General features: G+C 40.9%; 1 protein-coding gene across 1 annotated transcript; it reads left to right on the top strand.

Moving 5' to 3' along the window:
• Positions 1-29,620: 29,620 nt before the first annotated feature.
• Positions 29,621-57,616, top strand: LOC125317304 (transmembrane protein 68-like). Its single transcript, XM_048287063.1, has 7 exons — positions 29,621-29,684; positions 36,029-36,359; positions 37,340-37,504; positions 39,996-40,189; positions 53,503-53,563; positions 53,959-54,098; positions 55,860-57,616. Exons 2-7 carry the CDS (start codon positions 36,032-36,034, stop codon positions 55,962-55,964), a joined length of 993 nt encoding a protein of 330 aa, XP_048143020.1. The 5' UTR covers positions 29,621-29,684; positions 36,029-36,031; the 3' UTR covers positions 55,965-57,616.
• Positions 57,617-57,859: the final 243 nt, after the last annotated feature.

Here is a 57,859-nt window from a genome sequence, read left to right as displayed (position 1 = left end):
TAGAAATACAAGGAAAGATTGCACCAGTTCTAGCAATCATGTGGGTATAACTACATCTGCAATTAGGAGGATATATCACCTTCATCTTTCAAAACTGACATTGCAGTAAAATGAAAACCTTTCAATACAAACTGTTTAGCAACAGCCAAATGCTCTGCATGCCAGTTGAACTGTGAATTGCAAAATATTTTGAGAATTATGATACTCCTCTTTTTAAGGAAACAATGCTACGTTTTTAGTAGCAGAGAATACTATTGTATAAGAACAAGATGCCTCTTTTTTATAATATTGCAGCCCAATATCCTGCAGCCCACAGGAGCAGCCACCATCAGGTAAGGCTAGACCTATGTGGGAATGCGTGCTCATACTCTCCCATTCCCCAGCCACCTGCAGCTGATGGCATGTTTTCTGCCTGTTCAGTAAGACAGTGGATTTCTTCTCCATGATACTTGTCCACTTTACCCCACAGCTGTTGCAGAAGAAGTAACCTTTTTCATTTTGAACATGGCTTCTCCCAGCTTCAAATGATGCTTCCCTTATAAGAAGAATCAGCAAGCAATGGATCCACACTCAGCTACTGTGCTGATGGATTTTACAGATGTCAGTCATATTCCTTATAATCTCTTCCAAGCTGACAAGCCCTGGCATATCCGATGTTCCTCCTCTGGGATCTGGTCTGTACCTCTGGTTTTCCCCATTACTCTGTTTTCTAGTTGTACTATACCCTGCTAGAGATGCCCCCTTCAGGCCACAACTGCACTGGTAGGTCTGACCTAGGCAGGGCAATGCACTTGGGCTGTGATTTCTAGCGCAGGACTTTAAAATGTTACACTTAAACTAGCAAAAAGATGCTTGTAACAATACTTGTTTCACTTTAGGTTGCACTGGCAAATAACATGCTTGAAGTGAAATAAGCCATCCTAAAAAATTTCCACTAATGAGATGCTACTGATTTAAGAAATCAAATATAATGAAGCTAGTAAAAGTTTGCTCTTGGCAAGGAGCCTGTCTTATAGGGAAACAATGAACTGCTTCACACTGAGTTGGTACAGGGTTGGTATATCCTTCCACTAGAACCTGACATGTCATCCACATGGATGACACCAAAGCAACCTGCATTGCTGTAGCCTCTTCCCCAGGCTACCTGCCCTTCTCTGCCCACCCTTGCTTTCCTCTGCTACATCCTGTTCTGAAATGCTTCTCTACTCCCCCACCTCTTTCTGTTTCTTGCTCCTTGCTCTCACACAGAGTCATAGGGCTCAGCTTGAAAGCTCTTCTTGGACCTATCTGTTGATAATTTTTAAAATATATCTTAGGTGTTAGTGAAGATCTCACCTTTGCAGTGATCCTGACTTTGCTGCTTTTATCTGTGCTTCTCAGAAGGTGACCTTGCCTCCCAACTGGCTTTAAAGCTTTTCATTATTTTCTTTTTAAATCCCTTTTCAAAGCTAGCTTCCATGACAAATACTGACCAAATAATGATAATATGAAGGATTCTGGGAATAACATCCTTAGCTATTAAAAATAAAACAAAAGCAAATACATGCAGTGTTTATAAAATAGAACATATTTTCACAGTAACTCTTACCTTCTCATGTAATTCTGAGCTCCACCCTTATATTCACATCTCCCTTACCATGTAAGACTAGTGCTGGACAAATAAGGCAAGTATTTCTAAGTCAAGATGAAGCTTAGTATATGTTTATATAGGAACTCATAGAAAAGAACCTCCACGGTTTCCTTGAAGGAAATTACTGGATTAGATATGTATCTGAATACAATAAAAAAATTGAATAGTTTATCAACATCTCCCTTTATAAGCAGATGATAAGATTAAGAACAGTATTTAAACAGAGTAAAATTTTCAAATTTACATGTTTCTAAAGACAAGTAATTCTATCACCTTTATGTGGTGGATAAGCTGAGAGAAATATCTGAGAGCATTTAAGTCAAAGCATTGCATTCTCTCTTAGCAGGAAGGGATAGGTAGACCTGAATTCCCTACACAAGGATCTCTAATCTCTGCAATTTATATATTGAAAGAATTTATTCAGCTGAAGTATCTGGACCACTTTCAGCAAACTGTGCCCTGTTTCTGGCTGCTCGAAATGCCAGCTTTAATGGTCTTTGCACTTGAGTTTTTTCTTCCTGGTGCCCTGTACCTTTTCAGTCTTTAGCTTCACCCTTATAAGAGAAAGGATGTCTTGAAGGGCCATTATTCCAATGGACTGTGGACCAGAAGGTGGTGAACGGTGACAGCTGTGGAACTTGTCTGGAAAATTATGGCAAGCTAAGTGAGGGTTTTTTCTTTTAGCTTAAAAAGTTTCTAATAAAGAGGAGAAGATGGAGGAAATGTCACTTCACTAGTTGCAGGTATACACAGAAGGTTATACAATTGGATTAAGCTTCAGAGGCACTCCCGTCCTCTCAAAAGCTATTGGCCAATGTACAAATGACCAGATGCTCAAGCACTATTCATCACTTGCAGAATTAGAGGTCTCACAGTAATATCTCCTTTACACTGTTTTTGGTAAAGATGAGAATCCACTAAGCAAATGCAAATTGGGTAGTCTGACATGATTTTGTGACCATTTGTGAGAGAAGGGTTTTTTTATTGTGTCAAAGGGAACTTTGACACTTAGATATGACTGATCTGACACACGAGAAAGTAATTTTATGTGGCAATATTATCTCAGTGGGAATTAAACTCTGATCCTCCCAAAAACTTGGTGCTTCTAATTTTTGTTCAGCTTTTGCTTTTATTTTGAAATACGTCTAATCATTTAGGTTGGAAAAGACCTCTAAGATCATTGAGCCCAGCTATTAACACTGCCAAGCCCACCGCTAAACCATGTCCTATGTGCCACATCGGCAAGTCTTTGAAATACCTCCAGGGATAGTGACTCAACCACTTCTCTGGGAAGCCTGTTCCAATGTTTGGCAATCCTTTCCATGAAAAAATATTACCTAATATCCAACCTAGACCTCTCCTGGTGCAACTTGAGGCCATTTCCTCATGAAGGAAATCCCAGCTTGAACATGAAGCCATCTCAGATAGATCAGGTATTATTTTTAAATGGTAGATGAGCCAAACAAATGTTTAAAAAGACACAGAAAAAACATGATATCCAGACAGGTTATTTAAGTCTGTTACTTACTATACAGTGCATTTTTGATCTCCTAATTGCCTTCTTAAAGACACCTGAAGTCTCAGCCTTCTAGTAATGGGCAGAATCCTTTAATTACGCTGTAGCTGTATTCAGATTGTGTCATTAGCCAAGTCTGTGGGAAATGCAGGTTTTTGTAATCATTGTGATTGCCTTAGTTGTGATGGGTTGTTCAGTATTTGCAATTACAGTGAAACAATAATACTGTTAAACAGTAATTACTTCACTTTCAGAGAGCAAAGCAGAAGTGTTTAAGAGAAAATCGATTGGAAAACAATAATAAAGGGTACTTCAGCCACAGCTCCACATTTTGTGATTCTAGGACAGAATATGAATTTTAATTGCTCTCATATTTATACAGTGAAGGGCTCTGGGTTTCTTTGGTTTTGTTTTGTTTGCTTTTGTTTTGTTCACTTTTGTTTTGTTTTGTTCTGTTTTTAATGTGTATGCATTTTTTGTGGTTTTGGGTTTGTTTATGTTTTTTGGTTTTTATTGTTTTGTTTTTTTTATTTTAGTGATGTCTTTTCTGTTTCTTTTTCTGCATAAACCAGGTCAAATAAGCATATGTGACATTTTACCAGAGTGGAGAAATTGCCACAGAATAGATAACTGGTTTGATGCAGCACTGGGGAGTCCCACCGGTTGTTGCTGGCATCTTTAATTCCTACATAAAGAATCTTCTAGCTCACACTTGGAGGCAAAAGCCAGAAAGACTACAAAGCTAACAGATAACTCTTTTAATGCTTGACCTGTGGATTTGATTGTCTCTGGTTCCATATGTCTTCAAAGCCCAAATGAACAGTTGATGGTGCCTGCTGCTGTCAAAGCAACTTTGAATCATGTGGGAACTATAATTAATTGGAACAGTACCTGTTTGGTCTTGCCAGTTATCTGGAACTGTTAACCTAATACTTCTGTTTCTCACCAGTGTAGTCTTGGGTTTAACTTTTTTTTTTTGTTGGTTTTTTGTTTTTTTTTTTTTTTTTTTTTTGCTACGGTAGTAAATGCAGTTAAATCATATCCAGTTCCATAGCTCTAGCTAGATAAAGGGCCAGATCATTTATTTTACAAATGGCCACTATTCATTTGCACCTCTGGAAGTGCAGCTGATGTAGTTAAAGCCAAAGAAGGCCACATAATAGGACTGAATACATCAGGGACATCTTAAAAATTAGTTTTTCTTCTTCTTCATTATAAAACATATTGATCATATAATTGGGTTTTTATATATATTCCTATAAGTAAGTTTTATAGTGCTTTATTGGAGCTCTGTTTTCCAATATAGCTCTGAAAACTATAACTTTATGTTTCTCTTATTGGTTATTAACTTTTACTTGTGGATTTGTGGATTTTTTTGGCATTGTATGAGAGCCCTAATCATAAATCCATTAAAGTAAATAACATCTACATACTCATTGAGAAGATTGGTCCTAATCTAAAGAGTGAGTAGCAACTTTGTGTGAAGAGTGCAAGACTTGTTATGCTTTCAGGCCAAAAAGTGGTGTCAAAGAAAGACTATTCAAAGGACATGGCCATAGGCAAGTGCTTAGAGAAACCATTAATTTTCACCTCAACAGCCACCACTAAACAAGATCCTGCTGGCTTAAGTAACTTCAGGGTGACAAAACTAATGTAATGTATCTAACCTCCCAAGAAACAGGGTGCAAATTCGGGACGTGCCCTTGCCTACCTGCAGTAAAGCAGTTTGATGTTAGTCCTTCCGTAATAGAAAGGAGGTCTTCCATACAGGGATCTTCCTCTGAAACTGAGCTTGTTCCCGCTGAGGTCCTGATCTGCAGATGCAAGGATGTCCTTGGTGGCAATTAAATGTCTGAAATCAGGGCAAGCTCTAGCAGTAATAGGCTGGCCACTTGCTAGAGCTTCTTTTTAGATGGAAAACTTTAGGTGACCAGTAGCTTTATTATTTTCTTTCTGTTAAATTCATAACAATTATATGTTTATTTCTTTCATGGGACATTCAAACTATATATTTTAAATGTATATGCTGGGCTTCATGATTAATATTTTCCATAAAATTCTAGGGATTGTGTTGTTTCTCTGGAACTAATCATTGAAGACTCTTGCTTTCCAGCTCATACTTGAGGATCCAAAAGCTTTAGCTACATTTTACTCCTCAATGCTTTTGTTGAACAGGAAACTTTTATTTTCTTCTGCTCTTTCTGCACTCTTTCAGCTCATCAGTTATTTTTAATTTCTTTAGTTATAGCATGACAAATACGAGAAATTAGAGACTGGTAGGTATTACCTAATTAGAGACTGGTAGAGTCTGGGAGGTGTTTCCCCAGGGTCAACATCTGGACTGCAAATTACACCAATGCATGTGAAGAGAGACTACCTACTGAAACATAATTTGGAAATAAAAAATTTCCTTTCTGTAATACAAGATCATATTGGGGTGACCACATAAAGAGAAGAATGGCACAGGACTGCACAGGACTGCAGCTAGCAGTAACTGTCTTTGAGATAATTAGAGCATCAAGAAGAAGCATGTTAACTTCTAACTACATTTCTGCTAGGAAATGAAATAGTCAATCATCCGAGTTAAAGACCTATTGTAACTTGAGTGCAATTCAGGGGTACTTAAGCTAATTGCTCATTGTGTTTTTAATAGCACATGACTTTTTTAACACCAGGGACTGCACAGGCAAGACTAGTTTCACTTGAGTGGTTTAACTCAGATCAGGATCTAAGTGGTTTACCGATTTATTAATGACACATAATTAGCTGACACTCTGTGAACTTCACCTTTTGGATCAATATCAACTTGCTGACAGATAAACCAGAGTGCAAAACACTTGCAGGATGTTAAAAAGCACCTATAAATTGCTAAACTCCCTAATCCCCACCATTTCTAATCCCACAGGAGCACACTTAGGTATGCACACCCCTCTCTTACAGGACAGGGGGTGACAAGTGCACCCCTCTCTTGTGGCCATGCATGTTCTCCTGCTGGACAGGGGATTGCTGTGTCTTTACGTGTACCAGTGCAGCTCCCTGCTGCCTGCTAGTCCATGTGCTGGTGGGAAGGCACTCCATGGGCTCTGAGCTGTGGGTTCTTCTGTTGGTGCACCCCATCCTGGGAGGATAGAGGACACGATGGCAGTGGGGTGATGCCTGGCAGCATCTAAGGCAGGGATCAAACTGCTGTGCTGAGTGCCTTCCACACCCACATCTCACCCCGCAGTCACAAGTTTCCTTCCATTTTTTATACTTCTCAAGCTGACTCTTTTCTCAAAAGCCTGTTGGTAATCCCCTGGTTTCTTCTTAATCCAACGGATCCCTCTCATAAGCAAACATTGTCATTACTCATTTCCTGTTCTGGAAATCTGCCTTCTCTCAGGTCAGGCAGTTTTGGGTGTCCTGTCTACATGCTGTTTCCATTCTCCTTTCACACAATGAGTTACTATTCAACACAGGTCCATCAGGAGGTTTTGTTACCTTGAAACTCAACTGATATAAAATTACTATTACAACATTTTATGTTTTTGACAGGTGAGGAGCTGTGTGGGGGTGGAAGAGACACCAGATGGTCTATCACTCACCATGGAGACATCCCTGGTGACTCCTTCTACTTCATTGCTGGTTTGCCCGGTGTGAGGCACAGGCTCTGTCACTCCATAGCTAGTCATCTCACAGTTAAAATGCCAGGGGAATATTTTCATTGTATGAGATTATGCTAAGTGAGAAGTGTTTTAGATTAAAATATTTTTATGAAACTCACAGATAAATATGTACTTCCATTAATTCTGGTAAGAAAAGAGTGACATAAAGGGACAAATCAAAGAGGGTATTTTCTCAGTTTCTTTAGCCATGACCAACTGTAGCTAACCAAGACCAAGGAAAGGAAGAAGAATAAGCCATGTATGCTATTGTAGGTCCCCTGATAAACTTGAATTATATATATTCTGAAACCAGGCCACCACCAGGGAGACAGGCTGGGTAGGGAGGTCTCATTTGGATCCCTGGTGCTGCTCCCCTGAACTTTGCAGCAGATGGTGGAAGATGCCGGAGTGGAGGATGGAAGGATCTGAGCAGAAACACCCGCAACACAGGGTATTAACAGCCTTGAAGGGGCAACATCTCCTGCCTGGCCTCTTGGCCTCTCTCTCCCTTCAGAGGCTCAGCTTCAGTGTATGAGAGGGCTCTGCTAAAATGATGGGCATTGGAGGATTTCTGGAAAAAATGAGGGGCCATGGCACTTGGGCACACAACAGACAGCTTCAAATGCATAAATAAGGAACTTGAAAGTAGAGGAAAGGTCTGAGACAAAAGCAGGATCTTTCACACCGTGCACAAGTACCATGGGATGCTATGGGCAAGGTATCTTTTGAATCTGTGGTATCAGATAAAGTGAGTGACATCTTTATGAGTCAGGGAAGTGCAATAGCTGATATAAAAGCCTGCAAGTGACATCCCGCTAATCTTCAGGTATTCCTATGTAAGTGATGAGAGATTAGACCACCAAACTGATTTTTAAAATGAAAATAAATCAGACATGAGCAGACTATTCTGAAAACACCACCCTTGCAGCATTTCAATAGATTTTGCAACAAGTGTTGTAGTGCTGAGACCAGGATAAGAAGAGATATAAAGCTGACATCAGATACATAGTATAGCAGTTCATGAATTTTTTTTCCTTTCAAGGCAGTTCTGTGCATACAGGTGCTTCACTTTCAGCACTTAGAGAAAAATCCTGGTAAGTGATCTTTCACTGTGCAGTTCACTCGGCTCCCTTGCTGTTGTCAATGGGATTAGGCCTGTCTGTACTACAGCACTGGTAGCTCGTGAGTTTCTGCAAGCAGGAGGGGTTTTGCCAATGACTTTCAAAGGTTTTTTCTGATAGCAGAATAATATCGGGTGTTACTACAGCGACTGCAGGGAAATGATCATAGTTTCTGCTCTTATCTGTTCCCAGTAGGATTCATTTACCCCAGCTCTTTTTACCTGTCAAAGCCTTAGCCATGTTCTTTTATTGCCTCTCACTTCCTTTCTTTTTCATTTAACACTTCTTTATACCTGTGCCTTAGCACAGTAAATCCTACTATTTATTAATGACATTCTTAGTTGTAATCTCTGTTAGCAGTCCTGGCCTCCTTCCCAGGATACTTTTGGCTTCATTCATTTTGAAAAAGCACTTGCAAGAGAACTGTGCAGCTTTGAACTTGGTGTTCAGAAGTTAAAAACAAAGAAAAAGCCTACAGTGCACTGGGCTGTAACCTGTTGAGTTACAAACTTCTTCAGAACATCCCTTTGGTTTTGTTAGCAGAATGCCTTTAAAATAATTTTGACTTGGAATTTCCAAATTAATATTAGTGCAGATTTATAGTGACATACGTATTGTCATACTTATTTTACATGACAGCAGGTCAGAAAATAGACTTTCATTTTTAAAAGAACAACCATGGAAATGTTCTTTCAAATCACTGCTATTTAAACTATTAAGCAATATGTAATGAGTGATTACAACTTGTTTTAAAATAGCTTTGCCATCTAAGAATAAAAACATTTCCTGATCTTTATGGTTGTTTTTTATTAGGAATTAAACATGAAGACATGTTATCTGGTAATAGATTCTTTTATACAAAAGGAAAGAGACAGTCTGGTATCATCTAGTTATTACATCTCCTTTCAAGGGAAATGTATGTTAGGTATTTTAATGGAAAAAGTATTTCTTTGAGCTGGCCAAAGCCTCTGAACCTGTGCTATGTTGCTAAAATGTCACCAAATACAAGACAATTTAACAATTCAAGGCAGTCTGTAACTGTTCAGAGTTCTTTGTAAGCTTCAGAAGATGCTGCGAAAGTCTCTCTGAATTTTTGTGGTTTTGAGCTGAAAATGGAAATGCAATTTTGCATGAGGCTTTCAGTCACAGTGCTACCTAGAAAACAAACAAAAGGATTGTCCATAAGTAAACTGCCTTTTTTGCCATTTTTCCTAATAAAGAATTTTCAAATTGTGTGTGTGTTTTGCTTTTAGAACTGCTCCTTTATTAGGAGTCTTCCTTTACTTCCACATTTCTGAATTAAATGTAATTTTTTTGGTCACCTTCCTCTGTGGATATGCATGTGCAATGCATCCTTCTTTTTAATAATGATGACCAGAGGAAAAAACCATGAATTTTAATACCTCTAATAGGAAGTAGCTTCCTGCACTTGATTGTTTTGTATGCAGAAGTACTATGTTGTGCATAGAACAAGAAAGAAATAAAGTCTCAGGTGCAGATTTCTTAAGCAGCTTCTTTGCAAAGTGTAATGAAAAGTTTGATCACGAGAATGGGTAACTCTGTCACTAGGACAATCTCTTGTGCTCAGTCTGTGACAATTTCATATTCATCTTCTCAGTTTTCTGATTTTGGAATTACTTGTACTTGCTCCACGTGCTCGTTTATTTTTGGTGTTATTTTTAAGTGTGAGTTTAAATTCCACATGATAGCAGGGTACATATATTCATGTATTCATAAGTTACGCAAACTGGTGCTTAAAAAGCTGTTATTGAATTGGCTTGTAATAACTACACAAGTGTCACAGGAGCACTATAATCAACAAATTTTAGGCCTCTAATAAAATGAACACAACACAAGCAAAGTGTGCCATATGCTATGCTCTTGGTTTTTCTTCACAGAATTTTGACCACATTGGCATTCTAAAATATTTGAGTGCCAAGACTCAACGATTATTGCAAAAATATTTAATTCTTGACTGCTCACTGAATCTTGACTAATGTGTATTTTCAGTTACTGTGTCCTCAGCATGCTGTAAGGAGTTATGCTGTAGGATGCCCTGCCTGAAGCTGTGATTTGAAGTTTTGCATTCTGCACACCTGACCATTTATGAACAGCATGATGCAGAAACCACACTGGAAGGACCTTTGCTTATTGCTTGTTACCATGATGCTGTTCTTATAGATTATGGTTGATTTCTGCATTAACACAGCCTGACTCTGCCTCTCAGCAACTGATCACTTTATTGGCAGGATATTACCACAGTAAATACTTCTCTGGTAAATAAGATGTTTAGAGCCTAAATTTGTAATCTAAATTTAGACACCAGTCTTCATACCGCAACATGCAGGATGGATTTCCTGTTTTTCTGTTCAGTATTTAATTTGTGCTCAATTCAGATACAGACTTGTCAGATGGAAGAATTAATTACTTAATTATTTTTACAATCATTTGATGTCAGATTTGCAAGCAAAAGTGTGCACCATTTAAAATAACCTTTTACATTGGCGTAACAAATGGATTTCATATACAGTAATTAAATCATGCTACACTGCTGTGTACAAGTAGAAAAGGCAAATACAGGTTTTAAGAACTGTGCAATGGAAAAGGGGATAGCATAGCTTTGGCAGAAGCAAGAGGAGTTCAGAGACAATTTACTCAAAGAATGACCCAGACAGGAAATCTAACTCAGCCCAAGGATTCAGGTTCAGGCTCTCTGTGACCTCAAGTCCACTTTGGTGCATTACACTGGTGACTTAGAGCTTTGAGAAGATTATTTTTGAGCTGCAAGACAGTACCTGAGCAATAGCCATGTAAGATAAGAAAAGTAATAAGACAGGCAAAATGTAATTATTGAGGTAGTAATTGCTAGTAACTGAACAACAGAAAACAGCAAGAAAAAAAATGAGGGAATTGAAAGAAAATGGTGAGCAATAGTGTTGTATGCTAGTCCCAGCTATTCATGCTTTTTGTTGACCAATAAATAGTTGCTGGGTAATTTTTGAGCTATATATATACTGTTCCTAAAATCTCTCTGTAAATGATGAAATATGACCAAACCTGAAGAGTGAGAGTTAGTGAGGGCCTCTCTATAATCTGCTGTATGTACATGAGACAGTCTCTCGTCCATCTGAGTGGCTGGATTGGAAAGCTGTGTGAATTCTGCCTTCTGCCTTGTGATTCCTCAAGAGAGCAAAACAGACTTCTCTTTTACAGCATGAGCATATGTCTGCATGACATGTATATTTGCCCTTTGCAAACAGATGTCGTCTTAGAACCATGCCATGCCTCTACATGAAGTAGCCTGTGGGTTTAAGATCCTGTGAGCCCACTGTTCTGTAGGATTACAGGAGACTTTTTTTATTTTTGCAAACAAACCAAGTTCACACTGCACATTTTTGGCACTGTGCCACTAATTTGTGTCAATTTTGTATGTTTGGTTCTTTATCAGCCTGCTTATCAGATATGTGATTGGACTGCTATTTCAGGATAAGGCACAGATAATCTAGTAATAATTTATTTTATATGCATCTACATCTCAGATTGTTACAACTTACGTGTCCATCGTTTCTACAGTTCTGCCCTAGGACCAACACTGGTTTTTGTTTGAGCTTTTACCCCTTCTTAGTACTGTCCCTGCCCAGCTCTGTGCCCCCACAAACGCACGGGTGGGTTCAGTGTTACAGTCGGTAGCAGGGAGTCGAGAAGGGCCTTTGCCTGCGTTTCAGCAGGAGCATTCATTGCGGCTACACCGTCAAAGGGTGCAGAGGCAAATAGGAACATGACCCCGAAGCTCAGAGTTTTATCTGGGGGTGGGGAAAAGGCGGGACTAGGGAACGGGGGCCAATGGGGAACTCTGGGGGAGGGACGAGGGGGTAGAGGCTGACAGCCAGCCAGGGAATCCAAACTGGGATAGATTCACATAACAGAACAAGCATCCTGGGAGAAGCCTTTTTGGTCACCCTAATATAAAATGGTTCTTGTGGTACTAGGGACTTGTCTTACTGAGGACTCTCTGTCCCTTGTAATGTATGTTCACTGGCCACCGCACCTTCTTTATCCATTCTTCTATGAATATATTTCAAGTAATTTAGTATATAATGCTTATAGTACAAAGCTAATAAGCATAGCTCATTTATGTATATAATATTATATTATAGATTCACTAAGTTTCAGTCAATGTCTCTAAAAAGTAGACCGATCAATTTATGTTATCTTACACACAAAGATGTTCTTTCATACCAGGAAAGGAAATTGTACTTATTAACATCTAGCAAGTGCATCCAGAAGAGGGCACAAACAATATTTTTTTCTTAAGAATAGTAGACATTTTGCACTACAATAGACCAGAAATTCCAGTTAGCCCAATATGCTCTGAGAGAGGCAATAGCAGATGCTATTCAGAAAGACCATGTGAGTCTGGCTATTTTCTCTTTTACCTGTGTGTTTCTGCTGCATGCAGAGATATTAGCAGTGTTGCAGGGTACATTTCTGCCTGTCCTGTTTAAGAACCAGTTATTCATGACTTTGTCTAAACCCTTTTGAACCCATTGATAACCTCTGCCTTTATGAGCTTCTTTGGTAGGGAATTCCAGAAGTCCAGTGTCTGCTGTGTAATCAATTATTTCCTTTTATCTTTGTTTAAACCAATCTTCTACTCGTTTCATTGAGCTTGCCTTAGTTCCAGTGCTGTGTGAGTTGATGAAGAGTTCTCTGTTCACCTTTCCTGCTGCCTTTATGACACAGTAAACCCCAACCACATTCCTCTCCACCTTCTCCTCTGAAACAGTACTCTGAGTTTGTCTTCTCAAAAGACAGATTTTTCACTCTCTTCATCATTTTAGCTGCCTTTCCCGATGCCCTTTCTAACTTGACTATGCCCTTGTGAAATATGACTACCTGAACTACAAAAATTACTCAAGATTTGGGTGCATCATACTTTCACACTGGCACAAAATGACACTATCTACCTTATTGTCCAAATGCCAGTAAACATTCAGCTAATGATTTCAAACATATAAATTATTATCATTATCGTCAATGATAATGCCAGGATCTCTTTTTTGAATTATGAGTCAAATGTAACTTCTTTCAAAAAGCACTTTGCAGCTGATCACGAAAAACTTTCAACTGTTGTAATTTATCAGTGAAATGAGCTGTGTGGTTACTTAATCTCTGTGATTTACTCAAGGAACTGACTCTAGAACTGATTTTGATTCAAAAATTTTGAGAAATTAATGTAGAGAATAAAATAAAACAGGACAAATGTTGCCAGAAGGAAAAATAACTCCCTAATGACATCTCAAAATTTCATTGATAGATAGGAATCTTGATACTAGAAATGTGTGCATTCTAAGTTGTTAAGAAACATATGCAGGAAGGTGTTCTCTTAGGGATAAACACAGCCTAAACTTCTAGGTGATATGGTGCAGAATGACGGTCTCATTGCACCTCCGGGTGGGAGTACCAGGATAAACACAGGACCAGAGAGCTGTGCCTCAAAGACAAGCCTTATAATCTTACTATTGAGATGAAACTCCATTAAAACTGGAGGAGGTAGATATGCATAGCTGGTCATATCCTGTCTTGGCAATCGGATCTAATTTTAATTTAATTTAAAGAGAGTACCTTCCACTTGCTCTCTGGCTTAGGTCCAGACCTTTTTGTGATTATCTGGTACTTAGCATAACCGGGTTCACAGTTCTGTGCTTTTAGATACTTATTAGGTCTTATACCCGGGGTAAAACAGACCCTGAAGAAGAGAGGAAACAGGGAGAGAGAGCACAGAACACACAATTTGCGAGTAGCATCAGGTATGAATAGAAAGGTTGCTGGGAAAGCATCAGGTGAGATTTTATCTTACTTTCAAGAAAAATACTCTAACCAAATATAGACCAAGTTGCCCCAAAATCTGCCCTGAGATATACAGGCAGATGGATAACAAAAATCCACTAGCAACATACAGGTAAAAGTGAATGTTGCAGCCAGATTGGTTATTACCAGACATGCTGAGATAAAACGGAAAGAAGCGTGAGGAACTGAATTTCGTCTCCTTAAAATATATGACCCTTTGATCTAGATAAAATAAAAGAAAAAAAACCCCACCACATAGAAAGTTGAGCGTGAAGGAGATTTGTTTAAGTTAAAGGGCAATGCTGTCACAAGATAAAATGCTTATCTTGGTAATAAATACATGTAAATTGGAAGCAGTATCAGAAAACATGGTTCTGGAATAATGTCCTGAATGTGAAAAACCTAAAGTGTTTTAAAACTGAGTTTGAAACATTTTGGAAAGATTATACAGAAAATTCTCAGGGAGAAAATTAAGTTCTTACATATTGCATGTGTTACTACCTCTGAAAGAGTAAGAAAAAGGGACTTTTATTTACATTTGTGTAAAAAAATTCAAACATTATATTGATCTATGTGTCAGTTTCTGCTGCTTGTCTTTGGAGTAGAACAGGAGGCTCTTCCTGCCTCTTTCCTAATCTTTCCATCTCTTTCCTAACCCTGGGCTTGCAGGACAAAATGCCTTTGTGTTTCTATTGACATTAAAACTGCCAGTGTGTACCCCTTAAATGTCCAGCATTAACCTCTTTGGCCAGAATTGCAGTCAACAGAGAATCTTTCCTAAAGTCAGTCTGGCAGGGACAGACAACAGGTGTTTCCCACTACCTGTGAGTTTTCTTCAACAAATTCCTTCTTGTTGCAGATAACTGTCATTGACAACTCCCTTAATCTGTCCTGTTCTAGTCCTGTGACACTTAATTGCTATGGCTCTTGACCTCTCATTAAAATTCTTAAGCTAGCTGATGTGGAAGCATCATGTGCCATTGCAACTAGAGTAGATGATTTATGGGCTTCTTCAGTAACTGTCTGCCTGTTCCAGAGATTTCTGGAGACTGGATTCATACAGATCTTTTCAATTCTGTGTTTTTAGATCACAAATGGCAGTTGAATAGCTTAGTTCTGTTAGAGTTATTCTGCACACTGACGGCTCTGTTTTCTTCCCTGAAAAGTACAAATTTCACCTCTGCTGAATACTGTGGAAATGAAACAGAAAGACAGCAATATTTATCCCACCTAATTTTATGTGTTCAGATTTGTTTGATCCAGCTCGCCTTGACAAAACAGACTGATAAAACTTAATCATTGGCAAGGTGTGAGGGAAAGATGTTGCAACAAAGCAAGTTTGATTTGGACATACAGCCTACCTTCTGGACATCTTGCATTTTTCAAGAAGGATGTCACCTAGTGAACCAACCATGGCTCATTACCAACACACCTCCTGCTTGAATTAGCTACCAGTATCCACAAAGCTGTGAACTACTATTCTGAATCCCTCAAAATACTTGGACAAGCAAATGGGAGATATTTGAAAACAGAATTAGGAGAAGAGTAGTTAATCCAGTGGTTAGCTGGAAACAGATAATGGATTTTAAAAGGAGTTGATATTTCAAGGAGTAAAAGAGGTAGAGATGAAGTTACAGTGTATTTCTGTTGCACTTATTTGATCCCTCTAGTTTTTCAACTCTCCGGATAAAATTCTGGTGTTTTTTCAATAAACTACACAATTTGGCTAACATTCAGAGTTTGAATAGAGAATGTTTAAGTCTAAGGTCTGAGGCTGTCAAAGAGATGCATACTCTAGACTAGCTGTAAAATATTTTTTTCATCTGAATAAGATTGAATGAGATAAAAGCATTCCATCAGAGACATTACTGCTCTTCCTTGGGTAAAGAAAATCACTAGCTGTAGTTCTGGATCTCTGTTCTCCGTGGCAAGGGTGACCATAGGTCCCCTGTGGACAGGAGGCATTGGACTTTGAAGTAGTTCTGAGAAACCAGGCAGCCTCGTGTCTCTTGCAGTTTCTCTACAGACCAAGGAATAGTATAAAAAGAAAACCACCGAGGAAGAACCACCCAGCTTACATATATTCTTTGAGCAGGAAAAAACCATCCAGATCAATTTTTTTTGCCAAAAGTTAAAAAACCCACTTTAAAAAAAAAAGGATTTATTGCTAGTTTTTTTTTTTTTTTCTGTTTACATTTGTTCCAAATTCTAATGTGGTTTGTTCATATGGCAGATGAAGTGACCCTTATCTTTTCTCCTGAGTAAGTTGTCTGTGTTTGCTTTTACTTAGCAATTAATCTTCAATGCTATTTAATGTGAGGAAAAGTGACAGAAAATACCAAGCATTAAATTAATTATCTTAAGTTACAAGGAAGACAGAATTTAAAAATTGAAACAGTGTTCTTCAAGCAGGAAAGCAAAAGAAGGTGGAGCTGTATATGAAAACCTCACATTATACCAGTATAGAAATTATGATTACAGAACTTAAAAGACACTTTCAGTAGACATTAATCTTACTCCTGCACTTAACTGCTAAGGAAAAAATAATAGTGTGAGAAGTGAGGATGTGAATTTATAGAAGATTAAAAAAAAAAGAAGACATTCTAGAATTGCATTTCATTAGAACCAGTTAACAATGCATTCCAGATTTAGTTTGTGAAAACTCAGGTAACTGTGTTCACACTTCTGATAAGATATTACATGTTGGAGAAGAACTATCCATGCAAAGTGCAACCATTCACTTGGTTTCTCTTCTACTGGCATATTAAAAGGAATGTAAGGTCACTCCATCAGTTGTTCTTTATCAAGACCCTTGCTTGAGAAATTGCCATGATCTCAGGATGATCTCAAAAATCTCATGATCTCAAAAATATTTTAAGCAATAGTGGAGTAAAAGTAATATTCTAGCCCTCCACAAAATATATTTGGAGATCTTTTCTCTTAGAGAGCATATGTTGTCCATTTTGCAAAGTCTAATGCCACTTACCTTCAGGAGTAATTTTTACTTTCTAGGAGCTCAAGGACTGAGATCAGTGTCTTGACAGTAGAGCTGCATGAAGGTCCATGAAGGCGTCCATGGAGGCTTCATGAGCATGTACCTCAAGAAGACAATACTATCTATCTAAAATGCCTTAGACAAAAAAAAGTTTAAAAGCACAAAGAAGACTGGAAAAAAGTTCCCCAAACTAGAAATTAGAAAGACACGTTCTGGGGAAGAGAAAGAAGCAAAGCAACTCTGTTATGGCTATGCAATTAATCAGGAAACCGATCAACCAGTCTTGTCAGAAAAATCTGTGAACTCATTGCAGAACTGGCAGTCAAAGAGCAACTTGAAAATACACTTCTACTAATTCAAGCCATATATATTTAGACATATGGTCTAAATATATTCAGATATATTTAGATATATGGTAAGGTTTTGCCAGCCAAGGTGCTGATACTGAAGAATTACAAATGCTTTCTTGCAAGCAAGGTAATATAGGGAAATACTTTCAGTTAATGGGTTCTAGTGGCAGACCCTAGGTCGTACAGGGGAAGTCATGGGATTGAATCCTGATCCCTCTGGACTGCATGTGAAATGACTGTCCTTCAGAGAAATGAGAGATGGCTGAACTTCCTGTAGAGCAGGGATAGACAAGATGACCTCTTGGGTCTCTGCATTGTATTTTTGTAATTTTATTTATCTCAGGTTGGTTTGATTGTTTTGGGTTTTTTTTAACAAGAATTCCACTGGATTTTATGTGGACCTACACAGAATTTGGATATGATGTGATAATTTAGGAGGACAATAATAGGGTGGATATTCTGATATCAGGATGCTATGAGTCTCAGCAGTGCTTTTTCAAAATTTCAGACCACTGTTGCAGTACCTGGATGTTTATTTTTCAAAATCTTGATGAACCATTTGTTGCCATAAGGTATACATTGTCAGAGATGAAAAAGACATTTTACCCTCCTAAATTAAGATTTATTTTCATAACTGGTTGGGAAGAGTGGCAGTTATCATCATATGCATAACTTTTGGATATGCCTGGGGGACTCCTACAAAGTTTACACAGTAATAGTAGCATGTCAATAGAACATGATTTTCTAACCTAGAAGATGTCCAGTATGATCAAAAATTTTACTCAAACTGCCTCTAACTTTCCTCAGAATCTCCATTTATGCTGTGAGCAACTCCCTTACTAGATTTTTCCAGCTCTAGACATAAGTCAGGCTACCTTTACTGCATCTGGTGCCAGGTACAAGTAATTTATACAAACAAGGGCTAAAGAGAAAGAATGTTAAGATTTCCTATGTAAAGTCACAACTTGCCAATCTCAGGCTCACTGCTACAACATTACCTGATCTCTTTTGTAGATGAACAAGGCATAATTTTCCTTTCATAGGATTCACATATTAGTTGGAGCAAGTGGGTGCAGATGCATCAAGACACTAAAGGAACTAAAAATCCTTTTAACATCATTGTTATTCTAAAAACTTGTTTTTAAATAGGGATTTTTATGAAACTCTTCTTAGAAAAGGAACAACCCCCAAAACCTTAGTCTGTATCTAGACATACATAAAATAGATAAAGAAAAATATTGATGCAGAAAGGCTCTGTATAATGTCAACTGTTACGCAAGCACTGCGTATTTATTTACAAGCACTGCTCTACCCAGGATGATTAACAATATTATTTCCACATCTGGGTGGTGTTAATGCAAGAGTTAATTATTTTTAATAACTTTGATTAAGTTGTTTATGAAGTTGGACTTTAATATCTGCTCTATGACTTATAGTGTCTAGGCAAATGACACTCCTATTGGTTTTAAAGATGGTTTTGACCCACAGATGTGAAATCAATTAGTGGTTTGTTCTCTCACTTTTACTGTAATGAGCCTGGTCAGTTCTGAGCAGGATAAAAAGGGATTTTGAATCTCAAAGGACTCCCTGACTTTAAAGAGCTTCTCATACTGACCACGTTTGTGAAGGTCAGGAGATGCTTTTTCACTGAGGCATCATCTCATGGGGTCACATCACTGAGGCAAGAGAACCAAGAAAAGAAAAATCTGCACAAACACTGTCTTTTTTCTTATTGACTACTTTCAGCTGCACATGTAGCAGAACTGCCTTGTTGGGTGAATGATTCAAAGACACTGTTCTGAAATCCCTACAGGGTATAGGAAACAAGTGTTTTGTTAGGGGTCTTTGGACTTTATTACCAGAAGGCAGAACTCCTGAAAGTCCTGTTAACAGTGTAGGCTATCTAGCAATTTACCTATAGCTCATGATGCTGTAGAAAACATCAGTGTAATGACAGCTGTGCTTAACTGCACACATTGCTCAGCAAATATCCTCTGTTTTTTTTTCAGGTACTGTTTAACTCATTAATTCAACCACATATTCACAAATAAAAATGGTAAAAATTTCAATGGCTTCCTACCTGAGGACAACAGGAGTAAGGACATCCTACCAGGAGCAATGGTAGGTTGTTTGCAATTTCTGTTGTTAGGTTTGGAGTTATGTGGACAACCAGTACTCCTGATGGCTGGAAACAAGAGTGATCTCAGCTGAGCCATGTAGCACACAGGCAGTCTCAAGCCCTAGGGTAGCAGATGAAAGAGGCTATTAATTCAAGATTAAATCTGTAATACCATGACCAATTCATCAGGGAGTGCAGTTGCCTTTTACCTAACAATTAGAGGTAATAACAGAGCATTTAAAAACATATAGATATTTTTATCATCTTCCAACAGAATTATTTCACTCCTTAGGGATTAACAAACTTTTCCTTGGCCATCAAAGGTCAGTAGGGTAAGACCATTTCCGACATGAGACAGTCCTGAGTCTGTCCTCTATCAAAGCTGCTGCTGCATTAAGAACTAGCCAGACTATGCCAACTGTTAGGTGTTCTGAGCAGCAAAGCAACTGGAGTCTTGAAGGTGTGTGATCCAGGTTTGCATCTCTGATGCGGAGCTTGGAGAGTTTTCACTCTAAAGTGTGTCGATCATGATCTCTCCTGCTCCCTTCATGCCCACTGCATGAGTTTGTGGGATGGAAAATGTCTGGCATCAGCCAAACTCTCTCTTGATGCCAAAATCCCAGAATCCAGATTCTTAGCAGGTTCTGAAAGAGAAAGGAGGAAAGGCAAAAAGCAAATATCCATAAAGATGATGCACTTTTAAGGACTGCAGCTGGGAGAAGTCACTCTCTCTTTTAATTTCATGTGGCTGTTTATCAAGTACAATTTTAATCACAACGTGCAAGAACATATTGGATTGACCAAGACTCCATAATTTTCTCATAGACAAAGCCAGCAATCAGTGATGACAATATCTTTGGCCAGTACTTTTTAGCTCCTATTAGTATTACCATAACAAGGGGCAAAAGAAACAACTACATCAAAGTGATTTGTCCTGATCAAGGCCAGCATGCTTCTATCTCCTACTGGTCAGTGACTTGAATAGACTGTTCTGTGGCTCAGAATCCATATCCAGAAATATCTTCCAGGAAAGCATTTCATGAACTCTGGAAAAAACCCTCTAGTTATCCAGACAGAAAAAGGAAATTAGTTCAATCCTCAAACAAAGCAAAGCAGTACGTAATACAAAATACCCTCAGAAGAAAGTAGGAGAAGGATTTTTTTTATCTGATTATTTGATTATTTGATTCAGATTATTTGATCTGAGGTGGCCAAGCATAGGCCCATCCACATGTTGGGCATGGGAATGAATATGTGTGAAAATACAATACATATTTTTAAAATGAACTGCATCTAAAATGAGTTACGTTTTCATTATGTGATCGGCATTTTAAATGTAAACTAGATATTTTTAGAGAAATCTTATTTTAGATTCTAAGTCTGTAAGGAAGCCCTAGAGATATATGAATAGTAAGGAGATTTTTCAGGTATCCTCACTCTGCTAGAGCAGTGTAAAAAGAGTTCAAATGTGGATGAGAACCAAGGATCCTGCTCTGTTGAATTGGCAGCATTACTAAATATATCTGTGGCACAGTGAGTGAAGTGAGTGCAGTTTAACACATTGCAGTAGATCCAGTCAATTCAGATTTTATTCTGAAACATGTAAAAGATTGTATTTTTTCCTTCTTGGATGACTCTATTTTAGAATCATGTTGAATTAATTTTTTAACAAAGTAAAAAACTTGGGGTTTTAAAAGGTTTTTAGTTAGTGGCCACTGCAGCTACAACCATGTCCTGGTTTTGGCTGGGATACAGCTCATTTTCTTCCCAGTAGCTGGTACAGTTTTGTGTTTTGGGTTTAGTATGCAAATGATGTTGATAACACAGTGATGGTTTAGTTGCTGCTAAGCAGGGCTTTACCCCAAGTCAAGGACTTTCCAGTTTCCCATGTTCTGGCAGTGAGCAGGTGCACAAGAAAGCAGGAGGGGGAATGGACAAGACAGCTGACCTGAGTTGCTCAAAGGGATGTTCCACACCATAGAATGTCATGCTCAGTGTATAAACTGGGGGGAGTTAAGGCTGGAAGGGACTGATCCCAGCTTAGGGGTGGGCTGGGCATTGGTTGCAGCTGGTGGGCAACTGTAGTGAGCATCACTTGTCTGTCTTGGGTTTCATTCCTCTACCTCTTCTTGTTATGTCCCTTTTCATTTCCTGCCTATTATTGTTGTTATTATTGGTATTTACTTTATTTAAATTATTCAACTCTTCTTATCTCAACAGGTTTTGACTTTTTCTGATTCTCCTCCCCCTGCCACCTGTAGGGCAGGGGTGTGGAGTGAAGAGTGGCAGCATGGTGCTCAGTTACCATCTGGGGTTAAACCATGACACAATGTAACCTTAGATACCAGTAAATCTAAGATACAATAAAATCACTGTGTTGTAAATCAGCTATTTAATTCATTACTAGTCATAGAGGTATTGAAAAATCCTCATTTGATTAGGTACAAAGTGTGGCTGATCACTGAAAATCTAGAAATTGAAAATCCAGAAAAAAGAACTAAGTTCAAGAAGCACTTTGTCACTTTTTCTAAAAGGAAAAGAAGACTGAAAAACATGCAGGGGAGATAAAAGATTTAAGCCAGTCTAATTAAGCAAGTATGATGGTTTTGATTCACTTTCTTGTTACTAAAATACAAGCTTAAATTCTTGCCCCATTTTTGAGATTCCTTTCAGCTAACAGCACTGCCTTTGCAAAATTACTTTAAATAATGATTTATTATTGCTTAATTGTGAAAATTATTTGATTTTACATGCTCCTGAAGAGCTCCTAAATTTTTTTTTGTCATGAATTGAACATCTAAAATTGCAACCAAGAAAATGTGTATCTCTGATTACTAGTAATTTTACTGGAATATTAAAGTGCTTTTATTTATCATCTTTCAGTCCCTTCCAATCCTCTATCTCCTGAAATGCCTGTTTGCTTTACAGCAGACTCATAACAAAATAGTAATATCAATTATCATGTTGGAGTGTTGTGGGGCAATCTCTATCACTAGATTCTTTTTTTTAGACTGATGCAGACAAACATCTGTGAAGACATGGACACAAGCAACACTGCCATAAGCAAGGGGATGGATCTGATCCCCTCTTGAGGCGACCCAGTCCCTTCCAGTTCTGTGGCTTACTGAAGAGATGGTTCAAATGCCTTAGTGACACTGGACCAAGCATGTTATTGAGTCATTAATTTGTTGTACTTTCTACCATGAGAAAAACTGCCCCAGTAAGAAACTTGACTGCAGCTTCTGACTCCTCATCAACCTACCTGGGATGTTTGTCACATTTCTGGCTGGGCTTTCTTGTTTTATTTAAGAATGAAACACTCCTGTAATCTAAAATTATGTTACAATATTTTCTCATTTGTCTTTAAATATATTCCCCTATGAGAAGAACTGTGGTTTCTCTCAAAAAAAAAAAAAAAAACAAACAAACCAAAAAACAAACCAAACCCAAACAAAAAAACAACAACAAAAAAAATCCAAACCAAAAAATCCCTCAAATAGGTTTTAGTGTTTTCTATCTGCTGTGGCTTAGTCAAGATCATAATTCACATAACCTTTTCTTAATGATGCAGAAGAAAACACTCATAAAATTTTCATTTTAGGCAGAATATTTGAAGTTACAGTTTCATAAATGACCAAAACAAGTACTTTCCTCTTAAATTCCTGAAGCATAAAGCATCCTACACAGATCCATTCAGCAAAACCCATGCTCCTGTAAGGTTTTGTGACCTTCCAGCCCTTCAGAAGGCTGCCCTGTTTGGTGTGTAGCTCCTGCGTGGGCAAGGGGAAAGGGTGTCACCCACACTTGATATTACAGCTCATTTACTTCATTTTCATCTGTGCAAATTCTACCCACTTAGACAATTGCTACATAGACACCCACTCAACTGCTTGCAATAGAGAGAGTGCTATTATTACAGTATTTATGAAGTAATAACTAGAGCAAAGCTGTCCAACCTCTTGACAATCCGGACCTAAGTTATATTACAATGTTTATTTTGGGATTTGATGGCAAATGCTGTTTGTAATGCTCAAAGTGGTGCACAATCAGTCAGGAGAAATGGGACCATCAATTAGACTGTTCTGAAGGGAAGACCTGAGTCCAGCCATGGGATGAGCCTTACAACCCTGCATAATGGAAAATGTCTAACGAGATAAGGCCATACTCTACTGCATCTATACGTACACAAGTTTAGAAAATAACCATGTATTCAGGTGCATGCAATAGTTAATAGCCATATTATTTGCATATGTGTCTCTCAATAACAGCACCACAGGGCAAGTATATAAAATACACTTCAGTCCTGATAAAAGATGTACACTTATGGCCATCACTAGTATTTTGACTGCTCACATCACACTGGGCTTGGTTCATTCTGCTCAGAATGGCACTGAGTTATCAGAGAAACTATGTATGCGTGGTTTTGCTGCGGTACCATGGGTGTTGCAACCCCGGAAATAGTGTGCAACTACTGAAAACATTTCTGAACCTCTGTTTGTATTTGGGATAAATTGTTTCTTCCTCCCTCTTCTCTGGTCTTTATGACAGCAGGTTGTGTGTGACATAGTTGTTATGGTCTAGAGGCAAATTTTAAGTATTTCTATCCTTTGAACCATACGTTGCTCTTGGTTACATTACCAACTGCTTACTTAGCCTTTGAGCCATTGACTCAAACGCTAAATAGTCCATTGTCACAATGGGCTGAATGGAGGGAAATCACCAGATATATTTCTTACCTGAATCTAGGCTGACCTATCATGAAGCATAAAAAATGTAGTGTGCTTATGTTCAGAAAAGTGTCACCTTTTAATATCTAAATGTCTAAATGGCAGGGGAGTTGTAACTTGATGATCTTTAAGGTCCCTTCCAACCCAAACCATTCTATGACTCTATGATCTGCAAAGACTCTATCCTCTTTATGCTATGTTTTTCTCAATATATAGCATTAATCAGACAAAAATGATAATTAAACAGAAAACCTCATCCTATTTCCCCTGCCTCTAGGCACATAAACAGCACAAGACTATCAGAGCAGGCAATGAAATTTTATGGCAACTGCTGAGTTCCAGCAGACTGGAGGGAAAGAGAAGTGCAAGGGAGCAGTGAAGGTTGGGTGAGAATCATGAAACATCAGTGGGATTTGACAGATACAAGGGTGGGTAAGAAGCTGGGGAACAGCCTTTTTTTTTCAAACAAACCATGGTATGTAAAAGAGCTGGGAATGACAACAGCGTTTCCAGACAAGGAGGCTGTGGAGGTTCAATAGTTTGGGGTCAATGAAAGGATGCTGGGAAGGGTGCACCTAACCACAGAGGGCAGCTTTCTTTGGTGACACTGTGATAAACTGGGCAAAGAAACTAGGAACCAAGGTGATGGAGACAAGGCAGGGCTTGTTCAAGTGAGATGGATTAATGTTGAGAATAGAAAAAGAGATGTAGAAAGGAGAGAGAGAATCTCAGCCTAAGAACTGGTGCTGGGAAAGAAATAGGGATTAGGAATAATGCAGACTGAAATTAGGTAAGAAAGAAAGGGAAGGCAGGAAAATGATATGAATGTCAGTAGAGTGCACATGCATTGGAAAAGTATGCAGAGGACACTTTCAAAATATTAAGGTATATAGAAAAGAGAGATAACAGTACCTGCTAGAGACCATGTTTTCTTACAGATTGGATGAGACCCAAAAGTTCCTGATGATTTGTCACATCTCTGCTATCAGCAAATGATGTGCTGAAAACCATTAGTAAGGTATGCATGACAAGAAGGCAGGATGGAAACCTGTGGTATGGTGAAGGGATACCCTTCTGTCAAATGGTAACCTCCAGCTGCAGTGGTTAGGAGGTCAGTGGTTAGGAGCCCTGCAAGCTGACACCACTGTCCCTGCCAGTAGCTAGCTCTGAATCTGGAGCCAGCAAGCCCACATTGACAGCTGTAGAAGAGAAGAATGAAATTGAGGATATGTAAAAGGAATAGGGAGGCTTGTGCAGCAAAGTAGCCTTGGCTCTCATCCTCTTGCATATGTAAGAGGGATGGCTTACACAGATACTGGATGAAGGAGCTCTTCCTGGAGCTAGGAGTAAGTACTCTGTGTTTTTGCTCAGATTAATATTTTCTGCTTCCAGGCAAGTGAACTGAATTGGTTTTTAGACCACTAAATCTTAATGTCAAGTGACTTTGTATTTTCCTCCAGGACAGCAGCGATATTTGCAAGCACAGGCTAAGGCTGAGCCTTGGCGGAATTTGGTTTGATTCTACTGATTTTGCATAGGCAGAAACAGAACAAGTTTTCACACTTAATGTCTGGATTCCCCTTCCTGAGCAATATAGTTTCTTACACGATCTACAGTCAGCAAATTCCATCTATATAACAGCTTTCCAAGAATGTTATTGGGAGGTATTTCCTTCAGGATCTAAAGGAAAAGCTCATTTTCTTCATCTTCATCAGTGAAAAATCTCTCCAAGAAAAGAAAAACTAATTATTCTTTGTCTTGGCAGCCACCTCTAAAGCTTCCAAGCCTGCCTGCAAATATTCCCACATCTGTGGTACTATCTTGATTCCCACATTTAACATCAATTATTGATATGTTTAGAACGTCAATGTTGAAGGAAAAAAAAAAAAAAAGGCATTCAAATTCAGTTTATTGAGACCTCCATGACAGCATCTCTTCCCATCACTCTGCAACATTACTGGCTGAAATAGGATCCAATCCTAGGAACCCACAAAGGCTGCCATTGCTTCAGAATGGGGTCAGTAGCATTCACTAATCCTGTCTAGGTTCTGGCATATATGCTCAAGCAAGTATTAAGAGACAGCAGGCAAGACTGAGGCACATCTTTAGAATCAAGTAATCAGTTTCTTTTTGTAAGAAACTTTATAGCCTCCAAACACAAATTGTCATTTTATGTTAGGCATAGAATCACAATAATTTAGGGCAGAAAAGACCTTTATGATCTAGTCCAAGCATTAACCTAACACTGCCAAGTCCACCACTGAACCATGTGCATATGCACCATATTTATTTGTCTTTTAAATACCTCCAGGATTGCTCCAGGGATGGTGACTCCACCACCGCCCTGAGCAGCCTGTTCCAATGCCTGACAAACCTTTCAGTGAAGAATTTTTTCCTAATATCCAATCTAAACCTCCCCTGGAGCAACTTGACACTGTTTCATGCTTCTTGTTGCTTGAGAGAAGAGGGATCACAGGAGTGGAAGTGTGACCTCACCAGTGCTGAGTACAGGGGAACAATCACTGGTCCTGCTGGCCACACTATTGCTGATACAGGCCAGGATGCCACTGACCCCTTTGGCCACCTGGGCACAAGCTGGCACATGTTCAGCCAGATTTGACCAGCATCCCCAGGTCCTTTTCTGCTGGGTTGCTTTCCAGCCACTCTGCCCCAGCCTGTAGTGCTGCAATGGGGTTGTTGTGACCCAAGGGCAGGACCTGGCACTTGGCCCTGTCAAACCTCATACCATTTGCCTTGGCCCATCGATCCAGCCAGTCCAGATCCCTCTGCAGAGCTTTCCTACTATCCAGCAGATCAACACTCCGATTCAACTTAGTGTCACCTGTGAACTGAAGGTGCACTCAGTCCCCTCATCCAGGTCATCCATAAAGATATTAAAAAGGACAGGCCCCAGTACTGAGCCCTGGGGAACACCAGTAGTGACCAGCTAATAACAGGATCAATCATTCCACGTTCTATTGGAATCATCCTTGAGGAAGGGGTGCCAGCTCCAAGCACAACTCACCTGCAGCGTCATGCAAGCAACACCAGACTGTGATTGCCAAATTCTGTAACCTATTCATTTTCAACTTTCAAACAGCAGTAGAAACTCTATTACTTCTCTTGTAAACAGATTCATAACTTCAGTTTTTCTCGCTGGAAAACTTACTGGAATATAAAGTGTGCCAAAGTTATATGGCCATTAACTCTCTTTTATTCTGTGCTTTGACAGACCTTTAACTGAGTTACTTTTTTATCCTCTTACTCCCAAAATTATTTAACAGCAACAGATATATCCCATTTGAAATTTCATTGTGATAGGTTAAAATAAGCCACATGCTTCTGCCTCATTCTTTGGACTCTTTTCTGTCCTTGTTTCAATCTAAATTGATCTATGTAAACAAGGAGGAAATAGAATTAAATAAAATATTTCAGAGAAGATCTCAACCATGCTTTCAATGTTAGCTTTAACACTTCACTAATCCTACCCGGAACTTTGTGAGATAAACCCTAAGGTTATATTTACCCTTTCCATAGCTTCATGCCATTGGCAGGACTGCTTAGCAGCTTTAACAATTGGAAAAGGAAATGAGTTTACCATTTCTCCACATCTTGAACTCCTATTTTCTTAACACATATTGATCTGGAACACACTGGGTAGTGCAGAATAGAGGAGACTTCTAATTATTCTTAATTTATCAAATATATATGTTAAATTTGCTATTCTTTGGTCACCTGGTATTCTGAACTCCACAAAGCTACTACAGATTCCTTACTACTGGGCCTGGAATTACATCTGCTAGACACTGTTCTTGCATAGACTGACAAAACTAACTGAATTTCTATTCTTACCATGTCTGAATCTTGATTTTTCATTCCTGTTTTATTATTTCTCCTCCTTCATCTTTATTATCAATCTGCCAATTCTCCATCTCATTACCTTAATTCAAAATTAGACCAAAGTACTTTTTCAGCCCTATTAAATTTTTATATCTCTCTCACCCTGGTTGCTACTTTTATTTTTAGCTGAAGTTTAACATATGCTTCTGATTCACATGGCACAGTTTATTATACCAATCAGTTCCTTTTGCTCCATTTCTCATAGAATCTTTACGGTCATGATAATACACATTGTACACTAGGTATCTGTAGGAATTTTGGAAACTTTCTAAAGTTTTTGACCATTATTTCCCCTAAAAATTCCAGGCTGTTGAAATTTTGCATCTCTTTATTATATTTTCCCACTCCCTAAGATCCAAATGCTTCAATTTTGATTTCATGTAATGACATGGATTCCTCAGAGTAGTTTTGTCTATTATTAGAAGTCTCCCTTCATATGCAAATCTGCTGATAGAAACTCATATCAGATTCCTAAAAATACTCTGAAAAAGCCACATACCACTTTTTCTTCAAGATGACTCTCAAGAAAAAAATAATGAGAAGGAAAAGCAAAGATAGCAATGCAATTCTTTTTTATTTTTTCCACCCAATGCTATTCAGTACCTTTTATTCCAGTGTATTTTTCAATATCCATATTATCATGTTGCTGTTTCATTCTGGTTCTGTTCTTCAGTAATAATTTTAGTTCTTGCATTTCCGTCCAGACCCTTTGGATGGTAGTACACCATCATGCAAACACAAGGAAAAAAACCACATGCAAACGAAACAACCTAATTTCAGCTGCATTTGGTGTTGGCTGGTAAGTGTTAGGTACAACACTTTTTCTCTCTGCCCCGGTCATCTAAATGTACTTTTGTCTCTTAAATACTTTTTCTCTGCATTCTATCAAGCTCTCTACTAGCAAAATCACTTTTCCAATGATTTGCTGCTTCATGCTAGGCAAGGAATATCAAGATTTTCTTCCCTCACAAGAAAAGCTGTAATTGAACAAATGTGTCCTGTGCCATAGAAGCCAGAAGCCAACAGAAAAAGCATCACAGGTGGATGCTTTTTTTGCAGGTTTGTGTCTACTTCCCCTGGACCACAGCTACAGCACAGAACATGTGTGGGAAGAAATGTACTGCAGTCATGCATTTTACTTCATGGGAGCCAATGTCTTGTTCTGCATCAAATCAAATCAATGAAATTCAATCACCTGTCTTAAATGGGTTGGGTTAACCATTTTCTGAACTTCAAAACTGGTACCTGTTGGTCTTATCACTCTAAATAAGACCTCCACCATATAAGGAATAGGGTGAACAACAGTACAACATAAGGATATTTATTACATTTCAGGTTTCCTCTGCTGAATTTAGCCATATTAGCACGTTCTATCTGTGTTCGGCTTTAATTATATCCCAAGTCTATGTGACACCCAAGTCTCTCAAACTTTTTAAAGAGGTTATTTCCTTTGCAAAACCAGTACGTTTTCTTAACTTAGCAGTCAATGACTCTGTCGGAAAGTTTCCTTAATCAACGTAGACATGAATTGACTGGAAGCACGTCCCAGGGAGGCTTCCTTCTTCCAAGATGGGGAGGGCGCCGAAGGCTCCGCGCGTCGCTTGTTCCCCTGCGATGGGAAGCGGCGCCTCCATCCCAGCGTGCCCAAGCGGGGTTCCCGGCGCCCGTCCCGGGATTTTTATCGCTGAAGAACTGATAGGAGATGTGGGCGCGGAGCCCGCTGTGTCTGCCAGGCGCAGCTCCGCCTCCTCGTCCCGCGGGCGGGGGCGGCCGTGCGCTTATCCCGGGACGGGGCTCGTCCGCGGGGTCCGGGGCGGCGCCGCCGCGGGCAGGTGAGCGGGGCGGGGGGCTCGGGACGGGACGGGACGGGACAGGACGGAGGGCGGCGGAGGAGGGAGGCTGTGCCGCCCCGAGGGGATCCAGCGCCGGGGGAAGGTCCGGCCGCGTTCCAGCACTCCCAGTGCTTCAGCAGCGATCTGCTCGTAGGGGCCCTTAGCACCTGACATTGAGGAAACCCCCGAGTCTTCGCAGTGTTGACGTTTGGAAATGTTACATGACATTTCCAGGTGAAGAAAAGGGATAAATGTAGGTGTTGGGTGCTTGCTGTATTTTACTTGTGCCTGAGCAGGACAGGTACCAGCTCTGAACCCAGATACTGCTCCTTGTACACCCTCTTCATACACCCGACCATGTGTGCTCACAGCTCAGGAAAGCCAACCATATCCTGGGCTGGATCCCAAGAAGTGTGGCCAGCAGGGTGAGGGAGGTGATTCTGTCCTTCAAATCTGCTTCAGGTGTGAGACGTCACCTGGAGTGCTGCATCCAGCTCTGGTGTTCTCAGCACAGTAAAGACATGGACCTGTTGGAACATGTATAGAGAAGGATCACAAAGATGATCAGAGGACTCTCCTGTGAAGACAGGCTGAGAGAATTGTTCAGCCTGAAGAAGAGAAAGCCCCAGGGAGACCTCATTTCACCCTTTTAGTGTGTGAAGAGGACCTACCTACAAGAGGGCTGGAGAGGGACTTTTGACCCAGGCATGTAATCAGCAAGACATGAGGGAATGGCTTTAAACTAAAAGAAGGCAGTTTAGATTAAATATCAGGAAGAAATTTGCTGTGAGAATAATGAGACACTGGACCAGGTTGCTCAGAGAAGTTGTGGATGCCCCATCACTGGCAGTGTTGAAGGTTGGGTTGGATTGGGTTTTGAGCAACCTGGTCTAGTAGAAGATGTCACTGTCCATGGCAGGGGGGTTAAAACCAGATGCTCTTTAAGGGCACTTCCAACCCAAACCATTTTATGATTTTATGATTTTATTATTCTTCTAGCTCTTACCTGCCACATTTCTAGCAACTAAGCTGAGCAAGGATGCTCGGCCAGGGATAGTGTCTAATTTCCACATGCTCAATCAAACCCAAGTGGGAATTCAGTTATTCATATTTTCTGAAGCTGTAAATGGGAAACAATGTTCTGGGTTTAGTATCCTCAGTGTGTGAAACAGGTAGAATGGCTGCAAAACCTGGGGGACTGAGCACTGTAGCTGCTGATAGTTTCTTTCTGGAGAGGATAGACCCTTCGTTTTCAGGGTGGATGTGCTGAAAGTGGGGGAAGCTCTACAAACACAGGAGGGTACAAGATGGGTGGATTTATGGAGATAAGTAAAGTGGGTGGTGGCAGGGTGAGGCCAGCAAGAGAGTTATTTTCCATGGAAATGCCACAAAATGTGCAGGAAATACAAAACTGGAATTTCCTTTACACTGAAAAGCAACAGTCAGATTTGTAACTGCTAGATGGCTCCCCTCATGAAACAGAGCAATTGAGTTTGACTGAAGAGTAGGAGCCTGCCACAAGAAAGCAGGTGTCAAAAAATCCTCTCACCAAGAGTCTGCAGTTACTTTACACTTGCTTCTGTGTAAAGCATCTTCTCACTATGCTCTGCTAAACTTATTGCCAAGAGCAAACTAGTGAGCAGCAGGACCAAGATCATAACTATTCAGTCATGGTTGAAAGCCAGCTACAAGGCTTTAATTTTAATGCAATAGGTCTCTTGTGACAGCTTTGTTCTTCCCTGGGATTATAATGTTGGTAAGATTATCCCTATCAGTAAATGATGCTTCAGCAAGAGCTTAGGATCTGAACGACTTGTAGTACAGGAGACTTTTGTTGAAAGGGGAGCTCCTCTCAAAGTAGGCAGACAGTGGTTCTGTCTCTCTCTGGCATCACCTGTAATTCTACATTGTAGATACAGTGATTATTCTGGAATTTGATATGCTTTATAGGTGGAGCCCAAACAAATACCTCACATGTCAACACACATGTTGTTCTCTATAAGAACAATGAAGTCACTCAGAACAGTAGCTTCAAGTCCATCACTAGATAAGATGAGAAAAATGCCGACGATTTAAAAAATGTTTGTTTGGGTTTTTTTGTTAAATAATACAACACTAAACCCACTTGTTAACCTTTTATAGGATATTCAGCATTGAAGTACTTTGGAGCTGCTCCTGGCTCAGATTTCTTAAAAGCAGAAGAGAAATTTCTTTCTTAAATTTTGACATTTGGGGGAAACTAAAGCAGTTATAAGTAAATGTGTTGTGGTAACACTCCTGCATTGTCTCCTAGTGCATAATCAAGGAGGTTGTTAGTAACAGGCTTTAAATAAGCACTCAAATAGTTGGGTAATAATTTCCTATATGGTGTTTGATAGAAAGAATGCTTCAGAATTGTATTTGTGTTTTCAGCAGGGGACTGGTGAGAGATAGCCAGTAGAACATGGAAAAATAGAAGTCCTGTCCTGTTGTAGCCCTTTGATGTTAGCAGGATACTCTTTGACAGTAGAGGGATGCATTTACCGTGTTGGACTCACATCATATGGTCCAAAAACCGGGGTCCAGGTTTCAGTGATTGGAGTTCATTCTTTTCTTATGAAATATTGGAGGTAGTGTACAATTGAACAGTGACAGCAGAAACTGAACCACAGTTGAATATCCAATTTCCAGAAAAAACCATGCTGCTTCTAGTTTTTTCTCAATCTGTCAATCATTTATTCTTTTTCTACTCTTGGATTCAGCTGGAATGATGTTGAATTAACTTGTATCCTGTGGAAGGTATCTTTTCAGCTTTACACCGGCTAGCGCTTGTATTTCAATGCCTTAGAAAGCCTCGAGCAGCCTTGAGAGGTAGCACGGGCGATCTAGCACTTTAGTAGCTCTAAAATCGGTACCTGAATCAGCTGCAGAGCAAATACCATCAGCAGAAGCAAAGAGGGAGAAATATAGCTCCCTGCTCGCTCAATTCCCTGCAGTTAGAAGCCTTCAAATGAGACAGACGACCAGAGATGTTTACAGGAAGGTAGCTGAGCTGAGAGAGGGCGTTTGCCTCCCCTCGACCATCTTTTATTCGGAGAAGGGGAAAGGGGATGACTGGGGGCGGACCCGGGGTGAGTGGCCAATCAGACACTGCTGAAGAGTCTGAGTTACATTTGGTTTTGCCCGCGCTTGGAACAAAGGAACTCGGAGCACATGTCTTTGGGAGGGGGGATGGGAAGCTCAGAACAGGCAGCAACAGTATCCCACCCACCCAGCTGGCTGACTGAAGGCGAACTCGCTGTGTCTACCCAACTACTTTCAGATGTCTTTGGTCAAATCTGTACTGTTAAAATCTGTTTTGTATGTCTTAAAAAATATATAATTTTTCACATTGATTCATTTTATTTTCTTTCTAAAGCTTTTTTCCAGTGTCTATATTGAACTTAAAATCAGAAATTAATAAGTTAAGATGTTAATTTATACTGTAGTCTGTGAGCTAACTAAGTTAAGGGTAGTGGTTTTCCAGCCAGCAAGTAATTTTCTGCTACATAAAAACTGGGATGGAGGAAGAGGAATCAGTGGAATGTTACATTGTTAAAACTGATCAATGTAAACATCCTTGTTAATATTAGAAGAAAATTCTGAAAATGCTGAATAATCTAGGACATAGATTCAGTTCTCATTTGGTAGCGATTCCACCACTGATGGATTTTTTTTTTGTCATGCTAGTCGATAACATCTTTGATTGCATATATGCTCCATTTAAAAGAGATGTATTTTTAAATAAAAATGTGAAGTGGCATTGGTAATATACTTGCGTAATTCCCATACGCCAACCTTAGTTTGGGCTGTTCCCAAGAGGGATTTTGCTTGTGCCAGCATTTTCACTGGCATCCCTTTAGCAGGGAGCCAGCTGATGCTGTTGGAGATCAGTCTGGGGGTAAGAACATAGAGCAAAGGACTGGTGGAAGGACAACTTTCAAGCAGCAGCTCATGTGTGGCTTAAAGTGACTCTTTAAGAAGCCCCTGTTAAACTATATGTGCATGAAACCTGCACAAGCTATTAAACCTCGAATTTCTTCAAAGAATGGAGGTGAATTTGTTTGCAAGGTCTGTTTCCCACAGAATTATAATGAGTGTGATCAGTTACCTTCATCATTAACCAGCTTCTCAGTTACCTTGCCAGAAGTTTATCTGGCTGTTGAGTCTGCAGTTATTTGTGCTTGGGGACTGTGGAATAATCTTAAATCTCGTTGGTAGATTATAGGATCTCTTGTTCATCAGTGATCTGTATATCCCAATTAATCCCTATATCATATAGGGGTTCTTATTGATGCACTTGCTGTGGATGTGGACGTTTTATCTGTGATTTTAAGACACTTTTGGTACTGGCTGTAGTAGTCTGTGTTCCAGGCCTGCACCCCCCATCAGAATGCAAAATCCACTCACTTCTTTCACCCTATGCTGCAGGTTGAACGAGTTATTCCAAGTACTGCTCAGTATTTCTGATTCAGCAGCCTGAGGCAAGCCCCCTTAACATGGCCTTCTCCTGGACTCTGTCAGCACAGCATGCTTTGCACACATTGAGGATTTGTAGTCCTTGCTCTTATTAGAACTTTATAAACGATAACTTACTATAAAGTAGCACTGCACCATCAGCTTTATCCTTCTTTAACAGTGTTTCAACAGATATTTTAATATCTGAATCATGCAGACTATTCCTTTTTTTTCTTTCATGTTATTGATAAAATCTCTTTTCAGTGAAAATGTCCAGATCTTCCTATATCTTAGTCAGGCACCAGTCATCAGGATATAACAATTCTATATTAATTCTTGTGACTTTTTGTCATACTGATTTCATTTGTTTGTACCATGTTGAGCATCTTTTAACACAGTGCTTGCTTCCTTTTAGTTTACTGTCCTTTCAGCTTGTGCTCTACCTGTGAAACTGCCTTTATCTCAAACCAAGAGCTTTTGCACTTTTAATCTTCTGATTCTCTCACCCATCTCACTGCAGTGGGGAGTGAGTGATCAGCTGTGTGGTGATCAGCTGTCTACTGGGGTTAAACCAAGTGGTCTTTTTTGCTGTCCAGCGTGGAGTTCAAAGGGTTTGTGATATGGACAGGTTTCATTGGTGTGTGTGTGTGTGTGTGTGTGAGACTAGATTTATAGCTACTGCAGCTACACATTCTGCAGGGCTTGCCACGGGGCTTGCTTGCCTTGCTGCATGTTAGCCACTAGTGCTTATTCATGGCTGCTTTTCACTTTTGCTGTTTGCTCTACTCTTTGTCATCCGTAATTCTGAAGGGAGCTGTGCTTTACACCAGTCCACCCCTACAGTCTACCCAAGGCTTCAAAGAAGGAGAACAGAAGTGTACAGCAGGTTTGCTCATATAAGTACACAGATGAAGATGTAAAGTCAGAGAAGGCTGAGCTTGCTGTATTTTATGATCCTGGCACTGACTTTGGCACTTACAATTTGTTTCTTGTAGGTACTTGTTCTGGTGCTGGAGTGGAAAAATCTACTCGTTAAACAAGTAGCAACCTGATTGAGGCAATGAAAATCTGTATTCAGTTATGGATTACTGAACTGGATTGCAATGTTTAAATCTCTAGCAAATACTCAAGAATCTTAAAAGCAGCCAGCAGTTCTGGAGTGCTCTTGCATTCCAGTGTAACCACTACCTGCTGTCAGGCAGGCAGGGTCAGCTGTAGGAATGGACTAACTAACCAGGGGGTTGCATGTGTAAAACATTGGTAGGGCCATGGAGCTCTCTTGGGCTTTGGTAGGGCTGGAAGATCTGAAAAAAAGGTGTGTTGTATGGATGAGGGGTGAAAAGCTGCTTTTCCCAGTGCTAACAGCAGTACCAAATGTGCTGGACACCTCCAGGCCTTGTGAAGGAGCCATGACTGCCTTGGTTTTGCTTGCTGGCCCTTCAGCTGCTCATTCCACTATCTGATCCCCTTACTGCCAAACTGAGAGGAAGAAGAAGCTCAGGCTGGACTGTCTACAGAAGATAGGGAGAGCCCACATCTCTGGCAGCAGTCTTCTTGGCTAACGCTGCTAAAAATACTTTCCAGTTACTCTCTTGAGAGAAATCATCTGATCAGCCATGTTGCAGGGATCCTGAGGCTTTGTTGAACTCCAGCCTTTCTTGTTTCAGCCCCTATTCCATAAATACATGGCTAATCTCATAGCCAGCAGCTATCTTAGCATGACAGAGAGACACAAAATGTTTGAACCTGTGCTATACCAAAATAAGCATCAGGTGTATTTACAGAAACCTTTTCCCCTAAATTGAGAAACTACAGCTGGTTGTTTTGGTTTATTTTTTTGTATTTTTTTTTCTTTCTTCTTCATGCAGGACATGATAGGTAGAAAAGAATCCTGTGCTTCAGGACAGATACCAATGACCAACCTCGGCTGCCTTGTCTATGCATTGGAAGAATGGACTGTTGTGGAGTTCCTGAAGAAATACCTTTTTCATCTGATCATTGCCTCACTTGCAATTAGTGCAATATTAGTTTTTTTTATAGTTCCTTTAACAATCGTCTTTTTCATTTACCTTACTAATATTTTGCTTTTAATATATCAGAGGAACAATGAGATAAAAGCAGATCCCTTGAGTGATGTTTGGGATAGTGTAAGAAAAACTATAGCAAGCTTTTGGGATATATATGCAAGAATATGGCATGGTAAGTATGACATGACTTGTCTGAAGCTTTGAATTACAGTAAGTGGTAAATACACAGAAGTTTTAATTTTAATTTTTTTCTTCCAAATGGATGCAAATAAATTACATTTATTATACTTTGCATGGCATCTTTGAACATCCTGCAGTATAAAACTTTCTCTATGTCTTCCTAAGACTCTGCCTACTCCAATCCCATCCAAATGGCTCATGGCAGGAGCTGTAGCAGGGATGGAAATGAAGGCAGAAAAGGTGGAACAGAACTCTTAGCTGGCAGAAGCTGTGGCTTTCTCAAGCCTTTGTATACATTAGACTTCTGGTCCAGCTCCACCTGAAACCTAAATCAAATGTAGGAAGAGTCTTGACAAGGATTCATAGAAGTGCAAGTCTGTGAGGAAATTCCCTCCCACTGTGAATACACTTAACTCTTGTGGAGAGAACCTATCTTTGGGATTCTTACAGATAATGGTTTCAATTTAAACATCTCACCTTCTCTAAAAGAGGAGCACTTTATTATGGAAAATCACAAACTCTTCCTTCTCCTGGACACAGAATAAAGATTAATACTTCCAGATTTCAGGAAAGCATCCAGACTGTTTGCCTTTAATTCTGAAAATGAAGCATTTTCACACCAGTTACTAATTTTTTTTTTTTTAAATACTATTATTGTACTATTTACAAGAAGTTCCTAATGGGAAATATATCATTTAGTTCCCTCACTGAGGAAAATGTCAGGTTCAGGTCTGATCTCACGATTAAACTGACCAACAAATCAGTCCATTGATAAGCTGTGGTGTTTGAAGGACTTTCTCTCTGTTATTGACCAAAAATTCCATCCAGAACTTAATTATTTTAAAAGCTACTGCAGAGGCTTTCACAACTCTCTGAAAGTCATTTAACAAAGGACAGTAAATAGCTTTTTTTTTAAACTGCTAGGTGATTTACAGATATCATTGTCAGTGTATTGCTTTCCATCCTAAACAGGTTATGAGCTTCATGGTGTGGAAAACCTCCCAGAAGGACCAGGCATTCTTGTGTATTACCATGGAGCTATTCCTATAGACTACCTTTACTTTTTGTCTAGGCTGTTTCTCTGGAAGAAAAGAATTTGTCTGTCAGTAGCTGATCATTTTGTGTTTCGTTTACCAGGTAAGAACATATTCTCTTGTATGTAAGCTTCCTGGATTCGCCTAATATGTTCTGGTTTTGGTGAACTTTACATTTTCTATACTTGAAAGAGAGCTTTTCAACTAAAAGACTGCTTTTAGACTTTTAAACTAAAAGCTGGTAGTTGTAACAGGATAAACAGGGTAGAATATCCTGTATTTTTGTTGAAAACATTGGTAAACCCTCCAAAGCCAACAAATAGACATATAATCCTTTTGGGATGAAACGTCATCACTCAGTAGAAGGTGCTGGGTAGGATTCTACTGTTGACCTAGTCAGGTCAGCTGACTGGTCAGGAGAAGATACAGAGAAGCAAAGATAATTCAATTTTAGAAAAACAAGGCACAGAGTGTCCAGAAGAAGTAGCAGGGAGATTATTTAAAGGCACTTTTATACCACTAATACTGAAAGCTGTTTTAACAATAGAGAATAAAGGAAACTATTTAGAAGGACACTCTTCAGAAAAGGAAGTTTTCCTGAAAACAGGTAGCATAAACTCAAGCAAATTTGATGCAAAAACTATATTCCTGCACCCCTAGAAAGAATACAAGAACTTTCTACAAGCATACTTAGTAAATACTGAGCACATCAGAAGTATGAAGTCATCAAAAGATGACTGGCTTTTAAGAGTACCCTCAAAAAAAAAGAAAGTTTAGCAAAATGTTGGAAAGGAAACTCCTTTTTTAAGGGATAAGTAAAAGGGTACTCTTTCAAACTGAAGTGTCCCTAGCACAGCTTTTTATTACAAATGCAGAGTACACACTAGTTAGTACTAAGCAACACTCTCAGCTGTGCAGTTGCTGGACTACTGGTGTGTACATAACATATTGCTTGCATTATGTTCATGCTAGAGCAACAGAAGGTGGCAAATGTTGTGTCAGCCTTTAAAAAGGCTATAAAAAGACATCTGGTAAGAAAGACTACAAATAATTGAGGTTAGACCTCCCCATTGCATTAGTAGAAAATGTGGCTAAAAGTAATAGGCTGAGTAAAATTTCTCCCTAACCATCTCTTGCTCTACCATGCTTACTTACTTTTTGCAAAGAAATGTTACACTTCACAGATTGGTTCTTTAAAGAATGCTCATGAGCATATGCTGAAGCTCAGTTCAGTTTATTTACAGAATTAATTACAGTTACAGGAGAATTCTTCTGTGAATTAATAACACTCTTCATGCTGGAATAGCTGCAAAGTAATAAAGTTACAATAAAAGGACAAAGATGATTCAGAGGTGTGGCACGGCTTCCTGTGAAGAGCTAGGATATCAGACAGAAGCCTTGCATGGCTGAGGGATAAAATGTTCTGTGAGACCTGGAAAAGGGGACTGAGTGGTGATAATATTTTCATGTGAAACATTATAATTCTCAAAAGTTTTAAAGCCAAGCAGATGAAGAACCTCCTTGCTTAATAAGGATATGGCATTCCTGACTTTAGGATCAAACAGAAATATGTCTGAGTTCACAAAGGGGTTAAACAAAGTCAACATCTGTCTTTGACAGAAAGATCTATCAAGCATGATACCTTCAATAAAATACAATTAAATTACAGGATTTAATTGTATAACAATTAAATATAATAACAGCACTGTGTTATCCACTGTCTTCCAAAGTTTCTGTTGCAGATCTCTGTCAGTCCAGAGTTGTTTCTTCCATTTATTAATATAAAAAAATTTCTTTTCAAACTTTGCTGTTTGAACTGGGAATTTGAAGATTGTGGAAATACTTGTTTGCTTTCTATCAGAGTTCCAAACTGATATATTTAAAATATAAAGATAATATTAGAAAGCACAGAGTACTTCTATGGTTCTCAATCTGTCTTGTAGAGAAATCCCAGTTATGGAAACAGAGGAAGGAGATTCACTGAACTGTTTGTGTGGTGCTGAAATTGCTCTGCTAGCTTCTGTCATTCATGCACCTTGAGAGTCTTAGTGCAGTGCAATTTGATCCACATAGTTTGCAATTAACCACAAAATACTCAATTAAACAACTCAAACCCTCAACGTTTAAAATATTAAACATCACATTTTAAAAGAACACCAAAAATAGCTGCTTGTCAGGTATTTATTTTTGTAGTAATCTTTATTTTACTGAATTTTTTTTTCTGTATTAAAATATGTAAAAAGAAGGAGAGAGGAATAGATGCTTATTTTCAGATTTCTAGCTATGACCCACAAGTTTTGCTTACATAATTTGGTTGATAATCATGGAAGATAGCATGTGGAAGCCTTTTTTATTTGAGACGTTCCTGACAAGATGGTTCATCTTCATAATATTTGTGCAAAAATATTGTCACGTATTTGTCATTTTGCCAACATTTACTCTGTAGGTGTCTTACTTCCTTTGTAAAAAATTTGTCTTAGCCTAAATATACAGCTACTAGATTTTAATTTAGCTGCAATCTGGCTCCTACACGCAAGCAGTATTTGGGATATATGTTGTTATATTAATATGCATTTGCTACTTATTTATTTCAGGACTTAAATTATTGTTGGAAGTGACGGGTGTTATACCAGGTACGAGGGAGGAGTGTCTCCTTGCACTGAGGAATGGATACTTGGTGTCCATCTCACCAGGAGGAGTTCGAGAAGCGCTGTTCAGCGACGAAAGTTACCAGCTCATGTGGGGAAATCGAAAAGGCTTTGCTCAGGTCGCTCTAGAAGCAAAAGTGGTGAGTGCCATAAGTTACCAATCCCAGTTTATGCTTTCTGCATATGTGCTTCGTTATAAAATGCAGCTTAGGAGCGTTTGTTGGAAAATCTTCCAGAGGAAATGGTTGGGAAGTAAAGATTTCATGTCCTTTTCCCATCACTTTTGTCAAGCACATAATTCACAAAAAGCAAGGGTTTTTGGAACTGTCCAACTTTTTCTTGACTGTTTCAAAGCATCCATCTCTGCAGTTCCATGTCTACAGTCCCATTATGCAGGCATCCAGTGTCTCATCTTGACTGCATTTCAGGAATCTTCACTGTGGTCCTTCTCCATATTGTCCTATGGTTTCATTCTTTTTTCTTATCTTAGTAGGCTTGCATCTTTATCTTACTTCCATGTACCCCATCATTTTCTTATGGCTCTTTAATATACTATCCTTATCTTTCTCCTTAGTTATTCTGGGAGGGTCTAGGACTTTGTTCTTACCATTACTTTTCCTCATGTTTGTAAAAGATTGCATCAACTAACCTGTGTCTGCATCAGTGTCTGAGTTTGAATCATGTGTGCACTTTTGAAGCAGTTTCTGCATCTCCCTCACCATGCTTTCATTCCCATCGAGGAGCATGTTAGAATACCTGAGCTGCATCCCTTCTGGCTGAAACTAAACCAAAATTGGGACCTAATACTCTCTAGCGTCAAATGGTCCAATGGTTCCAAACAAGAATTTGTTCTACATAAAAACAGAGCACTGAAGTGTGTTCAGTGGAGATGTCAGATCCTCAGCATCCTCTAGAGATGTGTTTCTCTTGATTTGTACCCCACCAATGTACACATGGCCAATATTTCAGTTAGTTTCCATATGGAAGATGATGTACAAATACAACCTTCTACCACTAGCTCTGACTTCTTCCATCTAAATCCACGTGGGAGACTGCTTTTCTGACATGGTGTCTGGGAAATTGTTTTATTTGGGATGGCATGCAGCTGAAAGAGCAGCAACCCTGTCTTTTTCCTAACTGCCACTTTTCATCATCATTACCTCTAGATACAAGTTTTCTGCTTTAATTTACACCTAGCATACTAGTGCTTTTTGTGTCTCACAATACTGGTGCAAATCCAGGTTTTATCTGTGCACTTTCTGCTGCTTTCTCTTGAATTGCACAACCATCACTTTTTCTTCACATTCTGTCTCGGTTTTGAAAGACAGGTGTCTGCTAAGGAAGGCAGAGGCCCCCCTTGAAGTGGCAGATATAACCCCTTTTCCCTCCAAGTTATTATATTTTGAAATCAAGGGCCTTTAGGCAAAGATGTGGGAAATAGGAATAACAGTTCTTTACTATATATATATATGTATATAACCAGTCAAACAAAACAACAACAACTATGGCAGTAACAGCAATCACAAACCCAGTGCCAGCCTTCTCGGCTGTCAGGCCCTTTCCCCTCGGGTGCAGTTCCGCTCGCAGCCGGCAGGGGCGCTGGCGGCTCCCGGTGAGCAGGGCAGGTGCGATGGTTCCCCCGCGGCTGCAGGGGGCGCTCCGGAGCGAGCTCGGGAAACCCGCGGCTCTGGTGCCCTGGGATCCCGGGAAGGATGGAACAAAGGCTTCACAAACCGCTGGGCAGCCGATCCCGGACTCTCAGGAACAGCAGGCTGGAATGGCAGGGACGAACGCAAATCCCGGGTGGCAGGCGAGATGTATCCAGATGGGAAAAAACCACGGAGGCCCAGGCAGGCAGGGCGAGCAGGGCTACAGCGTAGCGAAGACTCGAAGCAGCAGCGGAGCAGGGCAGCCACAGCCCGGTCTCCAGCAGGGCAGGGAAAGCGGCTTTTGGGGTCCCGGCGTTGCTTCCAGCAGGAAGAAAGAACGGCCAAAAAGAAAGCAGCAGCAGCTCCTTTCTCTGCAGCTTCTCTCTCCGGACGCTCAGAGCGAACTGTCCCCACACCCAGGTGTAGACAAAAGAGTAGCCAGGCTCGCCCCACTCCCCTTTTTGTCTTTCTTAAGTACAGCTATTTGTCCCCTAGCAACATGCATATGGGAGAAAATTCCTTTAACAGGAAAACCTAAGACTAAACTAAAACCCCAACATTATCCACCCCGAATTTTTTCCCATACTAACATGTTACATGAAACTTAACTTTTTTTTTAACCATATAAATCTATGCATTACCCAAATTATATACAAATATACATGCTGATATTGATACAAGTACAGAGCCATGGGTAGTTCACCCTAAAACAAGGTCCTCTTGAGGTAAGCATCGGGTCTCTCCATCCTTTTGCATCACCCACCAGGTGCAACCTTGTCCCTGAGCAAAAACAACCCCACGGATGGGTTTGTCTTTGCTCAAGGCAGACTTTACCCAAACAGTTTTTCCAAGCATACCTCTCATGTGCACCACTGGAACCTTATCTCCATCTGTTGTTTGTAGGGGTTCGGATTGGGCAGGGCCTGCTCGGCTGGTGGAACCTCGAGTGTTAACTAACCAGGTGGCTCTTGCTAAATGCATCTCCCAGTTTTTGAAAGTCCCCCCACCCAGTGCCTTCAAGGTGGTTTTAAGCAGTCCATTACATCGCTCAACCTTCCCAGCTGCTGGTGCATGGTAAGGGATGTGGTACACCCACTCTATGCCATGTTCTCTAGCCCAGGTGTTTATAAGGCTGTTCTTGAAATGAGTCCCATTGTCAGACTCGATTCTCTCAGGGGTGCCATGCCTCCAAAGGACTTGCTTTTCCAGGCCCAGGATGGTGTTCCGGGCAGTAGCGTGAGGCACAGGGTAGGTCTCCAGCCATCCAGTGGTGGCTTCTACCATTGTGAGCACATAGCGCTTGCCTTGGCGGGTTTGAGGCAGTGTGATGTAATCAATCTGCCAGGCCTCCCCATACTTGTATTTGGACCATCGCCCACCATACCACAGAGGCTTCACCCGCTTGGCCTGCTTGATCGCAGCGCATGTCTCACAATCATGGATAACCTGGGAGATACTGTCCATGGTTAGATCCACCCCTCGGTCTCGTGCCCACTTATAGGTGGCATCTCTGCCCTGATGGCCTGAGGCATCATGGGCCCATCGAGCTAGGAACAGTTCTCCTTTATGTTGCCAATCCAAGTCTATCTGGGACACCTCTATTTTCGCAGCCTGATCTACCTGTTTGTTGTTACGATGTTCTTCATTAGCCCGGCTCTTGGGGATGTGAGCATCTACATGACGGACCTTCACGGATAGCTTCTCTACCCGAGTGGCAATGTCTTTCCACTCTTCAGCAGCCCAGATTGGTTTTCCTCTGCGCTGCCAGTTTGCCTTATTCCACCTTTCCAGCCAACCCCACAGAGCATTGGCTACCATCCATGAATCAGTGTAGAGGTAGAGCTTTGGCCACTTCTCTCTTTCAGCTATGTCCAGAGCTAATTGGACAGCTTTGAGCTCAGCAAATTGGCTCGATCCACCTTCTCCTTCAGTGGCCTGTGCAACTTGTCGTGTGGGGCTCCATACAGCGGCTTTCCATTTCCGGCTAGCGCCTACAATTCGGCAGGAACCATCAGTGAAGAGGGCGTATTGTCTTTCACTCTCTGGTAGCTCGTTATATGGTGGGGCTTCTTCGGCACGTGTCACCTGCTCCTCTTCTTCTTCAGAAGATAACCCAAAAGTCTCACCTTCCGGCCAGTTTGTAATTATTTCCAAGATCCCAGGGCGACTTGGGTTTCCAATTCGGGCGCGCTGCGTGATGAGGGCAATCCATTTGCTCCAAGTAGCGTCGGTGGCGTGATGCGTGGAGGGAACCTTTCCTCTGAACATCCACCCCAGCACCGGTAGTCGGGGTGCCAGGAGGAGTTGTGCCTCTGTGCCGATTACTTCTGAGGCAGCCTGGACTCCTTCATAAGCTGCCAGGATTTCCTTCTCTGTGGGAGTGTAGTTGGCTTCAGACCCTCTGTAGCTTCGGCTCCAGAATCCCAGTGGTCGGCCCCGAGTCTCACCAGGCACCTTCTGCCAGAGGCTCCAGGACAGACCATTGTTCCCGGCTGCAGAGTAGAGCACGTTCTTCACCTCTGGTCCTGTCCTGACTGGGCCAAGGGCTACGGCGTGAGCAATTTCCTGTTTGATCTGGGCGAAGGCTTGCTGCTGTTCAGGGCCCCAGTGGAAATCATTCTTCTTGCGGGTAACCAGGTAGAGAGGACTCACGATCTGGCTGTACTCGGGAATGTGCATCCTCCAGAAACCTATAGCGCCTAGGAAAGCTTGTGTTTCCTTCTTGTTGGTCGGTGGAGACATTGCTGTGATCTTATTGATGACCTCAGTGGGAATCTGACGTCGTCCATCTTGCCACTTTACTCCCAGGAACTGGATCTCTCGGGCAGGTCCCTTGACCTTGCTCTTCTTGATGGCAAAACCAGCTTGCAGGAGAATTTGAATTATTCTCTCTCCTTTCTCAAACACTTCGGTTGCGGTGTTCCCCCACACAATGATGTCATCAATGTACTGCAGATGTTCTGGAGCCTCACTCTTTTCTAGTGCAGTCTGGATCAGTCCATGACAGATGGTGGGACTGTGCTTCCACCCCTGGGGCAGTCGGTTCCAGGTGTACTGCACGCCCCTCCAGGTGAAGGCAAACTGAGGCCTGCACTCTGCTGCCAGAGGAATGGAGAAGAATGCATTGGCAATGTCAATAGTGGCGTACCACTTTGCTGCTTTGGACTCCAGCTCGTACTGGAGCTCCAACATGTCTGGCACGGCAGCGCTCAATGGTGGAGTCACTTCATTCAGGGCACGATAGTCCACAGTCAATCTCCATTCCCCGTCAGACTTGCGCACAGGCCAGATGGGGCTGTTGAAGGGTGAGTGGGTCTTGTTGACCACCCCTTGACTCTCCAGCTCGCGGATCATCTTGTGGATGGGGATCACAGCATCTCGATTTGTCCGATACTGCCGGCGGTGCACTGTCGAGGTGGCAATTGGCACTCGTTGCTCTTCCACTTTCAGGAGCCCAACTGCAGAAGGATTCTCAGATAGTCCAGGCAGGGTGTTCAATTGCCTAATGCCCTCTGCCTCCACAGCAGCAATCCCAAATGCCCACCTGAGTCCTTTTGGGTCTTTGTAGTAGCCATTCCGGAGGAAGTCTATGCCCAGAATACACAGGGCCTCTGGGCCGGTCACAATCGGATGCTTTTGCCACTCCTTCCCAGTCAGGCTCACCTCAGCTTCCAAAAGGGTCAACTGCTGTGATCCCCCGGTCACCCCAGCGATGGATACAGGTTCTGCCCCCACATGTCCCGATGGCATTAAAGTACATTGTGCCCCAGTATCAACCAATGCATCATATTTTTGTGGCTCTGATGTGCCAGGCCATCGGATCCACACCGTCCAGAAAACTCGGTTCTCCCGTGCCTCTTCCTGGCTAGAGGCAGGGCCCCTCTAGCCCTGGTTATCATTCTTTCCCTGGGCGTACATGCTCGAGGTACCTTCAAGGGGATCCGACATATCATCCTCCCTTCTGTAATACCTGGCAGCTCGGTCACGGGAGGCTGAGGCTACCTTCACCTTAGCGGAACCCCCTCGGTTAGTGCCTCCCTCCTTGAGTTCACGCACCCGCGCTGCCAGGGCAGAGGTGGGTTTCCCATCCCACCTTCTCATGTCTTCCCCATGCTCACACAGGAAAAAACCACAGCTCAGCTCGTGGGGTGTACCCTCTCTCTCTAGCAGGGGGACGACGGGCTCTGACTTGGAGGCCTGTGATTCGCACTGGTGCCACACTGACCCTCCTCATCTCCTCCCTCATCTCCTCCCTCATTTCCTTCCTCATCTCCTTCATGTCCTCTTTGAGGTCCTGGACCACAGCAGAGACATGAGCTTTCAGCGGGCCATTGATCATGCTGTCATAATGCCTGAGCCTGTTGGCAACAGAGCCCACTGTTTCTCGGGTATTGTCAGCATCAATCGTTGCAATGAAGGTGGTGTATTGCGATGGCCCTAGCCTTGCCAGGTTCCACATCATCTGTCCTGTGCACCTGACCTTATCGGGGTCATTATCATGCTGTCCATCCTTCCCAAAGAGTACCTCTAATATTGCCACCTCTCTTAGCTGTTGGATCCCTTGCTCGAGTGTCTTCCACTGCATTCTATGATGATACTCCTGCATTCTTTCTTTGTGAATGAACCTTTCTCTCACACTCATTAAGAGCCGCTCCCAGAGAGAGAGAGGCCCTGGCTCCCTCACAAATATCTGGTCCACACCTGGGTCCTGGGTCAACGATCCCAGATACCTTGCCTCACCACTATCCAGTTGCACACTTGTGCCCATAAGGTCCCAAACCCGAAGCAGCCAGGTGGTATAAGGCTCACGCCCCCTTCGCACAATGTCGTTTCGCATAGCACGGAGACTGTCGTGCGACAGGGACTCAGTGATGACTTCTGGCTCTGGCTCTCCTGCTGGTTGTGAGGGCCCTGGTTGCCCATCATCGTTAACTGGTCGTACTGATTTGGTCTTATACTTCCTCCTTTGCACAGGGGCGACTGCTGCTGGCGGGGCGACTGCTGCTGGCTGTGGTTGTCCTTGTGGTTCAGCTGAAGCCTGGACGGTTGTAACATCTGTGGGTTCCACTGCTGCACCATCGGACTCACCCTCTTTGGGGCAGGGAGAGGGTTTTTCACTAGCTGAGGAGGTGTATTCCCTTAGCAATTGGCATATCTCCTGGCGCACCTGGCCCATCTCCTGGCACATCTCCTGGCGCACCTGGCCCATCTCCTGGCACATCTCCTTGCGCACCTGGCCCATCTCCTGGCATATCTCCTGGCGCACCTGACCCATCTCCTGGCATATCCCCTGGCGCACCTGACCCATCTCTTGGCACATCTCCTGCATCCCTTTTGCCAGTACCCCCACCCAGTTTGGGTAGTCCATTTCTGAGGTGGACTGTTGGGCAGTATCAGTCTGTGGGGCGGGATCTCTAGTGTCTGGGGCTGTGGCAGGCTCTGGCTCTGGGGTAGGATCTCTAGTGTCTGGGGCCGTGTCAGGCTCTGGGGCAGGATCAGGCTCTGGGGTAGGAACTCTACTCTCTGGGGCCATGTCAGGTTCTGGGGCAGGATCTCTAGTCTCTGGGGCTGGTGTCCGGGTAGATATCCAAGCCAATCTCAACTTATCCTTGAATGCTAAATAGAGTAGGCCTATCAGCAGCAGATGGTTAGTATTCAGAGGGAATTTAAACCCTTCGAAAATTGATGGGGTGGGCCCAAAGAACTGGTTGAGGGGTTGGGAGAAAACTTCCCCTGGTGTCATTTCCTCACAGAAGGTACCATTGTTAACATAACCCCAAAAACATGTGCTCAGTGTGTGATAGCTGTTTATCCATGTGCCCACATTCCGGAGGAAGTTAAAAACCCATGAATTCCTCACCTTCTCGACCCATAACGCAAGCTGGATAACAGCAATGGTAGCCTTAGTCAGAGGACCCATATTCAAGTAAGGAGCTGCAAAGGGGAAGAATATAGCCACGGCTACATGCCACCCAAACCAGGGTAAACTAGACCACATAGTGCTGCCTAACAAGGTTCCAATATCCAGCACACAAAATAAAGTTATCGAGGAACTGTTATTCCTTTTTCACCTCTATCTCTTAATGCCCTCAGGCCTCACGTTGGGCGCCAAGATCTGTCTCGGTTTTGAAAGACAGGTGTCTGCTAAGGAAGGCAGAGGCCCCCCTTGAAGTGGCAGATATAACCCCTTTTCCCTCCAAGTTATTATATTTTGAAATCAAGGGCCTTTAGGCAAAGATGTGGGAAATAGGAATAACAGTTCTTTACTATATATATATATGTATATAACCAGTCAAACAAAACAACAACAACTATGGCAGTAACAGCAATCACAAACCCAGTGCCAGCCTTCTCGGCTGTCAGGCCCTTTCCCCTCGGGTGCAGTTCCGCTCGCAGCCGGCAGGGGCGCTGGCGGCTCCCGGTGAGCAGGGCAGGTGCGATGGTTCCCCCGCGGCTGCAGGGGGCGCTCCGGAGCGAGCTCGGGAAACCCGCGGCTCTGGTGCCCTGGGATCCCGGGAAGGATGGAACAAAGGCTTCACAAACCGCTGGGCAGCCGATCCCGGGCTCTCAGGAACAGCAGGCTGGAATGGCAGGGACGAACGCAAATCCCGGGTGGCAGGCGAGATGTATCCAGATGGGAAAAAACCACGGAGGCCCAGGCAGGCAGGGTGAGCAGGGCTACAGCGTAGCGAAAGCTCGAAGCAGCAGCGGAGCAGGACAGCCACAGCTCGGTCTCCAGCAGGGCAGGGAAAGCGGCTTTTGGGGTCCCGGCGTTGCTTCCAGCAGGAAGGAAGAACGGCCAAAAAGAAAGCAGCAGCAGCTCCTTTCTCTGCAGCTTCTCTCTCCGGATGCTCAGAGCGAACTGTCCCCACACCCAGGTGTAGACAAAAGAGTAGCCAGGCCCGCCCCACTCCCCTTTTTGTCTTTCTTAAGTACAGCTATTTGTCCCCTAGCAACATGCATATGGGAGAAAATTCCTTTAACAGGAAAACCTAAGACTAAACTAAAACCCCAACACATTCTTATGAATATGTCATCAATTGCAGTGCTCTTTGGCCTTCCATATAAAGTTGTCTGTCTATACAAGTGAATCTGTACAGGGAGTTGAGTTCTTCCCGTGAAACTTTAATTTCTTATCATCCCTTTCAGATTTTTGTGCAGTTATGTCTCTTTTGCACCTCATCCAATTTGTTGCTTCTCCAACTTTGTTTTGGTCTCTTGTGCTAAAGATCCTGCTACAAAGGACCTGAAGGTGCAAAATGCATGCTTCAGGTTAATATTTCTTCATAACTCTATCTCTAAATGATTGTGGGGAGATAAACACTAAAATAAACTTAGGGGCATTTACCCAATGTATAAAGTAATTTTAGGCCCAGTGTCCTGTTTCTACATCTTGTCTTGTTATGTTGCCTTTTAAAAGTCTTATGTCTTAAGTCGAGTCTTATGTGCTTCTGTTCCCTTTCCTGTCCTTTTTCTCAAAAGTGTAGGCTGGTAAATGTCAGTCACAATACTTCATATATTGTGTGGGCCTGTACACCACCACTACTAGGAAAGTATCAGAATGTGAATGGGATAAACTCAGTCAAATTCATATGGGCACTTTGAATTCCCCAATAGTCTTCTTATGTAATAAATGAATAATATGCTCAAACAGTTAGAAGGAGGTGTCACTTCAAAAACCTGAGTGATTTCTAATGATTTTGCTTTCATATCTGTCTTTCAAGCTATTTCAAACATCTGAGTACTCTTTTGCCAGATGTTTTCCCTTCACCTGGAACCTTACAGTAATGCAATGTCACAGGTTGTAGGTTTTTAAATAAAAATTGAATTAAAAACTCTCAGTGCCCTTACACAGATTGCCACCCTGATCAAAACACATCACAAGAATCTTTGCCAGTAATCCTCCTAATTCTACCAGTCTTCTATAATATAGAAGCACATGGAAATAGCTGAATAGTAGTACCTAAAATTGTTACCTCCTCTTGACACAATTTGTGTTTTTGTTTTGTGGGGGTTTTAAAAATTTTATTTAATGAATTGGGTTTTCACTGAGGATAAGGTTCCTGCAGTGTGAAAGGGCCTTGTGGTCCTTTGCATAATGTTTGGTAAAACAGGCACTATGTAGGACTGTTACCAGGAGGGCAGAGAAAGTATTTTACCCTTTGACAGCTACTAGCCTGGGCTTACCTTTAGAGTGCTACTAGTTCTTACATCTCTTATTATTACCCTCATTCAGCTTTGTGGGTTGTTATGATCAGGAACTCTGACTGGATCCCTGTATGGTGGGCATTGCTGTAATTAGTTTGCAAGCTTCACTGAACTTTGGGCATCTTTGATATTTCTCTGGAAATCTGGAATCAGACAAACTTTAGATAACTAAACACTTAAAAAAATAAAGAGAACTGCTGTGCATTTAACAGTAGAGAGGGCAATATTAACCTTATATATCACTTCTTAAATAAAGTTAGGCCCATAGTAGTCACTGGATCCCATCTTTTGACACATTTCAAATTTGATTGTTCTTGCTGCATCCTTTTCAATACTGGCTGGACTAGTCTTGCAGGCTGACCAAAGACTGGGGTGTAGTGGATGCCAGGCACCCATCAAAGCCTCTCTATCACTGCCCTCCACAAGTGGACAGGGGAGAGAAAATAAAACAAAAGATTCATGAGCTGAGGTAAAGACTGGGAGAAATCACTCACCAAATACCATTAAGGGCAAACCAGACTCAACTTAGGGATATTAATTGCATTTATTAGTAACAAACAGAGCAAGACAATGAGAAGTAAAGTGAAAGTCTTAAAAACACCTTTTGCTCCACCTCTTCCTTCTTCCTTGGCTCTACCTCCTTCCCTGCAGTGGCGCAGAGAGATGGGGAATGGGGGTTATGGCCAGTTCATCACATGTTGTTTCTGCCACTGCTCACAGAGAAGAGTCCTTCTCCTGTTCTAGCATGGGGTCAATCCTACAGGAGACAAACTTCAACTTGAGTCTATGCCATGGGCAACAGTTCTTCATGAATATGTGGGTCACTCTTCCACAGGGTGCAGTCCTTCAGGCACAGCCTGCTCCAGTGTAGGTTCCCCACAGGGTCACAAGTCCTACCAAGGAAACTTGCTCCAGCATGGACTTCTCTCTCCATGGATCTGCAGGCCCCTGCCAGGAGCCTGCTCCTCTTTCAGGCATCCATGCTCTGGTGTGGGTCTCCTCCACAGGCTGCAGGTGGGTCTCTGCATCCCCATGGTCCTCCATGAGCTGCAGGGGCCCAGCTGCCTCACCATGGGCTGCAGGTGAGTCTCTGCTCTGGAGCACCTCCTTCCCCGCCTTCAGTGCTGACCTTGGTGTCTGCAGGGCTGTTCCTCTCACATACTCTCACTCTGCTCTTCTCTGTCTGCAATTACATATGCGCAATAATTTTTTTTCCTTCTTAAATATGTCATCACAGAGGTGTTATTATCATTCCTGATAGGCTTGGCCTTGGCCTGCAGCTCATCTGTCCTGGAGCTGGCTGGCATTGGCTCTGCCAGACATGGGAGAAGCTTCTGGCAGCTTGTCACAGAAGCCACTCCTGTGGCTCCCCTGCTACAAAAAACCAGCCATGAAAACCAAATATACTGGGGATAGACTCATCCAGCAATCAGAACTTGTTCTATTACGTAGCAATTAATATAAATTTGCTAATACTTACTCAGATATCATGAATGAAGACAAGATAGAATTATAAGGGTCTTTTAAAATTTTTTTTACATACAGTGTAACCATCAACCAAAGTACCACACACACTTTATCAGAACAACTACATGGTGGTTAATAACCTGTCATAGATTGCTTGAATGGGATTTCAAGACAAAACCTATTTTATATATGAATAGACATTCCCATCCATCATATAATATTATGGAAGTTCAATATTTCTTCCACTGAAAAAGTTGAAGAAAAGCAAACAAGGAATGTAGTTTCAGCCTCAGTACTTGCCTGCAAAGTTTTCACATTTGGTTTCCACTTCGTTTTGTGTAACTACTCTGCTTAACAGGAGTCAGAGAGTGTTACTATTTAATGTCATGACTCAGTGTACCTCTGGGACATATATTTGTCTCAGTCAAATTCATCCATGACCTTCAGAAATACCCTCTGTCTGTGGCTTGCTTTTCACAGGCTAACAGGGAGGTATCATCATTTCTGAAGATCCCTGAATTTTATCTGTGCCAAAAAATTCCTTCGAGTTAGGTAAAAAATAAACAGGAACCATGATTTATAAAATTCTCTTGTATGGGCAAGAGATAAGTGATTTCCAGAGGTCTCTTCCAACCCCAACTATCCTGTAATTCTGTGATTTTCAAGCTGTCTGGGTGTGGTCCAGCTCAGTTCCAGCACAGCAGATATAAATCTATGGGTTACTGCAGATCTGGTTGTGCTGCTTTACAAATGTAAGATTTTGTGTGTGCCTGCTTTTTCCAGCTTAGAGACAGAACGTTGCTGCCTACTCGGCACCTCAATGGCTGATCATTGTATGAGAGTAACTTCTGTAGTTGCCAGATTTCTTTATAGCCTGACATATGTTTCTCTTGCACTATTCCTAAAATTTAAAGTGTTTTGTTTGTGTGACAGATAGGTTTCAAACATTTTACGTCTTAGATGTATAGTATTCAATTAATAGCTGAAGCGGAGTGTGGTATTTTTAGTGTCCAGTACTTAAATGTTTTTTAAAAAATGTTACTGATTACTTTTTAAGGCTTTATTTCTAACAATTTCCCTTAATTTCTTGTTCTGAAGGGTTTACTATTACAACTTTATTAATGTTTGATACTTTTGCACTCTCTCAGGTATTTTTTCTTTTTAATGGTTTCTATCACTATGAGTTATTTGTTAGGCTCTAGTTAGATCTTTTGCTTGCTTGTTTGCTTATGTTTTTTTTTTCTCATCCTGCAGTTTCTGTTCTGTGGTAGTGATTCTTAACAGTATAAATGTCTTCTTTCATTACCTCTTAATTACCAATTACCAAATTGTTCCAACAATGTCTTCAAATTAGAGTTTCAGAAAAAAGGAAAAGGGACAATAGTGGAGAAAAAAAGTCTTTACATATATGGATACAACTACTGTCAGTCTACAAACTATGAAGCCTTACCTCAGGCTGTAAGATACACTGTTTCAAGTGCAGGTATCTCAAGTGTGTTTCTTTTCAGTTACAATGATGAAATGAATTTGTTCTGTAAGTGCGTAAGGATCCGCCCTCCAGAAGGTGTGTAGTCCCGGTCAGTGAGGACACACAATTGCCTTTTTTGTCTCACATTTGCCTTTTTTTCTGTAGGGATCTGCAGAAGTCTTTTCCACTGAAGTTTTATCCTATCCAAACAGTACTGCTTCAGTTGGACCCTATTTGAGAAGCAGATGAGATGAGCCAAGCATGAATGTCTGCTTGCTTTCTGCAAGACTTCACAGACTGAACACTTTCCTATTCACCACTCATGATGAAAGCTTTAGATAGAGAAACTATGGAAATTTGTTTTATGTTCCAGTCAGTGATACTGCAGTAAATACATAACAGAGGAGTTATATAAACCCTAATACAATGTCAGTCATTTTATTTACAGATAATGACTTTAAAACAGATGTTTCTGGGAGCTGAAAAATAGAATTCTATTTCTAGTCTGGAGTTTTTTATAGCAAGAGTCCTTGTTTACTGCTTAACTGACTGATAATTACCCTCTGTATCTGAGTGACTTTCTTAGCTGCATTAGCAGGCACTAAGACAGAAGTTCAAACCTGATATAACATTTCCACCTTTTTTTTTTGTGCTTCCTTAGCCCATCATTCCAATGTATACTCAAAATGTCCGTGAAGGCTATAGGATGTTTAAAGAAAGAAGTAAGAACTTAAAAGCATATTTTATGTATTTGGAATGTTTTCTCTCTTTTCTCTCAGATTTCTCTTGCTTTTATCTTAGATATTGCTTTTCAGACTTTTGCTTACTTTGGATTTTCTAATACTTGCTGTGGGTCAGAGGTAGCTCAAATATGGAAATAGCTTGTACATAACTGGTTTATGTGTGTGATTTTGTTCTTTAATGCAGTCTTATTTTATGATCTATTAAGTCTATCGGGCTTTGTTTTGGTGGACAGTTGCCTCAATCCTGTAACAACTTTCTTACTGTCAAATTAACCATGCAATTTTAAGAAGTCTTCTACATTAATCAGATCTCACGTTTGGATTGTGTTTTCTGTGACTATAATCTCACTTTTTCCTCCCATAAACCATTTCAGGATTTTTTAGACAGTTATATGAAAGCACTCGATTGCCTTTTACTCCTCCATATGGAGGACTTCCAGTTAAGTTCCGCACATACATTGGGAAGCCAATCCCTTACGATCCGAATATAACTGCAGACGAATTAGTTGAAAAGGTGAGTTCTCTCTCCTTGCAGTACTGAACTACATACTTTTCCCTCTACTATATATGCACTGGAAACCAGTTTTTTGCATGCTTGGTTAAAGACAAATACACTTTTACTTGCTTGTTAAAGCTATGGGAAGTTGAGGTCTTGGTATTTAATGTACCAATACCTACAAGTACATATTGACATAGTAATAGTTGATTGGGATGCCCTCATGTGTGAGCTCTGTCTTCTTGTTATGTTAACTTTGCTTCTCCCATGCCTTTGATAACTTTGATAATAATTATGGTAACTGAAATGACGTAAAGTATATTTTAAATGCAGTTTTCAGTAACTATGAAAATAAATTTCATTAATAACAAATAACTTTGAGAATCTTCACCAAATAGCATAGGGCTCTAGAGGCAAAGTTCTTCAAGAGCTTCAGTCTCATTGTCAAAATGAAAATGTTAAAAAACAAAGTTGCATCCAAAATATAAAAATATTTTGAGTACCTACACCTTGGTGAAATTAGTAATGCCCAGGAGCATAAAAGTGTTTACAGATCTAGATTTTAGGCATTTTTTCAAAATACTAAGCTAAACCAAAAATACAGCTTTTAAAATTTTTCATGGAAGATGAAAGGAGGATTTTATGCAAGAAGAATTAAAGAATCTGCTATGACCTAGAAATACACAAACAAATCAACTGTTAGAAATTACTTATGGAAAAACACCTTGCTGCCCTCACAAAGATGCAACAAGGCTAGCTTTTCTTTAATTTTCTTTTTTTTAAGATCCATTGCAGGTTGTTCTGAGCTTCACAAAAGTGAAACCAGAAAGACAGGTTTGGTTACAAGGGAACAGCCCCAGCAAGCTGTGGAGTTTGGTCTTAGCAGCTTTAGGAGGCTGGAAGCAATATGACTGCCCTTATGGTTATTCATATTCTTGTATTTTGGGGAAACAGTATTTTGTGTACCTGCAAAAGTGAAATTGAAATTTCCCATTATATAATTTAAAAATAAAAAGGGCAACTTAAATGAGGTTTGAGGTGAGAAGTGGCCTGGCTGCTGTCTGATCCTGCTGGCAAAGGAATTAGGACATGAATCAGTCAGGAAAGGTTTGGCTACTTTTCTTATATTCACAATGATATTCTACCATAAGTCTGGGGTAGACCTGTGGAGTATGTAGCTACCCTTATTTCAAGTTTAATTACACGAGGGAAACCAAAAGGAGATAGTTTCTTATGTCTTTTAGAAATATAGAATATTGTAGTCATTCTCTTCCTAAACTTGCATTTGAATATCATATAAAGAGTATTATGAATTTCCTTATTGTGTGCATGCTGTGTATGATAAAATTACAGGAGAATTAATGTTGGGAAGGACAGACAGAGGTTCCTACTCCAAATTCCTAGTCCAAGCAAGGTCAGCTATAAGGTCAGATGAGGTGAATCAGGCTTTATCCATCATTTTTGATGAAAACTTTCAGGGACGGGAGATTGTAGAAACTTAATGTTTGCATGTGTTGAAGGGTACTCTGACTTGGTAATGACCACATTTGATAAATCTCAATAATTTGATCCTTCCCAAACTTCAGTCATTGTTCTTGTTCTTTCTTTTCCAAGAAATGTGTCATTAGGACAACTAGTTAATATAAAAGACAATTATTTTCTTACAGTACAGTTACGTGTGAATTTTTTTCTTGAACTTCTGAGAAGGCAGTGATTATATTGATCTTCCATGCATAAATAGGTCCATGCATAAAAGGCAAATTTCTCTTCTCTTTTCAGACAAAGACTGCTGTCCAAGCTCTCATAAGCAAGCACCAAACAATCCCAGGCAACATATGGAAGGCTTTACTGGAACGATTTGATAAACGTCGTAAAAGTGATTAGAATGCTTATGTTTGTTTCGTTGGTTTTACAGCATACAGTAAAAAACAATTTCCTACAGCACTGGTCACTAATAGCTGGTGTTAACCAGTTTAATTTTCAAATTTCTACAGATTTGGTGGAAGAAAACAATTAACCTCTTGAAAGTTCCCTCCTGTCTTTGAGAATATTCTGAACTCAGAAAGATCGATGAAGATGACTTATGTATAATAGCAATGCAACAGCTAAATTACCCCAAAGGAAATCATGCAGCCAAGATTTTCCTGGTTCCTAAAACAAGTATTTACTTACATCCAAGAGCCTTAGTGGTGTTGTCTAGAACTGTGGGTTTGTCTTTTGAGCACAGTCCAGTCTCAGAGCAGAGCCTCAGAGTTGGTGTTGTCCCACCAGAGACCACCCCACCGGGTGCACCTTCCCTGACGGACTCATGCAAGAAAGTGTCAGAACAAAAACTGTCTTGCTTTAGGGAATCAGCTACTGCTTAGCCCATTCTTCTAGAGACTATACAAAGAGCCATAATCCCTTTAAACCAGATATTAGACTCCTTCAAACACATCAGCTTAGTGGTTCATACCCTGGAAAGCAGCACTACTGCATTCAACGCTCTTCCCCCACAAAAAAAGGTCTCTCAAAGAGAGGAAAAAAAAGCTTTAGTTCAGTGTAGCAAATATTGCAAACACATGTAGAAGGTAGTTTCAAGTCTGAGCTGGTTCATGCACGCACTATTGCACCACACCATAGTTGTTTAATGGATGAGACTGCCGCCAGCCTGAAAATCCCTGGATATGGTGCGTGCACGGATGTGCTGTATTTACTCAAATCTCCTGGTGAGCAGGGAATAGGGTTGGGGGAAGCTTTCATGGGCAATGCATCCTTGAGGCTTATCATCACTGGTGGTTTGCCTAAAAATGTAGTACTTAAATACTGTAGTACTGCAACACTGCTGGTACAGATTGAACCAAAATGCCTGTTTGGAAGGGCAGTGTTGTCTTCCTAATGCAACTTGTGGAAAAGCAAAACTTAGTACAAAGCAGAACGTGTTTTGTACAAAGGCTGTGGGATGTTGTTACTGGTGGGAGTGGGAGAACTTTGTGTAATCTATCCAATATGCCATTAAATGCAACCAAGTCTTAACTTCAAAGACCGAGAAAGGTAATTTTTGTGCCACATTTTTTCCTTCATGTACTTTTAATACGTAAATAATCTTTCCTCTCAACATCCTAAAAGGACATAACATCTAAGGAAATATATATAATGTTTGCCCATTTTTAAATAGAAAACTAAATCTATGTTTTCGATTAAAATAAATTCTTCCTCAACCCTGCTTCTTCACAAGTATTTCTTGCACATCTGGTGAAGAGAGAAGGATAGACAGGTAAGTTATTTCCCTGGACCAAAAAGACAGGAATCCTATCCTGAAAAAACCCCTCAAATCTGTCTTAAGATACAGGAGTCTTTACTTGAACACATTAACTATAACTGCTCTATACAGGCAGAAGGATTTTTCTCCCAGCAGAGACTCAGCATGCATAGGAGATGATAAACTAAAGCAGATCAAGATGCTCACTGATATGCCTGGACATAAACAGGAATTCAAACCACGAAGTCTTACATGCCACTCTCCAGCAATACAAGCTGAAATTCAAAGCCTGAGCTTAAGTCAAGGGAGAAAAGGAACTAAAGGAAAAGATTATTGAATACTAAAATGGACACAGGTGAAGAAGCAAGAGGAATTATAGTAACCAGAATCTGAAGGCGTTCTTTGTATTGCAGAAACTGAAGAAGGACTAGCCAGAATCATTGTCTGACTATCCTATTTTTCAAGTACATTAATACCATCATGGAATGTGTCCAAAGAAGGGCAATGAAGCTGGTAAAGGGTCTGGAGCACAAGTCTT

This window comes from Corvus hawaiiensis, chromosome 26, assembly GCF_020740725.1.
Source record: "Corvus hawaiiensis isolate bCorHaw1 chromosome 26, bCorHaw1.pri.cur, whole genome shotgun sequence".
NCBI lineage: Eukaryota > Metazoa > Chordata > Aves > Passeriformes > Corvidae > Corvus > Corvus hawaiiensis.
Note: the sequence above shows the minus strand (reverse complement) of the source record. Positions and strands in the feature narration are given on the sequence as shown.

Excerpts from the sequence above, each read along its gene's own strand:
- LOC125317304 (XM_048287063.1), top strand. The coding sequence starts at position 36,032 with ATGATAGGTAGAAAAGAATCCTGTGCTTCAGGACAGATACCAATGACC. Across the intron at positions 36,360-37,339 it reads ATATGCAAGAATATGGCATG|GTTATGAGCTTCATGGTGTG; the intron begins GTAAGTATGACA and ends CATCCTAAACAG. Across the intron at positions 54,099-55,859 it reads CAGACGAATTAGTTGAAAAG|ACAAAGACTGCTGTCCAAGC; the intron begins GTGAGTTCTCTC and ends TTCTCTTTTCAG.